This window comes from Calonectris borealis, chromosome 14 (assembly GCF_964195595.1).
Source record: "Calonectris borealis chromosome 14, bCalBor7.hap1.2, whole genome shotgun sequence".
In the NCBI taxonomy this organism is placed as follows: domain Eukaryota; kingdom Metazoa; phylum Chordata; class Aves; order Procellariiformes; family Procellariidae; genus Calonectris; species Calonectris borealis.
The window spans coordinates 3,458,976-3,509,775 of NC_134325.1; the positions used below are offsets into that span (position 1 = coordinate 3,458,976).

At 56.3% G+C, this 50,800-nt stretch overlaps 3 protein-coding genes and 1 long non-coding RNA gene across 5 annotated transcripts in view; 2 read left to right on the forward strand and 2 right to left on the reverse strand.

Annotated features, from left to right (window-relative positions):
• Positions 1-14,721, reverse strand: part of CTSD (cathepsin D) — a 17,052-nt gene extending 2,331 nt beyond the window's left edge. The window contains exons 1-9 of the mRNA XM_075162985.1: positions 14,415-14,721; positions 13,782-13,938; positions 11,325-11,448; positions 9,581-9,699; positions 4,977-5,176; positions 3,711-3,833; positions 2,390-2,534; positions 1,298-1,396; positions 1-614 (exon numbers count right to left, since the gene is read on the reverse strand). The exon at positions 1-614 is cut by the window's left edge and continues 2,331 nt beyond it. Coding sequence (XP_075019086.1) covers positions 453-614; positions 1,298-1,396; positions 2,390-2,534; positions 3,711-3,833; positions 4,977-5,176; positions 9,581-9,699; positions 11,325-11,448; positions 13,782-13,938; positions 14,415-14,476 — 1,191 coding nt within the window. The 5' untranslated portion in view covers positions 14,477-14,721 and the 3' untranslated portion in view covers positions 1-452. The remainder of the gene's footprint in view (positions 615-1,297; positions 1,397-2,389; positions 2,535-3,710; positions 3,834-4,976; positions 5,177-9,580; positions 9,700-11,324; positions 11,449-13,781; positions 13,939-14,414) is intronic.
• Positions 14,722-22,463: 7,742 nt separating this feature from the next.
• On the reverse strand, positions 22,464-33,208 carry LOC142088065 (cytosolic 5'-nucleotidase 1A-like). 2 transcript variants are annotated; one of them, XM_075162986.1, is made up of 7 exons: positions 33,092-33,208; positions 28,124-28,182; positions 27,234-27,401; positions 26,725-26,854; positions 26,020-26,142; positions 24,771-24,949; positions 22,464-24,205 (listed from the first exon to the last, which is right to left on the reverse strand). In XM_075162986.1, exons 2-7 carry the CDS (start codon positions 28,166-28,168, stop codon positions 23,903-23,905), a joined length of 948 nt encoding a protein of 315 aa, XP_075019087.1. In that variant the 5' UTR covers positions 28,169-28,182; positions 33,092-33,208; the 3' UTR covers positions 22,464-23,902. The 2 variants fall into 2 exon arrangements, with proteins under 2 accessions (XP_075019087.1, XP_075019088.1); XM_075162987.1 differs by lacking the exon at positions 33,092-33,208 and adding an exon at positions 29,983-30,079.
• Positions 33,209-33,945: 737 nt separating this feature from the next.
• Positions 33,946-37,160, forward strand: SYT8 (synaptotagmin 8). Its single transcript, XM_075162765.1, has 8 exons — positions 33,946-34,074; positions 34,440-34,597; positions 34,743-34,838; positions 35,082-35,249; positions 35,466-35,633; positions 35,835-35,952; positions 36,379-36,512; positions 36,604-37,160. Exons 1-8 carry the CDS (start codon positions 33,957-33,959, stop codon positions 36,835-36,837), a joined length of 1,194 nt encoding a protein of 397 aa, XP_075018866.1. The 5' UTR covers positions 33,946-33,956; the 3' UTR covers positions 36,838-37,160.
• Positions 37,161-48,655: 11,495 nt separating this feature from the next.
• Positions 48,656-50,591, forward strand: LOC142087959 (uncharacterized). The gene is made up of 2 exons (XR_012675678.1): positions 48,656-48,796; positions 50,557-50,591. It is a non-coding gene; the product is annotated as an uncharacterized LOC142087959 (long non-coding RNA).
• The last annotated feature ends 209 nt before the right edge of the window (positions 50,592-50,800 follow it).

A 50,800-nucleotide genomic window follows, 5' to 3' on the forward strand; every position in this document is an offset into this window, starting at 1 on the left:
CCCTCTCCCCCAGCGCAGAAGCCCAAACCCAAGAGCAGCTGCACAGCCTCTCTGCAGGAACGGAGGTGCCAGGGGCTGGCTCCACCAGCTGTCCCCCCAGGAAGAGGACCAGGGCTGGGGGACGTGAGAGGGCCTTGTTCAGCTCTGAGAATCATTCTTAAAAACAAATACTGGAAGACCTAGCAGTAAAGCAAGGAGTTGTCAGCTGGAGACCTCCAGCTGGAGTTGTCAACTAGAGACCTCCCAGCACCACTTACTCAACAGAGGGGAAAAAGTAGCTAGCAGGGCACTAATGACTATTTTCCATGTAATTTTAAATCTAGTTCCGTTTCTTTTTCTTTTTTTTTTTTTTCATTTCCACTCACTGGGTTTCTAATCCTGGTAATCTTTCTCTACGGCTCCTGTGTGTGTGTAGAAGTGTGTGTGTGGCAGAGGCAGTGGGGGTCAGGCGCTTAGACACATTTGGCAAAGCCAACAGAGTCGTTATCACGGTCAAAGACGGTGTAGTAGGGACCGATGAAGACATCTCCCAGGATCCAGAGCGGGCCCCCGGGGGGTGGGACGTCCAGGCCTGAAAAGCCGCTCAGGCAGATGGTCTCTCCTTGTACAGAAACCTAGAGAGAAGAGTGAGAGCTTCAGTCCGAGGAGGTCCTCCCCTTCCCTCAACCTCGCAGGCTCGGCAATAACTCCTGCCAAGGCCGGCTGCGCTTCAGCCTCTCCCAGCCTGAGATCCACAGCTTGCAAAAGTAACTCCCAACCTGCCACCCCCGTGGCTCCAAACCCAGCTCCCCCTCCCAGAGCCCTTACGCAGCAAAGCATCGAGTAAAGCCCCACGTCCCCATAAACCTCCCAGCCCACGCAGCTCTGAATTAGAGCTGTCGTTGAAATTTTGCACAAAATGATCCTTGCAAGTTGACTCTGCTGTCTTAAATGCCACGTTGGTGGCCTCTGCTATGACAAGGCTGGCCTCATGGCACCAGAATCCAGCAGAAAAGGGCAAAATGTTTGTAGAAAGTGATGCAACAACCTGCCTGCCCTTTCTCTTCCATCCTGCTACTCCTCTGAGCATCACGCAGGGGGTCTCGCTCCTGCAGGACTTTGGTGAGCTTGCCTGGGTCCATCAGCCACTGCCACCACCCTGTCACCCCAACCTTTTAGACTTTTTCCCAAGTGCCAGCTCCAGCTTTGTTTTTGCTGCTCTTGCATTTTGGATTTCATGGTTGAGCTCTGAGTGCAGAAGGTAAAAGTTAGGCCTTGGGGGAGAAGCGTAAGGTTGGCAGAAGCTGCCTGGACACACCTTGAAGACATACTGCTCTCCGGTGAGCTGGTAGGGCTTCCCTCCTAGCGTTAGTGTGACGACAGGCAGAGATGACACCTTATCGCAGGGGATCACGTACTGAAACAGAAACAGTAAAGGCTTTACGTGGCAGCTCCCATGCCCTCAGGAAAGGGCACGGTCTCTCCCAGGCACAACCACATCTTTGCTAAGAACTGCTTATCGCAGGGTGCAGAACAGGTTTGAGCTGGGGTAAGCTCAAACGGGCTGCTCCCTGCTGGGGTAAGCAGGCTATAAGCTGAGGGGCCGGAGGGTTTTAGGGATAGGGATGGAGCCAAAGGATGCTGGGTTCAGCTTTTGGCTCTGCTGAGCCCCAGGGCACAGCACCTGACGCAGCAGGGCTGGGGTCTTTCCTCTGCCACAGGATGGAGAGATGTGGCTTGATACAGCCTAGAGACACAGACAGGGACTCAAGGTATGCTGAACGGACAAAGCCGGTTTAATTAACACTGGCGAGTCTTGGGGAGGGTGGCAGGTCTAAGCCAGTTGTTGCTGCAGCATGGGGTCTCCCCACACTGCAGAAAAGCCCTACAAGTGCTCATGGCTTTGTGATTTGGGAGGGGTTTCAGAGCAGACCATCCTTCCTACAGGGTCCTTATAATCCCTGTTCCTCCACAATTTCAGGGAGGAGAGGTGACCTTGTGAGATTAGCTAAGATGGTTAAAAGCTTGGCAGGGAAGGTTGTCATTTGCATTAAATATATTTGTATTAAAGTGCCTCTGGACTCACATTAACGTGAATCCTTGGCCTCAGCTGCAATTTGCACCCCTTCATCTCTGCCTCCCGGAGACGGGCAGCAGGGATGACCCAAAGCCTCCCGAAGTTCACAGACTGTGCCCTCTACCAAGAGCGTGAGCAGGGCGTCGAACGCTACTCGGGGTCAAAAGACAGAGGGGTCCCTGCTATGCCAGGGGCTTTTCCAGGAGCACAGGCTGGGAACGGAGAGCGGAGGGAGCAGAAGACTGGGGTCTCTAGAAGCAGCTGGGTGCAAAGCAGGGCGGCACGCGGATACCGCGATGGCCATGGATTCCCGCTTTCCCAGCCCGGCCTCACCTGGCCTTTGATGAGCGGTTTTGCACCGATGGCTGTCTGCAGCTCCTTCACCTCCTTGGTGGGGCCGGTGATGAGCGAGGTTCCTGTGTCCACAATGGCCTCGCAGCCCCCTTTGCACAGAGTCAGCCCATTGGCAACATCCACCCTGGGGAGAGATGCCCAGACAGAAGACAACCCTTAGAGGCCTCCCAGCGAAGGCTGGGGGCAGCAGCAGGCAAAGAGATGAAGACGGCCGAGCCTGGGCAGTACGTAGGCATGCGAGGGAGGGCTGCGAGCGATGCCCAGGAAGGACAGGAGCTCAGAAATCCTGATGCAGCGCTGACTTAGTGCACAGACCCGCTGGCTCCCCGCAGGACCCTCGCCTGCTCCCGACTGAGCGGGTGCCTTGGTGCGTTACTGCATTTCTGCCTGCGAACCCTGCCTGCGAAACACCGTGACTAAGGGGCACGTGAGCGAACTAAGGGCGGTGCATTAGGGACTCATATCGCCAGTGCTACTGCAAAAACCAAAGGGTTAAAGGGGTGGTGTGATGGCTGAGGGGGTCATGGGCAAGGGAAGGGTTCGTGTACATGGAAGAGGCAAGGCAGGAGCTGCTCGGCTTCCTCACCTGCGTTGCGTTTCACAAGCAGCACGGACAGATAAAGCCTTCCAGCCAAGGGTTTGCCATGCTTTGCCAACGTGGCAGGGCTGGGGGAAGATGATAACTAAAACTCTGCGCTGGGGAGGGATGCGATCTCCGGGGAAAGGACACACTCTGATCACAGGCCACTTTTAAGTTCCCATCACGTGGGAGAGCTCAGAATAGACCGCAGGGCTGGCGGCCGGCAGCTCAGCCCGCTCTCCTCCCCTCTGCCTCCAACAATGCACGTTGATTGCCGTGCCGTGCCCTTCAGTCAAGGGCTGGCTTCCTGGGGCCTCATCCTGCTCCTCCGGAGCTGTATCCAAGTGAGCCACACAGCTCAGGCCTCGCTGAGAGCTGAGCAAAGCCGGGGTTTAATCTGTGGGGCTCGCCCTGCCTGCAAGGAGGACACGCTGGCGTTTTTCCCCGCTTCGCAAGGGCGCAGCAGGCGTTTTCAAGGGCCAAGCCGTAAACAAGAAGAAAGGATTGTGCAGAACATCTCCTGCTGTTTTCTGCCTCTCCTCCCCTTCCAGCAACAAACAACCCAGCCTTAGGGTGGGATTTTAATCTGCTTTTTTTTGGTGTGGATGTGTTACAGGGATAGAGATGATTCCTTTTCGGGGAGAGTCTCAGCCCGGCCCCAGGTGTGAGTTGTCTGCACACATGTCCCCACACATGTAGTTGGGTGGAGGGGTGACTTACGCATCCATGTGGACCTGCCAGTAGGCCTTGCGCGTGACGTTGACCCAGCTGAAGTCGCCGCTGTAATACTTGGGGTCGGTCCCTCCCAGGAGCAGCTCGCCGCCGGGTTGAGCGGTGGGGTCTCTGAAAAACAAACCCCAAACTCGTGATCATCAGGGGCAGGGTGAGAACAACCCCCTCCGCGTGCTCCCAAAACGCACACCGGGGTGCTTGGGGGTGAAGCATGGCATTAGCAGTGTTGAAGATATGTCATGCTATAATGTCAATATAAGGACAGATACTGTGAGATAGGCTGGGGTGGGGAAGTGGGAATAGTTTGGCCCAGCCGAAGCATCCTGCAGCTTTTCACCTTGTGCTTTTGCATGGACACCTGGAGAAACTCGCTGCAGAGAAGGGGGACAGCAAAGGGGAACTGAGCACTGGTGCAGGGACCCCCCGAGTAATCGGTTTGTAACAAGCACCCGTGCAGGGTTGGACGCGGTTGATGCAGCGTTAGGTTATCTGCACCCGACTCTGCGCCAGTCAGCAGCCTTGGAGCCGAATCTTCAAGGTTACTGTCAGATAAAAGCTCGCTGCCGAGCAGATGGGAAGAAATATGGTGATGGGGGAGGGCTGGCACTTGAGCGGCCAGCAGCAGCCCTCTTTGCCCTCCCCGCTCCCGGCGTGCTACTTTTTGGGCTGAAGTAGTTCAGAGTCCCCCCTGCGGTGCCAGGAGGGTGATGGGGTGTCCTGGGGGGGAGCAGCAGCGGGTGGCAAGGCGATGGGAGCTACGCAGGAGGATTTCCCGGAGGGTGAGGGAGTGTTAGCCCCATCATTAGTGATGACTGGTGGGGGCCACGCTTGCCTGGGAGGTGATATGGTGGTGGCCACATGGCTCACGGATTTTGGCAACAAACTGGGGCTGTGTTTACCCCCCTAACGGGGACTGCACTAGCAGCGTGCAATCTCATGATCACAACCCTGTTTATTTTTATTTCTCTTTCCTCTGGAAACATCCTCTGTCTCTTCATCAGTTAAGAAATCTGGTAGCAGATCTACCCAGCTTTTTATCAGTAAAATGGCTGCATTTCTCCTTCCCTTCTTACTTCAAAGCAGTAAACAGAAGAGATTTTGGCCCAACTGCTCCAGACCTTGCTGAGACCTCCCCAGCAGTGCTGGCCAGGGTATAAACTGGCACATGGCAAGAGGTGCTACCGGGAGGCATAGAGAAATGCCCAGCTGGGCTTGCCCTCGCAACGAGCGGTGAGCCACCAAACCCAGCACTACCTGTTCAGGTAGAAGGAGAAGATGTTTTTCTCGATCAGCTTCTGTTCCATGATGTTATCGAAGAAAGGGGTGACCTTGTCCACAGAGATCCTAGGGAATGCCATGCCCAGGATGCCATCGAATTTGGCAGCAATGAACGTGATGCCTGGCTGCTTCACGGCCTCCCCGAACATCTGGTTCTTGATCTTCAAGTTACCGAGCTGAGGGGAGATGGGGAGGGAAGCGAAAAGCAGATTGTAAAGAAAACTGACTCAGGGGACTGGGGCGGGAACGGGATCTTGCTGAACGCAGACTGTAGCGTGTCCCTCAACGCGCTGCCACGCTCCTGCCTGCTTTCACCCTTGCATTCGTAGGCAGCTGCAGAAACCAGATACCCTGGTGCCACTCTCCTCCGGGGGGGGACGACAGGCCACACTAGCCACACAGTGGCACCTCCTGAGTCCCTGCAAAGCCCAGCGCACCCCTACGGGCAGGAGCCCCCCTTTGCTCTTTGCTCTTACTCAATACTTTCAGTCTTTTGCTAGGTCCCGGCCCTTGGCCATGCCATTTCGCAGCTCCTCCTCTTTGCACAGAGAGCCCTATATCACTTTGTCCCCCCTACATCGCCTACACCCTTCCCCTATCGCCTTCATCGTCCTTTCCTCCCAGTCCGAAAAGCTCTTGTGTTGTGCCTTTAATCCTCTTCCCCACCCTGGACATCTAAGTGATCTCCGTGCCCTACCTCCTCGGGTGCTGCACCCATCCCTGGTCGGGAGCACAAATCCCTCACCTCTGCCAACGACCCCTGCGATCTCCCCTACACAGGAAACATCCCCAGGATATTGCTGCACCTCCCAGAAGAGCCACCAGAGACCTCCTGTGGGAGGGGAGAAGACCCAGCCAGGAAAGCGAGGTTGAGCCCGAAGCACAAAAATAGCAAGCGGAGTACTGTGAATGCAAAGGTCACCTCTCTTGCCAGCCACAAGATGGACTGGCGTTCCCCACTGGAAAGCTGAAACGCCCCACAAGGGCAGATCCCTGGAAAGGAGGAGATCGCAGAAAACAGGATAGGTCTGCTGATGGGGGGTAGGACGTGTCTGCTGGCTCCTGGCTCTAGCAGTTCAGGAGGTTTCTGAGCTTCTGGCTGACCACAGGCAATTTTAGCATCTGTGCTAGGACGATTTCAGCCTCTCAGCCTCCAGCTAGCAGCCCTGTAGTGAACCGGCCTGGACTGAAAAGCTGGCCTCTCCTACCTGATGGCAGATAACGATCCCTGTAAATTACTAATAGCCCCCCCAGGGTTAGACAGCAAGGCTGGGATGGGCAGTGTTGGCTTTAATGGTATCGGAGGCTTGCGCTAGAAAAGGGCGATCGAGCCTTGCAAAAGCTAAAAGCCACAGGGCAGGATGTGAGGCAAAACAGCTCGCAGCAACGCATCCGCTCGCCGGCGCGTGGCGAGCACCCCGGTTGTATGCCGCAGGTTTACGAAAGCCACCGCTCCACCACTTGGCACAGCTGGTCCTGCCAGCAGCTCTGAAAGTTCAATAAGGCTTCCACTTAAAAAAAAATAAAATGCAATGGACTGTTAAAACCGAGCGCCAGGTCTGTTTGAATATTGCCCTGGTTGCACATCCCAAGAAGGAGACAGATATCTGCCCGGCAGTGGGGTCTCAGCAGACCCTGCCCACGCTTGGTCCTCAGCAGGACTGAAACCCAAGAGCATCTTTAGCAGAGCGCTGGCGCCAGGTGACAGATCCTTCGTCTCTGTCCCTCGGCTGGCTCTCACCCAGACACGGAGCGACCGAAAATCATTACCAGTGGATGGCTGCGTGGTGGCTGCCCTCCAGCGCTTTGCAGACAGGTGTCGGCACCCCGCAGCTCGCCCGGCCTCCTTGTTAGCGGCCTCAGCCGAGCAGGCAAGCGCCGGATGGTGAAGGCAGACTAGAGGCAAGGGCCTCCGCGGCACGGTTTGGTACCGGGACTCGGGGCTCTGCAGAGGCACAGGGGAGAGGCGAGGAGGGGCATCTCCTGCGCGTTGTGCCTGCACTGCAGACCTGGGACAGACCTCGCGCCCCACAGCCGGCAATCCTTCCTCTGCTGTCCTTGAAGGACATCCCAAGGTCAGGCTGCAAAAAAGGGCTGAGATGCCCGAGCGGCAGAGGGCTGGCTGAACCCGCTGCTCTTTGGAGGGTGAGCAGCACCTCGAGGTGCTATGAGGCATCATTCCTCCACAGAAGGAGAGAGGATGTTTGACATGAGCTCGTCACCCTCTTCAAAAAAAACTCAGGGCTGAGGGACTCTGGACCACCTGCCAACCAGCGCCCTTTGGTCAGATGTCAGTGCTACCACAGCTGTTGTGGTTGCTTCCACCCAGTGGGATGGCTGGAGCCGAGAGGGTCACCCTGAAGGCTGTTTCAATGTCTGTATTTCCAGACTACACCCGACTGGGAGCTTGCCTACAGGATGCTGTGCATCAGAGGAAGCATCTTCGTGTCCAAGCTGAAGGTCCCTGACCCTCTGAGTCGCCCCTGCTCCTGCGTACTTCAAACATGACACTGCTCAGGCTCCAGGCAAGAGGTTTCTCTTGCTTCTGCCCAGACAGAAACCAAATGCTACAAGCTGTGCTAGCTGCCAAGAGCCATCCCCACTTCCCGAACAAGCTCAGGCAAAAATCCTTCCTCTGAGCCGCTGGGAAGTAGAGAGCTAATTAGCAAGTAGGCATTAGGGTGATAATTACAAACCAAAAAAAAAAGAAAAAAGCTGCAATTTTCCTTCTGACTCACTTCAGCCCCTGCATTAAGCCGGAAAGCGCCTAAACCAGCCCACACTTTCACGGGACAATAAAGTTCGCTGTTTGCCTCGCTGCCCCGCTCCATTGCTGTGACGAATGCAGATGCCTCCGCCTGCTCCGTCTGTATTTTGCAAACCTAATGTAAGAGAATCCATTAATGCTACGTACATGGTGCCTTCATTTGGCGAGAGCCGCAGGAAGGCTCGGCTGGGTGGCTTTTTTTGTGGCGGGGTGTTTCTAAGTGAACCGAGGGATGCAGGAAATAAATGGAATGAACTGAAACTGAAACTGTCCTGAAACCTGGTGGGCTGCAGGAGGCAGAGAGCAAAACCAGAGGTGCAAAGCTGCTGGCAGCCCCTACGGCTCTCCCCCACAGCCTTGTCTGCACTGATTTTCAGGGTTCACCAAGCCCATCAAAAGCCCTCTCCTCCAAAGAGGGTCCTGCACCCAGCCTGATGCTGGCATCTTTGGATGCAGTGCAGAGGCAACAGCTGGTGCTTCCAGGCTAGCCTGAAATTTTCCTGCTATAAGGATGGGCTAAAGAGTGGTCCTTGCATGAGCCATCCACTTCGGGCTCCTCTTAGCTATTTTCTTTTGATCCCGATGAAATTCGTAAGCCAATCCTTTTCAGCTGAACCTAACACGGAAACCCCCAAATCCCTAGATTTATGTGCTTATTCAAAACTTTTGCTTTGTCTCCTCCCTGCAAAGCAAACATATGCTCTTATCCCTGCCAGGAGACCCAGTAATCCGGGAGCACGTGCACAGCTGACATTCGGCAGCTGGCAAACTCTCACGAGCATCTATACCTGGGAGGCAGTTGTGAAAGGCGCCTGTCCTTCACAGGACAGAAAGCTCAGCCTTTGCTCACTGAAAAGGAAACGATAGGAAGCAACCACCAGCAGCCCGGCTACCTCAAGCTGGGCCCTGAACGCTGCTGGGGAACGCCCCCCAGGTGTTACACAGCCTTTGCAAACATAAGCACAGGTTCTCAAAGAGCACTGGGCAGCGAAGAGCCCATTTCTGGCCAGTGTTTGGGCAGCTGCCCGTGTGGACGTCCACTACCACGTGGATGTTGGCCAGAAACAAGCTGGGCACCACCAGCAGCCTGTGCGGTGGTGCTGATGTGCGCTTGGGCTGGGAAATCATAGAATCATTAAGGTTGGAAAAGACCTCTAAGATCATCGAGTCCAACTGTCAACCCAACACCACCATGCCCACTACACCATGTCCCTAAGCGCCTCATCTACACATCTTTTAAATACCTCCAGGGATGGGGACTCCACCACTTCCCTGGGCAGCCTGTTCCAAGGCCTGACCACTCTTTCAGAAAAGAAATTTCTCCTCACGTCCAATCTAAACCTCCCCTGGCGCAACTTGAGGCCATTTCCTCTTGTCCTACCACTTGTTACTTGGGAGAAGAGACCAACCCCCACCTCGCTACAACCTCCTTTCAGGTGGTTGTAGAGCACGATGAGGTCTCCCCTCAGCCTCCTCTTCTCCAGGCTAAGCAGTCCCCAGTTTCCAGGGTCAGAAGGAAGAGGGTTGGAGGGATGGCCAGAGACTGAGTTTGCAGGGCACCATGCGTGCGGTCCATGCTCCTAGCCTGCTGACCTGCTGATTAATACCTTCCCCCTTCTCTGCCTGCCTTGGTCATCGTCACCTCCTCAGTCATCATCACCACCTCTTTTCAAAGCACTTGGAAACACGGCGCTGAAGCATGCTCTATACGAGTAGGACACTCAAGAAGGGAGACCCGTTGAAATCAAATGGCTTTGAGCGCTCTGCCGAAAGCAGGCTGGGGCAGCTCGGGGCAAGGGCAGTTGTCACTCACCGTGACGGTGTCCTGGCTGAGGTACCCAGAGAGGCTCCCCGTCCCATAGTGGATGGCGAACTCGGTGCCGTTCTCCACGTAGGTGCTGGATTTAGAGGCATCGTACTTGTGGTGCAGCACTGCAGCCAGGGAGGGGGACACAGGGGGACATACAACATTAGTGCTCCTTGATACCTAGGGCTCCCCGACACCTAACCCCACACCACCCGGCTCATCTGGACAAACGGACACTCAACGATGTGAAAGTGGGCCTGAATCCAGACTGCTTAACAAAACATTTCCAATGTCTGGGGATTTAGGTGGGCAGATCCAATTTGGCTGTTAAATCGGATTTGGTCACCAGGTATTAAAAGCCTAGAGGCTACATGGCTGGTGTGTCAGGGTGCGTTAGACAACAGAACGAAATGTCCCCCCCATGCCATGGAGAGCCAGGGTGGCTTTAAATATAGCCTGCTTTGGGCATGAACGTTTTCACTTCATGGATTTACCTGTTTCTTTTACTAAGAAGTGCTGGAAATTTTTTTATATGGTCATTGTTTTTTGTGCAGAAAGGGCTCAAAATATTCTTTTATTTGCAGAGGAGAAGGGCTTTCCCCTAGTCTAAGCTGCTTTTCCCCTTGGAAGGGTTGGGAACTGTAAGATATCCCTGGTTTTATGGCTGGGCAGATTCCTCCTCCGCAGATTCCTCCTGAGTCACGAGTTGGGCAGCGGTGCGTGGCGAGCTCAGCCAGCCCGGCTCTGCGGCTGCTTGCTGAGCGGGGCAGACAGCGGCTGAGGACGAACCAGCCGAGCCCTACGGAAACCGACACGCTATCCGGGGACTTCCCCGGCTGGGCCGTCTGGATCCCAGTCTGGCAGGAGGTTAGGCTCGTTGCATAGTCATAAACCGAGCCCTTTGGACCCAGCACCTCCTGTGCCACTGCCTTGAGAAACCAGCTCCCTGCTACAGATCAGGAACCCCCAAGAGAGACCAGGTCTGGACCTCACCACCCTACATCTCATTTCGCGTATGCAAAAAGAAGGTTTGTTTCCTCTCTGGGCACTACAGGGCTGTACAAAAAGTCCAAATTTCCTCCCTACCCCCAAGGAGCACTGTGGGCTGCCTTTCACGGTTGCATTTGTTGGCTCCACAGGTTTCTCTGCTCTGCTTAAGCAGCACAGCCGATGGCTTTTAAATGGCATTTTGCCATAGCCGGGTTTGACACCTTCAACTGCGGAGGTTTATTGCGTAGGAACGCCACAGAGCAAAAAAAACTCGTAGTCCCTAAGACGTTCTCATCTCATCGTGCCTACCTGGCTCTCGTTAATTATAAATCCATAAACATGCACGCACATGCATCCGTGTGGCAATAAACCAGAAACTAGGACAGTTTGTATCAGATCTGGCAAGAGGCTGATTTTTTTTTCACCAGCCTTGCACAATGGGGCAACAGCAGCGTCGGTCTATAATTTGGGGAGAAACATCACAAGCTGTGATGCTGCTCCCCAGCTGCAGGGCCAAGGCTGTTGGGGAAGGTTTGAAGCTCTGCGTGGGTGATGTGGAGGGGAAAAAACAGGAAGGGAGTAATGAAGGATGGATGCGGGAGGTTGGGATCCTATTTCCAGCTCTGACCCTAAAGAGCCCATCAGCCTTTGGCAAGCCCTTTCACGCTGCTGCCTCATTTTCTCCTCTTGCAATGCCAGGATCTGCATTTTGCAGGGAGGGAGAAGCTGTTGAGCCGTGGCTGGCACCGGTGACACTTACGGCAGGCGATGTCCAGCAGGTGACAGTGCACAGATGGCACCCAGAGGTTGGAGGAGCCAGTGTCGAAGACCACAGTGAACTTCTGTGGGGGGGTCCCGATGCCAATCTCGCCATAATACTGGGCCTGCAAAGGAGGAGAAGGAAGCCATGAGTAGAGGCAGCTGGCTAAAAGCAGGGATTAAAGACCAAAAAATCTCTTAGGATTGAAAAAGGGACCAGCTTCTTATCTAGGCAGTGCCCTCCTCTTGTTTTTGGCAGTGATGGGCTCCCAGCCTTCATCCTCTGGAAGGGAGGCTCCCCTTCTGTGTTCGCACCTTATTACAGCGGGTGTGAAAAGGATAAATTGGGGAGGAGGAATGGGATGGGTGCTTGCGGGGGAGGACTTTTGGGGCAGAGAGACAGGGGGAAGGTCTGCAGGCTGGTATGCGGTTCACTATAAGGAAGAGAAAAAAGATGGGAGGAAGCCAAGGAAAACACCTGTGCTAGTGAAAAGCTGAAACTGGCTGGGAAGCTGCTTTGCTGGCGGGTTTGCAGAGGAACCGTGAGTTGCAGCGAGCAGCAGCTCTGCCCACTGCGGGTGGAGGTACAGCTGCTGGGGCTTTTGGTGTGGGTTGGCGAGCCCTTGGGGTGGGGAGGAATAAAATGCTCAGTCGTGGGCATCAGAAGACTTTGGAGGAGCTGGAGGGAGAAAAGGGCATCAGCAGCACCACCAGAGAGGGATTTAGGGCTGCGAGGTGAGAGTCTGGGAGAAGTCCCTGTAGCGCGGGTATCCACTGGGTACCCCTCTGCCCTGCAAGGGCATCTCTGCTGGGACTGGAAGAAACCTGGGCTGCTGAGATGTTTGCAGGGCATCCCTCTATCTGGAGGGGAGAGGATGAACAGCGAATGCTCGGTAGGTCCTGGAAGGACCCATTTTTCCCCAGCCCTCCCAAAGGGGCAGAGAGCCATGTTGTGCTTAAGCAGCTGGATCAGGGCCCTGGAGAGAAGGCTGCTAGCAAGGGAAGCCAGCCTGTGGCCTTTCCAAGCCCCCCATGTACTTAATTGGGGGGGGGGGGGGGGGGGCAGGGAAAAAAACAGGATTATCAAAGCTGCTCACCTCCTGTGCGCTTAGTTTGCAGGGGTTGCTCACTGAGTAATTAATAATCCATTGCAATTAGCCATAATGGGGAGGCAGCACTTGCTTCCAGTGATTCTGTAATTATTGCTGGGGCTTGAAAATTAACCCCCGGTATAGGAGCCCCGTACCTCATATACACAGACCCGCGAGGGGTCCCAGGGGCTGGTGGGGACCATACAGGGTGGTCTAGGGGAGGTTGTGCCTTTCATCCAACAGCTCCTCTGTCAGCAAGAGCATTTTCAGCCGGGCTGGGAGGGACCCAGCGGTCCCTTATCTCCCACTGAAGGTTGGGCTGGTCCCCCTGTGACAAGGGAGCAGAGTCCTTTCCCAAACGGCCGCCCGAGCTGCGGTCGCAAGAGACAACGCTGTGGCGCAACCGCTAGCGCCCTGGCTTTCAACACCACCGATTAAAACACCGGTGGCCCTTCCCAGCACAGCCCTGGTGGGACAGTGCTGGCTGGGTGACAAGAGCTCCTGGGGAAGGGGAGCAGGGGGGAATATCCTGAATTAATGCCCCTATATCTGGCACCAGTTTTATTCTGCCGGCCAGTGGTCACATCCCATCCCCCCAAAAGCCACAAGAGTACCCGGTGGGGAACCCAGAAATAGGAAACCCCACATGTGTATGGCAGCTGGGCAAGGGCAAATGTCATGTCCTTTGTATGGCTTCTCCTTTTATCGCTGCCTCCACCAGAAGGTTCCTTTGCTCCCTAAGCTGCTGAGAAGAAGGTGGAGGTGCAGGGTGGCTTCTCCCAAGGCTGTGCAGAAGATGAAGGATAGGAAGAGGAAGGGTGCTGCATCCCCAGTCCCATAGCAAGCTGGTGCCCAGTCCGAGCCCTCTCTCCATGCCCCATGCTAGCTCTTTTATGCCCCAATGCCCAAGGAGTGGAGCATGATTTTTATGCTCCTGTCTTGCAGAAAGTGGAGCCCAAACTGGCCAGAAGATGGTAGGAAGGACTGCAAGCGAGCAGACCCCTATTTGCAATTGTTAATTCGTGACAAAGGGGAAAGGAAATAGGTCACAGAAGCTGCAAAGCTTCCACAGGGGTGGCAGTGGATTGTTTATTATTATTACAATTATTAGTATTAGTATTTTTAGTTTAGCAATGATGGGAAGCAACTTTCGGCAACCACCCACCAAGCTGTGGGGGTGCAGGAATCTCTCCTAAGGGATCAACATCTCTCCCTCCTTCACCTTCCTGGCTGTGGTGGGACGGTGAGGCTGGCATGTCCCACCACCCCCCCGGGACGGGTACCCCCAGAAGTGATGGCCACCCGGCCAGCATCGCGCTGGGGTCTGCCGCAGCGGGGGGGTGGTCGTCAGGAGGGGCGTTACTCACATCCATGTAGTTCTTCAGGATCTCCGGGGTGGGCTCGGCTAGGTCGGCGAAGCCCAGCTTGAACTTGAGGAGCTGGGTGAGGGCGTTCATGTCCGGGATCTCGCTGCCCACCTCGTTCAGGACCCGCCGCATGGAGGGGAACTTGGTCAGGGGGATCCTGCGAGGGGAGGGCGAACACCCACCTGTTAATGGGGGTGTGTGTGGGGGGGTCCCCATGGCTCCACGGACATCAGGGGACCCGCCAGCGTGGGGTGGACGAGGTTTGGGCTCCCACAGCACCCCGTGCCGGATCCCCCTCCTCGTGCCGCGCTCAGCGCTTTTCCCAAAGCCGGAGGATGGGGGAGGGGGAGGGCGGCAGGTGGCCGCCAAAGGTCACCGGGAATAGGGGAAGCAGGGTCGAGACCCCCCCCACGGGCAGGGCATCAGCCCTGAGCCCCCATCTGGGGGGGTCTCAGCCCTTCTCCCCTCTGCTTTAATATGGGGGGGAGGGAGCAGCGCCGGGGGGGTGCCTGTGAGAGAAGCCCAGAGGCCACCATTGCACCAGCGCCTGGGGTGCATGTCCCATGTCCCCCCCGCCATCCCCACCCCATCCGGGGGGCTCAGCCAGACCCCGAGGGACCCCCCGCGGCTCACCTGATGAGGGCCGCGCAGGGCCCCGCCAGGGCGAGCAGCAGGAGGAGGCCGTGGGGGCCCATGGCGGCGATGGCGGTGGTGGCTGGGGGGTGACGGAGGCCGGAGGGTCCCGCCGTTGGGAGGCCGCGACGCCGCGCCCGGCCGCCTTCCCTGTTTTTGTAGGAGCGGCGGCCCCTCTCCAGGGATTTTTTGAGTCAGCTGACAGTCTAAAATTGCAACCGGCGGCGTCACGTGAGGGCGGGCCGGGGCGGGGGCACCCGCGTGGGGTGCGGGGCCGGGGGTGCCGCCTCACGCCCCCCCAGTCCCCAGGCCTGACCCCCGGCGCCTCGGCCCGTGACTCAGCCTCCGGGAAAAGGGGAATAAACACCATTAAATAAATCACGAGGCGCCTGGCCGGCCGCGCGTGCTTGCTTTTGTTGTGTCTTTAACTTCCTTTTTGTTGTTTTTTTTTTTTTTTCCCTTGTTCTTTCCAGGTTTTCTGGCTTTTCTCTCTTCCCTGGGGAGGTGGGGGGACACATCCCCCAGCCAGCAGCCCCCCAAAACCCTGCTGAGTGCAGCCCCCCCCCCCAGCCTGGCATGGCGAGGGCTCAGCCTGCCAGAAGCCCACGGCTGCTCACGGGCCTCGGCCACCCACCCGCTGTCACCAGTGGGGTGTAATTCTGCAGCCGGGCCCACGGGGATGTCGGCACCCGCCGGCCGGGGGGGGTCGTGGCAGCCCCTCAGCGCCATGCTTCTTCCTGGTCCCAGGATACCCCCAGTTTGGGGGGACTCATCCCTGCGGGCTGGAGTTTTTTGGGGGAGATGGGCATATCCTGGACCATAGCTTGTTTGGGAGGTGCCGGGGGAGGTGCCAAGCCAGATGTGCCCCCCCCCCTCAAAATGTCACCGTGGCGGTACCGGGCCACCTACAGCCATTGAGGATGATGCTGGTGCCGGGCAGAGCCCGGGGGGGCACTGGCCACCAGCAGACCCTGAGGTCCCCCCCACTGCAGGATGCAGGGCTGAGCATCGGGGAATGCTGGGACAGGCTCTTTGCCACCCCCAGGGTGTCACAGCAGGGCTCAGAGGTGCCACCCCACCGGCCTGGGAGGGGGTGGACGGAGCTAATCTCTGCCCTGTTTGCCCCGACCAAGCGCTTACAGCCACGAGACCAGCTGGAAAAAAAAAAAAAAAATCGGATTTACAGACGCTTTCCCTTCCAAGTCCTGAGGGCTAGGGGTGGTTTTTTTCTGCTCCTGCTTGTGTCCAGCCTTGGGGACAGGAGAGCAGCAGCCCATGGGACGAGCTGGGCACTGCTGGGGTGGGGGACCCCTGGCTTCGTGGTGGGGTCCCTGTCCCTCGCCTGCCTCCTTCGTGTTCATGCAACTTCTGGAAAGTCGCTGGGTCATGTTGCTGGCACCTCGCTTGCGCCATCTCCTCCCCGCTCTCCCTGAGCCTCTTCCATCCTCCCACGGCCTCACGCAGCATCCCGCTGCCAAGGGTCTGTGCCCGCCACCCCCCGATTGCGGTCCGTGCCGAGTGTTTTTAGGGGGTACTTCTACCCTGGGCTGCCTCTCGTCCACCGGCTGTCCAAATTGCCGTGCCTTGGTTGAGCTGGGCAACCTGCCCGGCTCGTGGGACACGGCACCCACCGGGACGAGGTTTTGCGGAGCGATGGCCAGAGGCGTTGGCTGAGCCCGCCAGGTCCCGTTATTTCGGCCAGCCCCCGCTTCCCTCCTGCCCCGCGGGCGCGTGGTCAAGGCGAGTGCCACTGACCCTGAGTCAGCAAAACCCGGCACCCTCCCGGCCCCGAGGCGCTGTGTGACTCAGCAAAATCCCACGCGGCTCTTTTCGGGCAAGGGGCCAAGACGTGGCGGGTCCCCAGCATCTGTAGCCCGAACCCGGAGGCATCGCTGTTGCCGTGGGCTCTGGCTCGGGGGTATCCTCCTTTTGTCCCCCCGGGTACCGGCAGCCCCGGTGCCTGCGGGCGGGAGCGGGTCAGACATAAACTAACCCAACCGTGCTCCCACCCAAGCAAACCCACTTTTCCCAAGGGCTCTAAACCCCTTTGCAAATGCACTTTGTAGACAAAAGGGATAGTCCTGACGCCAGGCCCGGGGCTCCTCTACACCCTTTCAGGCTCTCCCGGAGCCTGCGGTGGAGCCGGCGAGATACCAGCCCTCCTCCTTCTTCTTTGAAGTGGTCGGGAAACCGTAGCCGGCCGGGCAGAGAGCACCTGGCCCCCGGGCTGGTGCGCCTACGGCAGCTCCTCTGCAAGCGTTTCCAGTCCGACCAGTCTCTCCCAGAATCCCGTGGCTACGGAGCGGGCTCCGGTGTGCGGGGATGGGCTGGTGAGGAAGACACGCCGTGCTAGCCCCGTACACACTGCAGAGCAAAGTCTTTCAGCAGGGTCAAGCAGTCCGGACCCAGTCTGTGTCTGTTTTTTTAATTCCAAGGGATTAAGGGCAATCTTTGCTGTTAGCAAAGCTGTTATGAGCGAGCCTTTGCTTGGGCTTCGCGGTAGCAGGGCTTGTGTCTACATCTGGAGCTGCTCTTGTACCAGCACGAGAGGGTCACTGCTTTTAGACGTGCTTCTCCAAGTGACTTGTGCGTCCATCGTACCGGTGAGCCCAGACACTTCCCAATGGTTGATTGGGAAAAAGGGAGGAGAGAGCTGTGTCGGAGAACATTACAATATGGATCCTCTCCTGGGCGCTCGCAGGATGGGAAGGGACCGGAGGGCTTATCCCCAGAGCTTTAATTCGCCTCCAGCCCTTGGCAGTGGTGGTTTCGTCGCTGTGCCTGCGCGCCGGGGGACTGGTGGCCCCAGCACGGAGCCAGGATTTCTGCAGTCGGGCTCCCTCAGAACGTCTGTGGGATGTTTGCCCTGATGTCAAGGCCTTGAGAGGCGCAGCAGGGATGTTTAACCAGGAGCTGGGAGCACATCTGGGTATTTATAGGCTGGGATCATGAGAGTTGCACCATTTTATCTTCAAAAGGTAGACTGCCATGAGCCCAGGCTCGGAGGTTTTTACACGTTTTTCCCTGTTTGAGGAGCAAGACCCAGAGTGCCGGGACTGAGGCATCTGGAGCAGGCAGAGATGTGCGAGAGACGGCCGAGGGACCTGTCCCTCCTTGCTCCTATTTTCGGCACGGTGGTTGAACCCCTTTCCTTGCTGGTCTGTCTCCCCGGCCCCCCGCATCCCCCCGGCTCCAGGGGTGAGCTGGAGCACCGTCCCCGGCGGCCACGGCCGTGGGAGTGGGGTGACACGCCCCTGGGAGTGAACCCCGCTTTCGCAACCTCCATCCCTGCCGGAGAGGATTCCCAAGGGGGGGTCGAATGACTCAACCCCAGCGGCTCCCGCGGGGAGGTGCACCCCAGCCCCAGCCCCGGGAGATTGGGGTCCCCTCCGTGGGTGACGCCGGGGTGTGCCACCTGCCCTTTGCCATGCGGACGGGGACCTGACACCACTTAGTTTCAAACACTTTATTTTCTGGGGGGGGTCTTGCAACTCCCCTGCCTGCAGTCTGGCAGCGCTCTGGCAGGGATGCTACGGCAGCCTCTTTCTCCTTACATTTGGCTGTGCATTTGCCTTCACCCTTTCCTCCTTTTTTTTTTAATTTATTTACCACAGGTAGCCAATGCCTCAAACTGCAACGACCTAAAGGGCAAGGAAAGCTTCAGTTCCGAAACACTGATTATTTTTTGGCCAAGAGGTGTTAAATGCAAAGCTGCGGGTGGGATTTCTAGAGGATGAACGTCTTCTTCAAATTCAGAAAAATGTGTTCGGGATTTTGCAGCTCGTTGCTAAAGGAAAAAAGAAAACTATGCCTTGGCCTGAGCCGAGCAGAGCCTACAGGTGCACAAGCCCAGGCAGGTCTGGTTGCAAACACCCTGACTCCAACTCAAGGTCCCGGTGCCGACGTGAAGCTGCTGGATGCAGCTGATTAGCGGAGCCTGATTCACTGGCCCCGAGCCCCCGAGCGAAGCGGTGGTAACTTTTTCCTGGTGTGGTGCCACGACCTCGCCCACTCCCAACGCCGTTTCCTGAACTGACGTACAAGTTTGCAAGGTGAGGGTGCATTTTCCAGTGGCACTGGCACATCCCAGATTACACCCTTTTTCTGGGAGACACCTGCAAAAGCAAACCTGAAGGTGCTTTAGTAGCAGCTCCGGCTGATGGGAAACCTGGGAGCAAGGGAGGGGTTGCACGGAGCACGGCAAAGGGACTCATCCAGGCTCTGGCCACCGTGTCCCAGTGCTGCGGGCACAGGGGAAGATGTCCTGGGCATCGCAGGTGGTGGCGATCCCTGGTCTGTCGGTGCCGGCTGGCTGGCCCTGGTTTGGAGGCAGAGCTGGCTGGCAGCCTGCTTAAACATTTTTTGGCTGCCAGCATGGGCTGCAGTGACCTTGGGGAGACGCTAAGTGGAGTTGCAAAAGGCTTAGGCTGGGTGGTAATTGTTCCCTTGGTGTCTCTCACACCGCAAACCCTGATCCCGGTGGCCCGCAAGGGCGGCTCGCCAGCGGCCAGGTGTCACGGCTGGGTGTCACGATGGGCAGGAGCCCTGAGCGTGGCTCCATCCCCGTCAGGGCTGTTTGCAGCAGCCTTTGAGCGTGGGGTGCTTTCAGCTCAGTGGACCTTCTCCGTCATATCCTGCTCTTCCAGCATTTCACCTATATTTAAAAAAAAAAGGCTTTAGGCAGCAAAATGCTTATGGTCTTTAAGCCTGTGAGCTGCCCTGGTGTCTTCACTAGGGCTTATTCGTATGCCGCCGTGCCTCGCCTGGCTGCTGCCAAACTCGGCATCGCCCGTCCCCACGTCCCACGCGCTCCGTGGCCCTGCCCAAATCCCCTCCGCCCCCGCGCCGCCTGCCCGCGCCTGACCCCACTCGGCGTCGGACGTCCTTCCGCATCCCCCGGCCCGTCCTCCCCAGCAGCCGGGGACACGCCTGGCACCCATCTCGGGGAGGAGGGGACCTGCCTCACCCCGTCTGCCGGCCCCGTCTGCTCCTCGGGGCAGGGATCTCGTGGTGTTTGCCTCACCTGAGTTATTTTGCAGCAGGCTGAAATTGCCGGGGACGGGCAACAACAACCCTGGCAGGCAACGGCAGCAGGCAGCGTGACTGGCAGCTGACGGGATGGGGTGGTAAGTGGCAATGATGGCATCGATTCATCGACTCCCACGCCAGGATGTGATGGGGAGCACCGGGACCCAATTCACCTTGTCGCCTGCCTTGAGCAATCCCTGCCGCGGTCCCTGGGGCCGCGCGAGCCCGGCTTGGGGCGGGGGGTATTGGCTGACAGGTGGGATCTCCATCCACCATGCAGAGATGTGCCTCCAGTCTCATCCAATCATGCCGTCCATCTCATTTTCTTTGCCGGCACTAGATGCCGTTTAATTACGTCCTTTAATTTCCAGCCAAAGTTGCCTCGAGAAGACCGTCATTTATGCAATTACATCTTCTCCATGTGGCAAAGCACCAAAGCAATTAAGCCTTCTGGTCCTGGGAGGAGGGTGGGCTCAGAAAGATGAGGGTCAACACCCCGTGGTGACCCAAGGATCGGCTTAAAATTGCAATGTGTTTCCTTGGAGTGGGAGCAACCACCCAACTCTTCTTTGGTGAATCAATCCTGACCTCCTGGGGCGGGTGCTGCTGTGTGAATATGCCCATAAAGGCTCTTAATTCCCACCTATTTATTGTCACCTTTCTCCTAAGCACCGGCTTCACTTGTTGCCGCAGCCAGCATTTTCCAGCATGCCTGCCTGGGTTAAGATCTTGAACCCACGTTTAAGCACCTTGGCAAACACAGTCTGCGGCTTTGCACACCCTCTCTCTGAGCTTCTGTACACAAAACACCCCGTTAATAATTATTTGCAGCGTGGGACTTGGCATCTCAGCCTCTCTGGCTGCGAACCCCTGAGTGTTTCCCAAGGAGCTCTGCTACGGGGGTGGTTTAGGGTTAGGTCAAAAATGTGAAGATGCTTGCCCAAAGGTGCTTGTAGGTTATGGGTGGAGGGAGGTGCGGGAGCATCCCTGGGGGACACCGCAGCTGCGCCCGGGTCCTGCAGCCTCCAGCATCCTCTCCCACTGCAGCCAGGAGACAATAAAGCCGAACTGCTCCGACACTGCCAATGCAGACGTCTGCTAGCAGCTAAATACCTGCCAATCTTCCCTCCCTGCAGCACCACCTTTTCATAAAAATTTCCTTTCTCTCTCATGGTTGGTTTCTTTTAGCGTTGCAACCCTAAACTGACTGGTGCAGTGAGTGGGGGATTAAGGGCACGCTCCTGGGCAAAGGTCTCCTGCAAACTCCATGGGGCCAGATGGCTGCAGCCTCCGATCCCTGGGGTCACGTGCCGCCCCCAAAACAAGGGCCGCTTGTTCGGCACCGCTGGCAGGGCTGGGCTCAGCGGAGGAGGCAGCCGGCGGGTGAGCGGAGAGGGGGCATCGCCCGCTTCCCTCCCCGCACCAGCAGGGTGTCATGGGGCTGCCCAAGCAGTTGCGGGTCGGTGCTGGGGGGGAACCCCGACACTGGGCAGCTTCGGCTGGGATGGCACGGGGTTGCTGAAAAGCAATGGCCAGAATCAAGTGCAGGTCCTCGGAGCCCCCTTTGCACCCCTTTGTTTCTTTTCCCCGAGTGGAAAGGTGTGAAACCCAGCAGCTCAAAGGGTGCCTGTCCCTGTGGGTGGCATGATGGTGTGACCTGCTCCTGCCTTGCTCTGGCCCCCAAAACCTTCGGTGGATATTCGAGAAGCATCCCGCAATCAGAGCCAGCAGCTAAACCTGCTTTGGGCTGTAGCAGCAGCAGGAGACCCCGGGGCACCAGCAACCCCTTGAAGGAGGGAGATTAAAATGCCTCAGAAAGCCAAGACTTGAGGAACATCCCAAACATTAATGAACTTATTACAGATGCCTCTAAGACAGAAACAACAAGTTTGCCCTTGCAGCAGGGGGTAAAGCTGCAGCAGTCCTTGCCGGAGGGTGTTTTTGATGCTCCACCTTTGGAGCAGGGCAATAAAGGGCAGTTTTGATGCTACACCTTTGAGTCATGGCCCAAAGCAGCTGCACTTGGCCCCATATGAAGCAACCCTGCAAACCCTGAGCTTCCTTCCTTTTTTCCCATTTTGGGCACATTTTGCCCTGTCATCCCCCGCCATGCTGACAGTGCTGGAGGAAGGCACGCGGCGCCTTCCCCCTGCCTCAGCAGCTTGTGCCCTGTGAAAGCTCACGTGGGCCTGTCCCCACCACCCTTGACTCAGCTAATTCCCCCTCGGCCAAGGCATTGACCGAGCTCCTGCTGGCAAAGGCGATGGGTCGGAGTGGCAGAGGATGTCCGTGACCACCACCACTGCCACCACCGCCGGGTCCGTGTCCCCACTGCCAGCTGCCACTGAAGCAGCCGGCTGTGCATGGTGAGGGGGCTGGAGATCGGTGCTTGGATCCCCGCACCGAGCCCGGTGGTATCTGACCTGCATAAAAGCGGGACGAACATCTGTACCTGCTCACCGGGCATGTTTTGAGCATCCTGTAATTAATGTTTGCTCAGCGACTGAGGCTGACGGGTGCTTAGCATTGTTAGCGAATGATGAGTAGCTGATGTTGTTGATGTTGCTACCTCGAGACATCTAATTTCAGCATCTGGACTGAGCAAAAGGGCCAGGGGCCAGACTGCCGGTGCCAAAATCCTGCCAGGATTTGCGTCTTTGGAGGTGGCTTCCCACCCAAGCCCTGCACATGGGCATGCACAACCTGCCCTGGCAGCGCCGAGTTTGGACCCATATGGTGGCCATGGTGGCAGGGACAGGACCTGTGCTGGTGGCACTGCGGGGCCAGCAGCTCCCCTTGCTAGAGCTAGGCTGGTGGGGCAGAGCGAGTGGGCATGGGGACACGGATGCAAGAAGATGTTCAGGGGCCTAATCCAAAGCCCACTGAAGGTTTCTTCTGTATTTAACCCATCTTGATGCACGCGTATGAGACCTGATTAAAGAACTGAATGTCCATAAAGGAGCACGGAGTTATCCCAGCCCTCCTCCCACACTGCTGAACATGGGCGTGAGGGACAAGCACTCACACGGGGATGCTCGTTTATTTATTTATTGGGGGGAAGAAAGCATTGGTGAGAGTGATGCTTGTGAAGCCTTTAAAAAAAAATTACTTTCTGATTATGCTGAGATTAAAAAAAACTAAGCCCCAGTCACCTTTATCTCCTCCATCCGTAATCCCGCTGCCACCCAGTAGGCACTGCCCTGAGCAGCCAGTTTGTATTTTCTTACAAGGTAGTTCCGGGGAGCTCCCAGGAATTTGGGGTGCCATGTCCCCAGGCAGCACAGTGGCCTCTAGTGGTAACTGCTCACATCCAGCCCTGGGGAAAGAAACCTGCAAATGAATCTTGGGGGGCTGCTTGCTCCCCAGGAAAATTAGGAGCAGAGTCCAAATTGCTGGAGGAGAGGCATCCCTGCATGGGGGGTGGCTTGGTGCCGGGCAGGGTCCTGAGCACACCCACGAACTCCATCTGCACCAAGCAGCTGCACCTGGGACCCCCCACCCACGACCTCCGCCCACGGCCCTGGAGAGCCATTTAAGCTCAGGCCTGGGCACCCAGACCTGCCCTGGTCCATGGGGTGCTGGTCTGCAGCCCTGGCTCCTGCATGGCTTGTGCTGCAGGCAGCCCACCTCCAGTGCCCTCTCCTGGAGGGACATCAGAGCTACATGGCAGCTCTGCCTCCCGCATAGACCTCAACCTGGGTTGCAGTCTTGTCCCTGGCCCATCTCCTGCAGCTTCAGTGTCCTACGGGTCTGGGTCTCCTAATGGCACTCTGTGAGCAGCCTGCGTGCCTAAGGAAAGGTGACTTGGGCTATACTCTCTTCTATACAGGGGCACAGCTTAGGCTTTCTTTCTTCAACCTGGTCACCCATTTCTAAAAAGCTTGTAGGTCTTTTATGGCTTTGAAGTCTTTCTCTCTCTGCTGAGTTTGGCTGGAGCTGCCTGAAGGACTTGCGAACACATCAGCCTCCCCAGGAAACCAAGCCGAGTGTGTCTGCTGAGGCGGGGTCTTGAGGGCTTCCTTTGGGCAGCGGTCCTGGGAGTAAATCTTGGAGACTGTCTAAGCACAGCCAAAGTTAGCATTTTAGTGCTTGGTTTCATGCTTCCTTTAGCTCATGTGTGGGGTAATAACTTCATTTATTTCTTTGCAGAAGAAAAAAGTCTCCAGCTCTTACAGGGCAGGTAGGTGATAGTCTTCAGTGTCACAGCAAGGGTGTCCCTCCTTCCTGGAGCAGTTGCATCTTTTGGCTTTATCCGAAGACCTAAAGGACCTCATACCAGGAGCAGAAATGAGCATCACGTCTTGCCTGGTAGTCTGTGCTCTCATGCAGTGCTCTCATCCCCTTTCCCTGAGGTTTGCTTGCTGCGAAGATTAGGAAATCCTTCCCTCTCCACCAGGTTTGCCTTCAACTGGCCCAGTCCCCTGTGCTGCTGGGAGGGAGGACTGCTGGCCTGCAGCCCATCAGCAGCTGGAAGGGACCCAGGCAGAGGGTACGCCCACATCTCGAGCCCCCTGGATATTATGAAGGCCATCATCAAAGAAAATGTGGGGCTGGATCTGGGCAAGGATGGGGCCCTTGGGAGCCCCGTCCATGAAGAAAGCCTCATCGATGGCCAGACCCCACTGCCGGAGAGTCTTGATGGCTCTGATGCCCATGTCCCGGCCACTGCGGGCGGTCACCAGGTAGGTACGGATGGGGGATTTTTCCTGGCTGAACTTCTTGCGGATCTTCCCAAGGTGCATGGCAAAAGCCTTCAGGGGACCCTGGAAGCACAGCAAGATACTTGAGAGTGGGTGGGAAATAAGGAGACCTCTACTCTGCCTGTATAAGCCACTTGTTCCTTTTCCAGGGTTCCTTTTCCAGGGTCTTTCAGGGCTCTGCAGAGCACAGGGATGCCTGTGGGGTGCAGGATTGGGCAGTGCTGGGGCTGGTGCTGTGCACTGGGGTGCTTGGGAGGAAGGTGAGCATTGTGGTGCTCATCCTAACCCCAAAGTGACCAGGAAGGTACATCGCAGCGAGCAGTGCCTCTGGGTCTGAGTCCTGCAGGGACTTGCGCAGCAAGCAGCCCCAGCCTACGAAAGGTGAAGCGGAAGGAACCACAACCCTGGATGTTTGGGAGCTGATGCTCACTTATAGGAGACATCGGGCCAGATCCACCTCCAGTGGGACTGCAGATCAGGCCCACACCAGGGACCGAGTGCTGGATGCAAAGGGAACCTGTAAGGATTTGTGCTTTTTTGACTACTCATGGCAAAGCCCTAGCAGGAGAGATGCTCACGGTGGGTGTAGAGCCTATGGATGCCCATCAACGTGGGGTGGCTTGCTCACCTCTCCCATGGGCACGGCCTCCATCGCCCGCTCGTACTGCACTGCTCCCTCCAACCCCTGTTCCTGGAAGACCTGGTCCGTCTCATCGGAGAAGAGCACGGCGTCCCCGTCAAACACCACGCGGAGCGGGGTGCTGGGGGCCTGCACCTCCTGCTGGAAGACAAGCGCTGCCGAGACCCCTGCGAGACAGAGCAAGGTGGGGCTCAGGAGGGACACCCCTTCCTGGGGGCCAGCTCCTCCCCGCGCATCTGCTGCAGCCCCGTCCCACACCACAAATGTTGGGGGCTCCAAGCCGGGGGTCTTTCTGTGGGGGTCAGCCCAGCCTTTCTAGAGCTGTGTTATCCCCCCATGGGGATGGACAAGAAAGCGCTGCTGATCAGAGACTGATGTCTGGAGAGATACTCGGTCTGCTAAAAGATGATGGGTGGTTGCATAGGCATGAGCAACCCTCCTTCTGGTGCTCGCTCACCCTGCCAAGCATTAAAATGCCCAGATTTAGCACTCTGAGCTGTGAGTAATAGGGACTGGCACCTCCACTTGATTGGGGTAATTGGCTTAATTACAGGTCTCTTCCTGCAGGCTGCTCCCTGCCTGCCCTCATCCACGGACCGAGGCCCCCGGATGAGAGACACTTGTCAGAGGAATGATGCTCTTCAGGGAGGCTCCCGGAATGTGCTGTGTAGTGAAGGAAAGCCCAGGCTGCAGATGGCTTGCTCCTGACCTTGAAGGACCTTGGCCAGCTGATGTGCTCATACCCAAGCAAATTAATAAGGAGGCGATTAACCCCATTAGAGCTGTTGGGGGGACTGCACTCCCTCCGATCCAGGTCAAGCATGCGCTTACATCTATCACAGAGCACATGTAACTCCGCATGTACCAAGAAAGCAAATTTCTATAGCATCTTCACAGAGCCCTCAGAATCGCCGATGCACTCTCATTGATCCAGGGAGCAGCAGCAGGCAGCATCTTTGGTTAGAAAGGCTTAAATGTCAGGCAGGGAATGATCAGCCCATGGCAGAGCTATGGCCAGAATTATGCATAAAGCACTTGGTGACTTGTGAAGGCATCTGAGAAACCCTGGTGTGTTTGCAGGCTGCTGGTGGGGACGGAGGAGATTGAACTGTTCGGGACTGTACTAGGAATTCCTTGCCCTTGTGAAAGCACAGGCTCTGGCATTGCCTCTTGGTACTGGGCTCCTTGGGGAAAAGCATGGTAGGTTTGGGGACGTGGGATGGAGGGGAGAACACACCTCTCCGGAGGGCATTGCAGACATCTATCCTGTCAGCCGAGAGGAAGAGCTTGACCCCGTGGGACTTCAGGTACTGCGTGGAGTCCTCGTCGCTGACGAAGCAGAACTTGGAGATCTCCAGGCCTTCGGGTCAGGGGATGTAAGCAAAGTCTGTTATGGGGCAACATCCTCCTCGCAGCCCCCCCCTCCCCTCCCAGGGTCTTGGCGTGCTTTGCTGCAGAGCTCAAGGCAATTAATTTCCCAGTGCTGCGTGGGGAACCTGCCCCTGTTCTTGCTGCATCTTCTTGCCCTGTTGCTCCTACAAAACTGCAGAGTGCAGTTAAATATTCCCTTCATCCCTCCCTTAAATGAGTCTTCCTGACAGCACTCTGGGATTTAGGTGTTTTTTTTTTTTTTTAAGAACTCTGTTTCTTTAGTAGCTGCCTGAGGATGCCCAGGCTGTGCAAAATACTGCCAGACCCCCTGGTGCAAGGGATACGGCCGAAGGGAGCCGGGCTCTGCCAAGGAGCCTGTACCCTGGGAATGCTCCAGCACCCTGAGCAAGCTGCATGGGGCTGGCAGGAATTGGGCTTGTTTCCAAAATAACCCCTTCCCCTTGTGTCTCCTGGCTCTGTATTTACCACTCATGCTCCACTGTGGTGCCTTATCTGCTTCGCAGCCTCCCAGGGGGAAGCAGCCCCCCCCCAAGGATGGGGTCCCCCTTACCGTAGTGCTTGGCGCTATTGATGATGCGCACACCGCTCTCTGGGCTGTTGTTGGAGAGCACCAGGATGTCAAAGAGGTCCTTCTCTGCCGGGTTGCTCTCCAGGATCTTCTTGTTCACATACTGCGCCGCCTGCGAGGAGAAGATGAGACTCTTTTGGAGGGGCATGGCTGCGATGGCGTTGGCAGGGCTCTTTAGCCGTTAAGGTTACTGGTTTGTGCTGCATCTGTCAGCTATGGCAAAGCTGCCACGTTATGGAGAGCCAGACAGAGCAACCATCCTGCAAAAGCCATTGCCAGGAGGGCAGGGAGCAGGACACCCCACCAGCGGGGAGGTGGACATGTGGGACCGGTGAGGAGCGCAGGTCTCGATGCCCTGCAATGAAGCCAAGAGGCCAGGACAGGCGTATCTGCACCCTGTGATGGGAGTTGAGAGCTAAGGCCGGGAAAGCTGAGCCTTCACCCCATCCTGTGAGTGTCTGCATGTGCCCCTGGCCGGGTGTGGGGCTCACCTGGATGAAGGCAAAGGCTGTGCCTGGTGGCAGGGGCTTGTCCTGGTTGGCCTGCTGGTGCCTTGTGTATTCCTCCTTGCCCTTCTCCAGGTAGAGCTTGTGCTCCTCCTCCAGGTTGAAGATGGCTCTGGTGGTCACCGCAATGACCAGTGCCTCACTGGGGTCTTTCTGCAGGACAGCGAGGAAAGAGAGGTTGGGGGGAGCAAAGAAGGAGCCTGGGGAGGTGGGGTGAGCAGGGGCACAGACACAGGGCTCCACCAACCAGGGTGGTGGGGTTGGGCTTTGGAGGCATCACCCATGCATCACGGTTCCTGATGCCAGAGGGCCTTTGGAGAAGAGGTACCAAGCCAAATCTTCATCTCAGGCCACCAAGGATGGGGCAGGCAGTTGTGAAACCCTAACCTGTCTGGTAAGTGCCATATGCTCTGAGGACAGCTCACACCAGAGGGGATTGCTTCATGGTGTTTGTGGGCACAGCACAGCCATGGTCACCTCTTTGTGCTGAGCTGGGCACTCTGGGTTTCTCTGCACGTACTGGTGGTTTTACCCTCTCTTTGTGTCTGTTCTGGAGATTCTAATAAAGTCTCTACATGTACAGAAGCTGCTGCTTTCTCCCTGGCCGCTCCAAAATTTAAGTGTGAGCAAATGTACCTGTCCTGTCCATGCAACTGGAGGTTCAGTCCTGCAACCTCTTCCCATGCAGAAATCACACGGACTTCACTGGGACCAGGTGCCCAGCAGCCCCGGGACAGGCCGCTTCTGCTGAAACCTAGGCACAAGCAGTTCAGGCCACCACAGCTCCGGCTTGTGGTGTGTCCTCTTCTGTGGTGGCATTTCAAAATTTGCTTTAGAAATACAGGATGTGTGTTTTGTAACGAACAACCTCTTACCTGTTTCACATCAGTGTTTATGACTGTGCTTTCAGGCTCTGCCATCTTCGACTTTCAGCCTCAAAGAGAAAATATACAATTAAACCGACGCATTATAATACAGCCAATCTAGAGAGGCGGAGGAGTGGAAAAGAAAGGGGACATCCTACCCACCACGTGGAGCAGCCCAAATGAACCTGCTTCTGCTGACCACAGAAGCTTTCTGTTCTGAGAAAGCCTGGTCTAATAGTTCTAATTAAATATGATGAAGTGGCTTTTCAATCACAGATCACTGCTTCCCCCCCCTCCCTCCCCAAGAGTATTTTTCTCCAGGGGGAACTGCTGAAAGTGCTTGTGAAGCTCTTCCCAGCAAAATAAGTCTGTCTTTACACACCTAACTAGGGCTTGGAGATTGGTTGGAGCTAAAAACAGGTCAGATCTTACGGGTAGGCTTCTAGTTCACATCCTTATTGCCTTTCTTGCTACTTTTTTTTGTTTGAATGGTGACTTTGTATTCACAAATAAGCAAGTTCACTGCGTGAGCAGCTCATTTGCAGCTGCAAAAGGCCTGAATGAGAAGAGATGCGTGGTGAGGGCTTGGGTGCAAGACAGGAACCCCCTGATGGGGCTGGTCTGCCCCCCCACCGCCCCCTGAGCCAGCCAGCTCCTACCCTAAAGGTCTCTGTGCAGGCTGCGCTAACCCAGGTCTGGCAGATGAAAGTCAGGAGGGGTTACGTGGTCTGCCTGTGCCTTGCAGCTGAATAAAAAAATCACATTTATTTTTGTACGCCCAGGTGCTGTGGTTTCTGTAACCACCACGCTGTACGCTTCACTTCCATGCGCTTCCAGTGTTAGAAGTGGACTTTTAGGATTCAGCCTGTGGGATGGGAACTGTTCCCATTCCCACTGAGGGGCATCCCATGGGGGTTGTTTCCACCCAGCAGCTCCTACAAGTACGTTGTGGGGTTTCTTTGGAGAGCAGAAGCAGCAATGATGTCTCTGCACAGATGTGCTGGGAATGGCAGGGGGGTTAAAACCTCATTTACCAGTTCATGCCTTACCTGATTACTGGGTTGGGGGGCTGTGCAAGCGTAGACCAAAGCCAGCATGCAGCGTAAAGGGGAAGTCAGGGTCTCCAGGGAGACCTTTCCTTTCCCTTAATTTTCTTTAATTCTTTTTTATTATTTAGGGGCTGTGCAAAGTATTGCCTGGGCTGGTAGGAGATGCACTTGGCTGATGCCAGCCCCGAGAGCCAGAGCCTTGCCGTAGGGGTTCAGTGTTTGCATGGGCACTCCCCAGCTGCCCCCAGGGTGGAAAGCCCTGCTGGCAGGGCTGCCTCCCCAGCCTGGGGGTGCCTGGAAAGCCAGGAGATGCTGAGCATCCCTCTGCTGCTTCCACCCATAACCCATGCTGGGAAGGGGTCTCCTCCCACAGAGCAGGGCAGAGGGTGACAACCACCAGCCCTTGTCTGCTGAGCAGGGAGAAGCTTTCCTCTGACCGAATTTCAGCAAAGCACTTTTCTAAAAGTGAAAATGAAATGAGAGGAGGCAACGGAGCTGAGCAGCCCTTCCTGGAGGGAGAACACCACCTCTAATTTTTGCTCTGTCCTTCCAAACGCTGCAAACTGAGCCTGATTTTTCCTTTCCACCTACCTGCCTCTAACAACTGCAGTGTTGCTTACATACAGATACGTGTATACGCACATGCACACATCTCCGCTGCGAGCACCCCCCATGCACACAATGCCAGACATGCAGGAAAGCGTTTCAGGCGGATGCTCGCTGGTCCCCGCAGCTCGTCCTACAGCCACGGCGCACAAAGCGGCTATTACCCCACTGCACACAGCCAGGATTTTGCTAGGGAGAAAAGCCCAAACTCACCGTGAGCGCTGCCTCTGCTCCCTGGTGCAGCCCGTCCAGTGGCAGCATCCAAACTTTGCCCAAGATGCTGCCGTTTATATTTCCCCCTCCCCGTGCTGGCAGGAAGCAGGCAGGAGCCAGGCTGGGGTGCAGCTCCGCTCCCCGGCGTGCTGGGATTTGTAGGCAGCCCGGCGGGTTGGCGTCGTGCCTGGGCCAGACTGCATTTCCCAGCTGGCGCCGCACAGGCGGCTCACGGCCGCCCGGGCCTGGCCTCGGCCATGGCCGCGCTCTGGGGAAGGGGGTCAGCCCTGGTCCTGCTTTTCGGGCTCCCTCGGAGCTCTTGCTCCGTCGCCACTTGCTGCCCGCAAGTGCTGCAGCGATGTCTATTTCTGTAGCTGGGATATTTATAGCGTGCCTCCAGACCTCTCATTTCCCAGCCCTTGAATACATAATGGTTGTGGTTTTGACCGAAAATATAGGGGTACCTATCCAAGAGCGGCTTGCAGCGTATGCAGGCAGATGTAGGGAGCTGGGCCAGGCGGAAAAGCTGGTGCAGAGCGTGGCAGGGTGCAACGGGGGTTCACCACATTTGCAATTTCATTGTAATGTTTTTGGGTCCCTTTTCCCTTCTTTTCTGAAAGCTGCCTCTTACACACTGCCCTGTGTGTAATTGGGGTGATTTTGGGGCTGGGACCTTGCTTTTCCAGGTGGGCTGTGCGGCACCCAGCCCTGCGAGGCTCAGGCTGCCGGGGTATTTAAACACCCCCTTTCTGCCCAAGAGTGAGATTTCGGGGGGTGGGGGCTGACACAGAGGAGCGGCTGCCATCCTGCAGCTTCTCCCTTGCCCAGCTGGGGCAGGTCCCTGCCCTGCTGCTGGAAGATGGCCCAGAGCAGCAGCCGCCCCAGCCTGGCTCCTGCCAAAGGAGACCAAACTCACCCGCATTAGGGCCGAGCAGCCGTCCCCCTGCGTGGCACAAGGTTATCACCTGCATCACCAAATCTCCTCCCAAAGTGCGGGCTGCGAGCGGGGTCCCGCGCAGCTTGGCTTCACCGAGATGCTTGTCTCTAGCAAACAGCCTGTCAAAAAGGCTGCTGATATGCTCAGCGTTTAGCATGCATGGGCAAACCCCCTTTCCCTGACTGATTTTATTGGGCATGTTCCCTTTTCCCCCTGTCCCCCTTATGCATTTCTTCCATGCATCCTCCGGGACTGCCAGTTTAGAGCAAAAAGTATTCTGGCATCTATGTTTCCCCCCGCGAGGTTTGCTGCAGCATCATTCCCACAGCATCTCCTGCTCCTGGAGATGATGCTTCTCTGAGCAGCAGGAGTGCAGGGTGCTTGTGAGTGGGGCCGTGTTTCGGGTGGCCAAGGGGCAGCCCTGGCACCTCTCCAGTGGCCAGGCGCCCGGTGTGGCAATGCCTTGGTGGCCATGTGAAAATCTGGCAGGACCGGTGAGCCAGGGTGGCCGGGCAGAGCTGGGATGGGTCTGGTTTCTGGGGCCTCTCCCCCCATGTCCACGTCAGCCATCGGGCACTGGCGGTATCGCTCCCTGCTTACGGCACCGCCCCAAATTTCTGTCATGACAAGGCGGGTTTTGGGCTGATTTTGCTGAATTGGCAGCAAGGGAAGATGTGTGCAAGCGTAAATTTAATGCGACAGGGATGCTGGTGAAATCGCTCCTGGCCGTGTGCCTGGTGCTGCTCCTGTTGGTGCTGGGAGCCACCCAAGCAGCATCCCCTCGCCCCGCCTGTCCTCCCTGCCGCGTTAGAGCGGAGCATCCTCGTTCATCCCCACTGCCGCACGCATTTCCCGGGCCCTCGCATGGTGCATTAAACCACCGCGTGCCCCTGTGGGCCAACGAGCTGGGCTCCCCAAGTGCAGAGCTAACCAGGGATGGATGCGGCCATGCACCCGTCCCCTTGCAAGCGTCCGTCCCCTTGTGCCACGCGGGTCCAGCCCAGCATCGCTGCAGGGGTAACTTGAAGAAGCGAATTTGCCAGGGCGCAGAGCCGGGCAGTGATGCCCGCCGGCTTCTCGCAGGCAGGAGGCAGGTTTTGCTTCCTGGTCCGGCAGGGAGTTCCCCGCTGGCTTTTCGCCTGCGTGAGCACTGCTTGGGTCAGCGGCGAGGTGGGGCTGACGGAGCTGCTGGGGCCACCCGGTTCCTGGGCTGGCAAAGCAGACTTTCCTGTTTTGGCCGTGCCGAACAGCCACCATTCCTGCTGTGGCTCCACGCCCAGCGGGGTCCCGTCTCACCCCGCAGCATGCCCCTGCCATGCGTGGTGGCTGGGCCCGAAGCTCGCCCAGTGGGGAAGGGAGACTGATGCTGGGAAGGAGAAGTGTTGGTAAGTCTGGTTTCGGGAGCCCAGTTGGGACAGGGTGGGAGCAAGAAGCAGGGCTCCCCCAGCCCCTTTTCCAGGAGCAGGGATGCTCGATGTTCCCTGCAGAGCCCACTGAGGCTGCCGCTGCCTCTCCCTGACCCCATCGTCACCAAAACAGCAGCTCAGGTCACCCTGCGGGGCTGGGTGAGCTTTTTTTTTAAACCAGGGTCAATGTTAGACTAATGTGACACAGGCCATGGGGGTCTGGCAGGGAAAAAGTGCTGAGACACGTAATTCTGTGCTGGGTGGGTGCCTGCTCGCCCGCACTGTCGTGTCCACCCACCACCGCAGCCCGAAGCCGCAGCCCAGCGCCTCCTAAATATCATAGGCACGTCACCGGCCACCAATTTCCGCGTATTGGGACAGGAGAAACCGATCATTAAAGCTGCTGGTGGAGAGGCTGCAAGCGGAGCTCGGGCGTCCAACGGCACAGATGTCCCAGGTGGCCCTGGGCAAGTCACTTAACCTGCGCCTCATTGCCCCAGCGATGATGCAGCAGGGATGACAGCAATTCCCACGTCCCTTCAGCCCTATGCCCGCAGGCGGCAAAGCCAGCTCTTGGGAAAATTAAAAGTTCTTGCTGGCTTCGCGGGCTCAGCGGAGGGAAGCGCAGAGGTGGTTTCTCCCCGTGTGGGAGTGGGCAGAACGTGGGCAGAGCGCAGGCAGAGCGAGGCGGTGTTGGCTGCTCGAGCGGGGACGCGCTCGGCCGCGGGGCGGGCAGCTGGGGCAGCCACGGCAAACAGGTCCATACCTGCCAGCCTCGGTCACGGCACCGGGGCTGGGTGCTGCCAGCACCGCGACGGCTGCAGACCCGCTCGCCGCGCAGCCCGGCTCCTGGAGCACCTCTCCCGCTGCCGCTCCTCACCCGAAAGGAGGCAAGAAGGAGGTTTTAGCTAGGAGGAAGCGTTCATGCTAGAATAAGAGCCTTGGTATGGGGAGAGCAGTAGTGAAAAATCCATTCTGCTTTAAATTTGAAGCCTTCCCTTAAGCCGCGTCAGCGTTGCCATGTGCACGGGTCGGGCTTACGCAAAGCTTCCGAGCCAGCGTGACCCCAGCCTGGTGGCACCACTGCCACCTGCAACGGGGGCACCAGCCCCGCTGCAAGCCCAGGAGCAAACCCTCCCGCCCCTCAGCCCTGCGAGAGGGGGGGAAATAGCCGAAAAAGGGTGTTAGCTAAAGGTGGGGCTTGCCTGGGGCTGAGCAAACCCTTCAGCTCATGCTGCCTGGCCAGGGAGGAGCCAGCACAAAACAGCTCTTGGTTTTTTTTCCCCTGCAGCCAGGTGATTCCTATTCTCAAAAACAAAGGAAAACTCCTTAAGCCACCCCCCGGCTCCCTCCCCTTTCCGAAGGCAGGCTTGCAAGGATATATATAAATGAGAAGGCTGTAGGCGAGGGGCTGGCTGGTGCAGAGCCCTCCCTGCCCGCGGCTCCCTCCCGATCCATTTCACACCTCATTGCCAAAGTGGCCAAACCCTAAATGCTTACGCTGGCCTTTATGTTTTAATTGTGTTTGCTCTCATTAGAGCCCTGGGCCACCAGCAGTCCACGCGCTACTGGAAAGGAAATCCCCACCCTGTTAATTTTTGCTTGCTTCCCCAGGTCACCCCAGCTTAGCCATGGCGGTGGCAGCCAGCAAAGGCAAGGCGACGGCCTCCCCGCTCACCAGCAGCCCCGTGGCCATCGCCACCACGGCTTGGCCGGGCTTCCTGGGGGGCTGGCTTAGCCGCATCCCACGTGAGTACGGCAGCGCTTGCTTCGCTCTCTCGGGCAGCGTTATCCCGGGGGGCTCCTGGACTCTGAGGCTGTGTATCCACTTCTCCCACCCTCCAAATCCCTTATTCCAGCAGGGTCCATCGGGGTGGGGATGGTGCAGAGTGGTACCGCACCGCTCCGGGAGCCCAGGGCATCCTTGCTGCCCGTTTGGGGAATGGTGTCCAGCTGCAGCCTCCCTGCATGGGGCTTGTCCAGGATTAAAGGGGCAGCTTTGAAAGTACAATTCCTTAATGCTGAAGCACCAGGAAGGGATTTAAATGCACACTACACGTTTTTGCTTGGGATTAACTCTTCTGTCCATCTCCACTCCCTGAACATCGCACCAGTCCCCAAATGGGCGCTCATTGCTGTGGCTGTGGCAGTGGCCGTTCTCCTCCTCCTCTTCCTCATCTGCATCGTCAGGTGCTGCTGTGGCAAGAAGAAGCCCAAGAAGAAGGAGAGAGTCAGCTTGCATGCCGTCAGTGGCTCCAGCACAGCCTGCCTCGTGCGTCCTGCTTTCCCCTCTCCCCCACCTCCCTCCTCCCCGGGGGTTTGCTGCCGTGCTGCCCAGTCCTGGGGGTGGTGGGAGCACGGCATGGCCGGGGACGTGGCTGAGCATGTCCTGAGGGTAGTGCTGCTCTCTGCCGCAGGTCCAGCCCGAGATGGAGGACCTGGAGCGGGGCGCGGAGAAGATGGGGCGAGGAAAGCTGCAGTACTCCCTGGAATACAACTTCCGTGCGCAGGAGGTGGGGATGTTTGTGGCTGCGGCAAGGCAGGGAAAAGGCTTTGTTCTTGCATGGTCCCTCTTTGCTGCCCACCGAGGTAGACCATACCCTCTCGCACCCCCTCCCTGCCTGCAGCCTGCCGGCTCTCACGCCCACGTGGCATGGAGGCGTCCTCCCTGCTGCACTTGCTTGCTTCCCACTGAGCCCCTGGCCATCTGCCCCATCCTCCTCCACCTGGTGACCTTGTGCATCGCTCCTTTTAAGCTAAAAGTTGGCGTGAAGCAGGCAGCCGAGCTGAAGGCCATGGACAGCGGAGGCACATCTGATCCGTACGTGATCGTCTACCTAACGTCTGATATGAAGAAGAAATACGAGACCAAGGTTTACCACAAGACCCTGAACCCCGTCTTCAATGAGAGCTTCACTTTCCAGGTAGGAAACTATAGCTGATGACGGTTTTATGGTCCCATCAAGAGCGTTGCATGGGCACTGCTCCCTGGCCACAAACCTCTCCAGGCAGGGAGATGCTTTTGCCACTGGATGGGGAAGCATCAGAGTCAAAGACCTGTTATCGTGTCCGCCGCCCCGTCCCATGGGGCAGGACTGCCACTGAAGAGTGAGTTCAGGCTTTCAGGTCCTCCCCTGCAGGTACCCCAGGCGGAGGTGCCTGAATCCACCCTGGTGATGCAGATCTACGACTTCAACCGCTTCACCAAGCACAACATCATCGGTGAGGTCCGGTTGCCTCTGGCCAGTATCAACCTGCAGCATGTCATCGAGCAGTGGAGCGACCTGGTGGCGGCCAGTAAAGTGGAGGTTGGTCCCGGTGGATGGGAAACTCTGCTGGGAGGAACGCGCTGTTGCTTTTGCTTCGCTTGCCACCACCCCAAGAAGCAGCCGCTTGGGGGCAAGCATGAGGGTGGGGGACACTCAAGAAACGTGGGTCCAGCCTGGTGCTCCAGCCCCAGGTAAGCCAGCTCCTCTGCCTGGTGCTCATGGCTGGCATCTCTCTATCAGGAAGAGCAGCTGGGTGAGATCTGCTTCTCGCTGCGCTACGTCCCCAGCACCAGCAAGCTAACGGTGCTCATCCTGGAAGCCAAGAAGCTGAAGCGGATGGACTCCCACGGGCTCTCAGGTCAGCAGGGACTGCTCGTGCTCAGATCTCTCTACCCCTGCCCAGGCCTTAACGATGGCACCCAGAGCTGCAAAGCCTTGAAAGCTCCTGGTGCAGAGACCTGCTTCCCTCCCCCACCACCATACCCAGCCCTTGGCCGGCTCCCAGCCTTCCCCAGCACAGATACTCCAGCTTTGGGCAGAGCTGGAGGTATCTCCCAGGAGGAGATGTCATGGCTGGATGGTGCGGGGAGCTCGTGGCAGGAGGAGGCAGGGGGAGGTGAGCTCTGGGGTGGCTGGCAAGGGGAAGAGGGGTGGATGCTCACCATGAGGAGTCACAAGTGGGATGCCGCGCTCTGCTTGGGAATGGCCCAGGGAAGCTGTTTCGTGGCTGAGCTCCTCAGTCAAAAATTGTCACTTGTGTCAGCCATGTCCTCTCTCTCCTCAGATCCTTTTGTCAAGGTGCATCTCATCCTGAACAGGAAGAAATGGAAGAAGAAGACGACAAGTGTGAAGAAAAACACCTTAAACCCTTACTTCAATGAGGTGTTTGTTTTTGAGGTGCCTTTCAGTCAGATCCAGGTGGGTTTCCCTGCAGCTCCCAGGGCTGAGTGGGTCCCCGCTGCGGCAAGCCCCCTCCCACTGACCCTCTTCCTTGTGTTCTCCCCCCCAGAACGTGGACGTGGTCATCTCCGTCTGGGATCATGACAAAGTGACCAAGAATGAGCCCATTGGCAAAATTTTCCTGGGCTGCCGGGCCAGGGGCAACCAGCTGCGGCACTGGTCCGACATGCTGTCCAACCCACGCCGGCCCCTCGCCCAGTGGCACAGCCTGCAGCCCCCAGATGTGGTCGACAAAGCTCTGGGGCTGAAGTCCCACCTCAAGCTGTCCCTGCCCCCCAGATAGTGGGGGTCTCCTCCTCCACCCGGGGAGCAGGATGGAGAGCTTGCAGAGGGGTGAGGGGCTTCTGCTCAGCAGCATCGAGACGTGTTGGTTCCAGCTCAGTGTCAGCAAAGAGGGGACTGGGGGCTCTTTTTGGCCAAGAGATGATCTGCCTGCTGGTGCAGCTTATGCCCTGTGTAATGCCCGGAGCGGGGCAGCTCGGCACCCCAGGGCAAGGCTGGACATGGAGCAGAGGATGCTAGAGGTGACAGCGTGGGCACAGGAGCCGGCTCATCCCAGACGCTGACGGGCCAGGGGAACAAATACACAGAGCTTCAAGCTCATGCAAAACCACCGAGTCCATTGATATTTTTAAAGCAGAGAATTAACGTGCTGGCAGTCTGGGGTGGGAAGTTTCTTTGTTTGTGAATAACTCGGCAAGAGGCGAGTTCTTGGGAAGGTTTTATATGTCCTGTGAAGGCTTTTAAACAAGACCAAGATCTTGAAGCACCCTAAGAGGCCTGAGAGGAGAGAAAGAGGACAGGCTGGCGAGGAAGGTGTTGGAGATACAGGACTAGCTCTTTAGTGCCTCTGTGATACGCACGCTTTGTGTCCTGGCTAGAGGCTAAATGAGACGGCAAAATCAGCCACTGGTTGTCCACGTGGCTTCACCCTTAGTCCATTCCCAGCCCGTGCTGACTTGTGCACCCCAAGATGTGACTCAGGCTGTGGGACTCACCAGTGACCATCCCCATGGACCGTGCAGATGAGGATGCACGGTGTCGGCTCCATCCACCCCGTGTGGTCCTACAGTACTAGCACCACAAGGTTTGCACCCCCAGCACCTGGAGGTGCAAACCAGGTTTCATGCCATGATCACACTATCCTGATGAAGGCTGGATTGCAGCCCTCGTGTCACTTCTGGGCAGGTTTCATGTAATCTGGGAGGGTTTTGTGGCCACATGTCCTGCCCTGCCTTGCTTTGTGGGGCCTTGGGGGTGGGGGCTATGTAAAGATCCCTCCTAGAAGGATGAGGGCATCGGCGAGGTGCCACGGTCCCTACCTGTCCTTGAATATGCCGCAGTTTGGGGCGGCTCGAGAGCAGCTCCTCTGAGCCATCTGCAGGAGGAAGCTCACTGCATTGGGCTGGAGGAGGGAATCGCCCTTGCTCCAAAATACTTCTGCTACAAAGCAGCCATAGCACACAGGGGACTTGGGCTCATACCATGGAATTTTGACCCAAAAGACAAAAGTAATTCGTACCGCGGGGAGCTGCGGGCATGACACTAATAGCTATCGCCTGGGCTCTGGAGGGAAGAGCGCCTGGTGCATTAATGAAGAGCCATTAATATTGTAAAAGCAGTTAATCTGTAATTACCCGGAGCTCCACGGAGCGACCGTCTGAGAGTTAAACAACCATGGTGAAGCTGAGGAAGATTATGAAAACTCTTGATAGAGATTAATGACCTGAGCTTAACCATAAAAAGCTGCTGCATCTGCTTCTTGATAAATATTCTCCAGGTTTTGCCGTGGCCGTGAGGAGGGAAGAAATGATAGGGTGGTTTCGAGATGGCTGTAACAAGTGGAGTGTGGCTTCTGCTGGGGAAACAGCATCTGCTGGCGGCCGCTAATGAGCTGGAGGAGATCAGTCACCTGAGAAAGACTTGTAAAGGGATGCTTGAAAGCCTCAACCTTCAGTCTCAGCCTTAAATCAGGTTGGAACGGGCTGTGCAGAAGGGAACATCTCTGAATTGGGTTTGGGGTCCCAAATCCATCGCCAGGTTGGTTTTTGGTGATGCTGTGTGGTGATTTAGGGCCATGCAGGACCCAGAAGGGTTTTGGAGGTGCTGGGAACAGGCATTTCTTGTGTGTGTGTGTGTATGTGCTTTTTCCAGCCCCCTTTTTTGAAGTTGTTGTTGTTGAAGTTGTGGCCTTGAGGTTCACTGCACAATTTACGGGGCTGGGCATAAAAGCATGTACATATTAGTCCTCAAATGGCCACAGCTGAAGAAAGTGCAGGGACATCCCCTCCTTGAGAAATACCATCCCCAATACCAGTGCCCACCGCTCCTCTCTCCAGCTTTGGCTTTGCTCAGAGCCCAAATTGCCGGCGCAGTCCCAGGTGAGCAGAGCCAACAAGGGAAGCCCATGGCACTTTTTTGGGGGAAGCCAGAGACCTCGGGAGCAAGCCCCTGGCTGGGCCAGCTCCAGGCAGCCTGGGCTGATCCTTGGAGCTCAGCAAACGGATTTGTTTGCTCATGAGGGAGAGGCAAGCGGGTGGGGATGATCTCCACCCAGCTCCAGTATTTAATGCACCAAGGCTGCTTTCTTCCTCCGTCATTGCTTTCCCTTCTCAGTCTGCCTTGTGCTCTTACAACAAGGCTTTGAGCGCTCTTCTCCTCCGGCAGGATCCTTTTTCTATCTGCTGGCAGCTGTTTGAAGCAGGGCTGGCAGAGCTGGGCTTCGTTTCACGGCTTATTTCCCCCAAAGTGAACGCAGCCCCCTTGGGAGCCTGTTCATGGGAAGGAGGACGGCCTCATCTCACATGCAAACATCTCCTTTTCACCTTGGCCTTGGCAAGGCCAGTTGTCCCCCACCCACCAAGGCCAGATGTCTGAGCATCTTCTGCCCGACCGATGATCCTTGTGTACTTGGAGGGCATGGAGCAGGAAGATTCCCTAGTGGAAGATGCAACAAGAAGAGACATTAAAGGAGGGGGAAACCAACTCCTCAGCTTGTGTCTGTGCTGGATTCCCCCGTCTGCATCTAGAGGGCAGGGCAGGTACGTGCTCCAAGCTGGGTCTCTGTGTCATCTGGTCTGTGGCCCCCGGAGAGCCTAACCAGCCCAGATTTCTTCTTCTGGAGATGGAGCGCGTGTGCGAGAGGGAGAGAAAGCTGTGATGCTCTGGTGCAAGCCCGTTCCCATTGCTGCAGAGCCAGTTGGCACCCGGGCGGCAATGCTGGAGGTGTTCACGTGGCTTTTTCCAGGAGGCAGGAGACAGCCTGATCCTGCACCACAGGGGCAAAGGGGGTTTTGCTGGGGGGTTAAGAGGGGCAAAAGCAGGTATCCAAAGCCAGGTTGCATGGTACGAGGTGTCTGGGTGGCAGGTGGGGAGTTCGCTCCTCTGCTTCATGCAAGGGATAAGCCCTCTGCATTTAATTAGCAGCTTTGCAGGATGGTGGCAAGGCAAAAAGCAGGGCTTGGGCCAGGCAGAGGTCTGTTAAAGGAGACAAGAAGTACTGAAAATTGAGGTGTTTGCTATTAAGATTTATAATCTTAATTATTTCTATCCAGATCCAAGACTTCTGACCTCCAGAAGTCCCTCCCAAAGTGAGTTATTCCCTCATTCAGTGATTTTTATGATATTTGTCCCTGCGCTTCAGGAAATCAAACAGGAGAGCCGCACCAGGAGACGGCTGAGCCTTATACTTGCTTGTTGCCAGTCATCTGCCATGAGACAAAAATGATTATGGGCTGTCATCGTTCAGCCTGAGTATGCGCTGGCTGTCCTCCAGCCACAGATTTTTTGGCTAGTCTCACAGTTTTTGAGAGCTGGAGAGTATCTAAGCTTTTCTTACAAGGAGCAAGCGTGCCCGTTTTATAAATATTCGATAACTAGCCTCATTATGGTTAACAATTTTATGGGGAAACGTGTACTTTGCCATACAACAGTTTCTTATTAAAAGCCCCGGCTTCTGGATTTGCAGGGTCTTGTGCAGGTTTGCAGCTTTTTTTAAAAAGCACATTTTTATCCTTTGTGGTTGCAGAGGCGGAGGGAGATGTATGAGGATGCCTCCAGGCTCAAAACCCAGAGGCAAAGCGAGAGGGTGGTTGGCTTTTGTTTGAGGCTCTTGCAAAGGAGCGGGGGTCCCGGCAGCCACCCGGCCATGCCGTGAGGCCGGGGTTCGCCGTGGGACGCTGGCTGTGCGCGACGGCGGAGGGAGGCCCCGCGCAAGGGTCGCCAGCTGCCGCCGAGGTTTGCAAGGTGGGTGGGAGGAACGCCGGGACCCCTCACCCGGAGCAGAGGAGGGGAGGCGAGGCGGCGTGGGCTGCAGCCAGCCTCTCCCTGCCCGGACCCCCACTCTCGGGGGGCCCAGAGCCACGCTTCCTACTGAAACTACATCTCCCAGGCTGCCCGGCACGCTGCCCTGCTGCCAGCTCCCCAGGGAGGGCTGCTTGGAGGAGACGGGGGGCCCCCACCGGCCCTGGCATCCTGCCCTCACCTACGGTAAAGCACCGCGGCGGGATGAGGGGGGGAAACTTTGCTGAAGGGTCTTGCGCGATGCAGGGTGGGAGGGACGGCTGCGGTCAGCCGAGTGGCCTCTGGGAAACTCCGGTGGAAAAGGGGGGGTACTGGGAAGGGGTGCTGGGAGAGCCCCCCCCCCCCAGGCGCCGGTGGGAAAGGGATGGAGGGAGGAGGTCGTGCCTGGGTGCTGGGGTCTCTGGGGGGGTGCACGGGAGGGAGGGGAGGGGAGGGGGGCTTTGTGCTGAAGCTGGAAGCCGGGGCGGGGGGCGAGGGGAGCGAGAGGGGCTGCAGGATGGTGCGCTGCTGCCTTTCGGGGTGATTGCTTCCTCCTCTGCCCTGGCCGAGTCTGCTGTGGATGTGACTTCCAGTTTTTCAGAGAAACAGGCAAGGAGCCCTGCCCCTATCCCTGCCCTTATTTCTACTCTCCCTATCCCCTTTTTTCTATGCTTTTCCCCCTTTTTCCTGCCCCTGCCTCTCTCTCTGCCCTCTTTTCTCTGCCCCTTTGCCCCTGGCCCAACTGCTGCTGGGGGTCTCGCATTTGGGACTGTTCCTGCCCCAGACTGGGCTTGTTTTGCTTCTGCATCAGTCTGGTGACACAGAGGTGTTTCTAGGACCACTTCACATCCCGGTGCACCCTTCACTGCCATGGACAGGAATGGAGGAGGATTTCCCTGGGGGGTAGCAGCCTCCTGCCCCAACCAGTCCCGTCTGAGGAACGGGACTGGTAATGGGTATGCGGAGATGCTCCTTCCATTTGAACTTTGTGAGCAGCCCTAAAAAACCTAAACCTCCCATTTCTCCATATTTCAGGTCTTGGCAGGATGGAATCAGGGGAGAAGCAGCACAAGGATTTCATCACTGCCACGCTGCCAGGCAAAAGATGCCCCCCAAAGAAGATGGGCTTTACGGGTGAGTGGATGCCCACCTGTGATGACTTGTTGCACGTCAACAAGACGGGGATTTCTCAACCAGCCTTGCTAACTTCACACAAGGGTGATGAAACCCCTGCGGGCACTTATTGCAGTTCAATTTGAGCAGAAACAAGCATGAAGTCAATTAGGAATAGGAGTTGAACTGAGCTGAAATGAGGTCTTGACCTGCAAACACCCCAACTCATATCTTATTTTAACTCCTTTGAGCAGTATCTGGGAAGATGGTAGTTTTGCAAACAAGTGTTTCATCATCATTCATCATGACCCTGCTCATAAACATGGACATTGCAGATGTCCCTGTCTGAGCCAGTTGTCTGCGGGCAACAAGCCCTCTGTGGGAAACGGGCACTTTGAGTAGTGAATCATTCATCGTTCGCTTAGGATGAGAAGAATTGCACCCTTGGAAGAGCCAGTTCTCATTGCCTGTGAAGAAAATGGCTGGCTCAGGTGGAGGTTTCTGGCCAGTCGGCGTCTGGGTTTGCCCTGGATGGAGAGCATTTTCCTCTTAACATACATAAAAGTCAGTGCAGTTTTGACATAGGAGCCTGAATTTTGGCATGAAGGGCCTCACTTAAGACAGCCCAGTTAAAACACTTGGTCTTGGTGTTATAAAAAGCTGGTCGGGAACTGTACTCTGGATGGGACAAAGGATACATTCACATCTGCAAAGGCCAGAAAGAAAATCTTCTGAAGGCCTCTCTGTTTTGGTTGCACTCATCCCACACCACCCCTGACTTTTGGGTATGTGCTAAACTCAGGTCTGGCTCCATAGGGGAAAAATCTTCTCAAATACACCCTGAAGTAAGCAGCATGGGGGATGGAGTTGAAAGATACTCGATGGGGTTGGGTGTTGAGTTTTCCTGGCTCAGCCCTCTCCTAGTCTAAGCTTATCCCCTCCCTTCCCAGGTCTGATTGCAAAGCACCTCCAGAAGACCTTCCAGAGGTCCATCGCCTTGCAGCTGTCTTCCCCCATGGCTCTCTCTCAGTGTTGTGCAGGTAGGTGAGGCTGCTGAGGGTCTCTGCAGCTCCCAGCTTTTTTATAAAATGTGGTGTCTGGGGTCACGCGGCACTTGCAAAAAGCCAGTGGGCTTGAAATGGGTAATTCCTCGAGAATCATTCCCTATGTGGCTAACGGTTTGTAGGGCAGTCACTGACCTTGGGGAGAGAAGAGCTTTGTGCTTTATTGCTCTTTTTTTTTTGAGCTCTATGGCCACTTTTTTTTTTTTTTACTAACACAATGTTCTTGCTGCTGCTTCGTTTTGGCACAGAGCCTGAAAGACCTTTTGGGAGCAAAGACATGTTCCAACCATATTCATTTGAGCACACAGAGGTCTCATCCTGTTCTCCAGACACGGTCTGGGTCATGCCCTGGTCTTTAGCAGAGTCTGAAGACATGCAGACACATGGAGGATTGTGATCAGATGTCAGGTCACTGCGGTAATATTATCCAGGGGCAGTCTCGGTGGAATGCCGGAGGGACCACCTCAGCTGCTGGAGGCCTGGGCATGGAGCACCATCGGGCAGAGGTGTTGGCTGTTGGCTTTCCAGAGGGCCTACCAACTCAGCCTGGGGCCGTGGAGAAAGGGCCAGGCTGTGGCAGGGTCTGAGGCACCTTCTGGTCCAAGTATCCTGGGTGGAAGTGGGAAAAACTCCTGTGAGGAGTGAGATCTGCACCCAGGGCTTAGCTGGGAACCCAGCGATCCTAACCCTGGCTATGAACGCAGCCTCTCCATCGCTGGAGACTGAAGCCCTCAGGTGCAACCGTGATCAGAAGGGGCTTCATCCAGAGAGGTTTTCTGTTATTTGCCCTCTCCCTGCAGCTGCTCTTCACCCCTTCGTGTTTTCAGTTTGAAATGCCATCCTTCCTCCGGGCCCCAGCTTGCAATGAGTTGCAAACCCCTCCAGCAGCCCACACCTAAGAGTGTCCCTCTGGAGTGGAAGGGATCATTAAAATGCCTTGTTTCTCTTCAAGGCCAGTGTTTATGTCGAAAGCACCTGCGTGTGAGTACTTGTGCGTGTCCATATGGAGTTGTTCTGTTCCTACAGGCTCTTGTCCAAACTTGGTGATGAGTAAAAGTGAAATGCATGAAGAGAAGGGTGGGGATGTGGTGTCCATAGCCGCGCAGCCTGGCAGGACACACCGGTCACTCTGCTTAGAGCCGTCAGCAGGAGGGGACAACCGCTCCAGCAAGTCAGCACTCCAGGACTGGCAGAGCGGTCTGCAGGTCCAGGTGAGCCTTTATGGCGTGTTTGTGCCTGTCCCAGGGGAACAGGATGGCTGGGTATTTGGGCTGGTGATGTGCAAGGTCTTCAGGGCCTCTAGTGTCTCCAAGCGCTGCCGTGGGCAAAGCCAGCTGCCAGCTCGTGCCTCCTTGCTTGTGCAACTGGAGAGCCGAGTTTCTGCGGTCTCACCAGTTCTTTTCTTTTTTTTGCAGATGGAAGAGGCTGATAGTGAAGGGGCAGCCCACAGCACAGGGTCCCTGGCACAGGCATCCCATTCTTGTGCCCTCAGATCCAGTCCCACCCCTGCTTCTCCCCTGCCTTGTCCAGCAGACTCCCCTTCCAAGTCCAAGCTCTCCCACTGCTTCTCAGTCTTCTTGCCACCATCGAGGGGCTCCAAGCCTGATTCGAGCCCTCTGCTCCATGCCAGCTCCAAGAAATCCCTCAGAGGGAGCTGGAAGAACCCGCGTCCTGAGGAGCCTGCTGGTCTGAAACCAGGAGAGCCTGCACGTTCTCCCTTCACAGGACCCATCATTGCTCGGATAACTGACTGCATCTACCTGGGGAACCTCAACGCCGCCTACAGCGGGCGGGCTCTGTGCACCAACAGCATTGACAGCATCATCGACATGAGCAGCCTGCCCAGTGACCGCAGCCTGAGCATCATCCCCTGCACGTGCCAACGGGGAGGGTTCAAGCACAGTTGGTCACGCCTCAAGGTCGACATCCAGACTCCGCTCCATGGGGATTGTCACAAAATGGGGCAACCCTGCTTCCGGGACATCAACGAGTGCATCGAAGCCTCGCTGGAGAAAGGGAAGCGTGTCCTCATCCACTGCAGGGATGGTTACTCGCTAGGTCCTACTTGCGTCATTCAGTACCTGATGGTCAAGCACAGCATGAGGCTGCTGGCAGCCTACGAGTTCGTGAGGGCACGGTACCCGCTGAACATCCAGGAGTGTCATCAGGATCTGCTGGTGGGTTTGGAGATGTCCCTGCAGCCTGCGGGCATCAACATCACGTGCCTGAAGCACTCGCTGTCAAGGAAGATGGCATGGAGCTAAATGGACAGGGTGGCTGTGTTGTTTGGCAGTGGCCCTGAAGAGGAAAAGCCAAAAGCCTTAACTCCATCTCATGGGTGAATGAGGTGACTGTAGCTCTGGGGTACGTAGGCCAGCACTGGCACAAGATACAAAGGCGGTGGCCTTCCTTTGTAGCAGTTCCTAGAGGCTGGTGTTGGCAAAAGTAGAGCGTGGGGAGCTCTTTCAGGGATGCGCTGGAAGGAGAGGGAGTGTTCTGGGCAGGGTGGGAGCCATGTGCTTTGCTTTGGTCTGACGTGATTTTGGGAAAGCAAAGGGAAGTCAGACACTGGTTTGCTCAATGGTCCTGCCTAGCTTTTACCATGAGCTCAACTGCTACCGAGAAGAAGGCTTGGTTTTTTTGCTAACAGTGTCATCCTTGGAAGTAAGACATGGTGTCATGTCACTCCATAATGCCTGTCCACTTGATGCTTGTAGGATGTTGAAGAGGACACAAGGTGTAAGGGTGTAGGAGATGGCCATGAGGGACAGATTGGAATGATCCATCAGCCTAGTCTTTCCAACACGCGGTGGTTCCCTGGAGGAGCCTGGCCCAGAAGTGCCACACCTGAGTCTCTCTAAAGCATAGGGCAGAACCTCCTGTACATGCCAAGTCTGGCCTCGCAGGATGGTGAAAGTGCTCTGGGAATGGTGGGCCATACTCACGGTGCATTCCTCTGGCACGAGTGGAGGGCAACAAGGGAAGGGAACAAGGTCATCTGCTCCACAGGAAAGGTAACCAAGTGTGAACGGTGTGTCCACTCCTGGCCCCTGTGCAACGCCCTCGCTCATATTTCATATTCACAGAGCCGAGCACCTCTCTGAAGGACTTGCCTGGAGCTTCCTTATGTCTTCCTCGAGTTTTTCTGCAAGGAACTCGTTCATTCATCACTCAAACACTTACACCACTACTTCCTTTGGAGACCTCTGTCTAACCATAGCTCCGACTTTGGGATGTTTCTGTTTTTCTGTTCTTCCTGGTCCTCACTGGGTTTCTTCCTCATGACATTCTAGGTCTGGAGCCTCTTTCTTTTTTTGGGAGCGCTGCTCTTCAGCTTAACCTCTGTGCAAGGCAGCTCCAGGGAAAGCCTTATGCAGACTTGGAGGCTCGACCTTCTGCTCACCGTATTACCACACCTCACCACCCACTTCTTCCGTATCCTACAAACACATCTGTTTTAGGCAAAATTTTGCTCATGGGACTTCTTTCTTTGAACTACTTTATTCAACTGTTTCAGGCCAACACTTCCCTATCACAAGGTGATAACCAAAACCTTGAACTCAGAGCAAATCTCTCTTGCTGTGCTGCATGCCTGAACTCCATGAGGTTCAGAAAGCCTTCATTTCACATGGCTGAAGGAAACTCCTTGGGTGTGGGGAATTTTTGAATGGATAACCCTTCCAGTTTTGATTCCTTCACCAAGAGCTGAGCTGCTCTTTGGAGGATCGGTGGGCCAGCAGTGGCTGGAATGTGCGTTAGGTGCATAGGGAGCTAAAGAAAACGGCTGTAGAGACTTTGGAAAGAATAATAAAGAGTCGGTTTAACTCTAGAGTCAACCATGGCTTACGGAGTTGGCACTGAGAGGAGAAGTGAAGCGGCTGAGCTGTCCCTGAATGGGTGATTTCTGCTGTTGGCTGTTGAGGGTGGCTTCTGTCTGTCTGCAAGTGTGCTTGCTTTGGTCTCTGTTTTTCTGTTTTCTGAGAAACTGGCTTTAACTGGGACAAGCAGACATTCCTCCTGCCAAACTGTCTGTTTCTTGCTGAAGTCCAGATGAGAGATGGGTGCTGGGTGCGGTGATGCCTCTACCAATGAGTATTCCTCAGCGGCTGCAGCAAGGGATGCTCCTGGGAGGCAGACGCGGCTGGAGTTTAACCTCCGTGTTTACTAGGTCTGCCTGGAGTTGCAGACCCCTGTCTCCTTTCGAGGTCACTGCCCTGGGGATGTGGATGTGCAGGAGGTGAGTGAGGAGGAGGGTTGGATTGAGCTGATCCTCATTACAGCTCTTCCCCAGCCCGGCTCCTTCACTAGGTGCTGACCCACAGCCGTTGCATGGGAGCCCGGAGGAGGACAAAACCAGTCAAAACTTCTGCTGCACTGCACCTTCGCTGTGCATTTCCAGGAGTCTCATGGTGGATTTGCGGGGGGTAGCTCAAATCTACATACATTGCATACATTGACACTGAGATGTTCGCTACCCAAACCATCTACCTCTTGACGTTTCAGAGGGACAAATCCTGAGTGGACCCAGCCTTGCTCACGCTAGGGGTTTCTCCCTCCTCCACCTGCTACGGGGGCAAACCCCTGCAAGACACCAGCCCTGTCTCAAGGACTTGCTCTTCCTTCACGGGCATCTGCAGCATTACTTGCGCGATGCTAAAGGTGGTGAAACAGGAAGCCTGCAGCAGCGGATTTGCCACTATCTATATAACCTCTGAGAGGCGCCCGGAAAATATTGTCAGGGCCACGTCTGAATCAGCATAAAAAACCTCAGCTGAAAGGGGAGGGAGCGCCTGGGCTGGGGGAGGAGGGCAGGAGCTGTTTGGGCTCCTGTCTCCATGGGATCCCCTACACACACACACTACATGTGCTGTGACTGGGGCTGGTGAATATTTCCAGCTCCATTTCCACCTGCCTTTCCCTTGGATCCACGGAGATATGGATCTGGGGCATCCCACAGCAGTCGTGGGGGGGGTTACCTTTCTTGCTGGTGGTGTGGGGCTGCTCCCCCATGCTCTGCTGCCTCCCCCCAGCCCCAGCACTGCAGCGAGCCTCGGGGCTGCCCGCAGAAGCTCCATTTTTAAATATTTCACACAGGGAGGAGCTGCAAATGCTTCCCGTGTGGTAAGTGAGGTTAAAAGAGCATGCTAGCGATGGATGGCTCGCTCAGGGATTGCTCCTGCACATGCTATCGGCAGTGGATTGGGGGGGTGCAGGTTCTTTCCCCTCTTCATTTCCGAAGGGCAGAGCTGCTCCTAAGCCCTTGGAGGTGAGCGGAGCCGTGTCCCTGTCCATGGATAAGCCACAATATGTCTCCAACAGGAAATTTTATTAGAGGCCTTGCAGATGGATGGCTGTGTGCAGGGAGCCCAGGCTCCCCACAACCTTGAAGCCATGTCTGGTGTCGCAGGTTGATGGAAGGAAGAGGGGGAGGAAGGCTCCCTCCTCGGCACTCCGGAGGAAGAGCACCTCCCCAGCTCCTTCGGGGTGGCTCTGTTTCCCCACCCCACGGGTGAAGATGTCCTCCCCCTCCCCACCCCTCGGTCCCTGCAGCTGCCCTCTCCCCTGGGGCTGCCTGCCTGGCCTGCCCCAGCCAAGGGAGGTGCACAAGGGACTCTTGCACATCATTGGTCTGAGAAGGTCTCCATGCCCTTAAAGAGAAGGTGGATTTTCTGCTGAGCCACCCGAGAAGCCCTTTTATACCTCCTTACTCAGCCAGCTGCCTGCGGCTCGCCAGTCCGTCCTGTCCGGCCAGCAGCACTCTCTGGTTTCCTCCTCCAGACTTGGGTGAGCTGTTTTGCATGTCTCTTACTGACCCAGCTTGCTCTTAGCGGGTGACGGGGGAGCAGATACACTCACCTGAGTTTTAGGGCGATAAATGCCAGGTGGGGTGACCTGCTGGGAGAAACAGGGGTGTTAATAAAACCTTCTCCATCCTTTGCCTGCGGGAGAAAGTCCCTGCATCAGAAAGTCTCCCTCTGTCTTTTCCAGCGACCTTCTTTCTCTTTGGTTTCATGCCTTCCCCTCCCTTGGTTGGTTTTGCTCTCCAGCTTGAGTGGCAAGGGCAAGCGGAGCTGCAGGCTTCTTAACGCTGACCTCCCCAGGGCCATAGGACACAGGATCCTTGCCTGCGGTAACTCGGCGATGCTCCCTACTTACACCCGACCCAGTCTTTGCAGCCCTTCCTCCCCAAAAAACACCCTTGGACAGGGACGACATCCAAATTTACTGTGTGTGTCCCCCGCCCCAGAACAGGTGACTTAAAGCCCGCGTTGCAGGCAGCGAGCCGCAGCCTGGCGTCGTCCCCTCGCTTCCTCAGCGCTCGCAGCATCGCTGCCGCCGAAGTGGGTGCGTGCGGGCGCGGGGCAGGGACGCAAGTAAAAATAGCTGGCGTTCCTCGGCCGCCCTGTCCCTCAGCTGTAGCCCAGCCACCTGTGGTGGCTTTTGCTTCGCATCGCCCCGACCTCCCCGAGTCACGGGGACTGGCACCGGAGAAAGGCTGCCGTCCGAGGAGACAGCTGCAGCTCCTTCTGCAGCTCCCTGACCATTTTTAGAAGCACTTTCCTCCTCCCCCCCTCCCAAATAATGTGATGGGCCTGCACATTTTCCAGGATAAAGTTTCCTTGGCCCTGCAAGCTGTACGTCCTCCCTTGGGCAACAGCCCCCATTAACACTTCACCTCCCGACAGAGCCTCCCAGGTCTGCAGATGGCTGTGGTTCGGGGGCTTGCCTTCTCTGCAAAGGACTAGCTTAATTTGGGCTGGGCCAACACTCCTGCATCTTTCCCTTAGAAGATACAAGCAGGAGATATTGCTGTGCTAGAAAAGTAAAATTCTATTTACGGGGAAATAATTTACAGCGAAACAAGGGCGCTCTTCCATCTCTTCCGTAATAAGCTGCATTGTACCTGTAAAATTTCCACTTAAAGGAAATGCAAGGAATTGCCTGGGGAAACTCTTTGTGCCTTTACCAATGCAACAACAACTTTCACCCCCGTTCTACGTTATCTGTCCTGAGGTTGTTGCAACAGGCTCCCCTGCCCCACGCAATGGATCCATATCCCGGCAGCATCCTCCTCTGAAGTCCTTCCTTGGCACCTGGGGTCACTGCTTGGCTCCGTTCCCAGGGTGTCCCAACCCTCCGCAGGCTTTGGGATATTTCTGGTTCATGAAGTGGGGCAAGACTGCATGGCAAAGCGAAGCAGTAAACTGAAAATAGCTTTTTCCTCTTCTTCCTTCATTGCATCAAATGGTTTCCTGGGGGTCAAACAAGAAACATGCCTGCAGGAATTTCTATCACAAATCTCTCTTTGTGACCAGACCAAACGGTGCTGGGCCAGAAGTCCCCCGATGCTGAGGTTTGTGTGGCTGTGAGTAGGCACATGTTTGGCTCTCGTCCACATGACGAAAATTTGGAGAAGTTGGGAAATAAGAGCAAACCTGTTCCTCTTTTTTTTCTAGAGGAATCTTGCTTTGTTTTTAAACCCAAGAAAGTCACCACCAGCATGAATAATTGTGAACCTTTTTTTTCCTTGGTTTTCATTGCAGGCTCACAACCATCTAAAGCAAGATGTCTGAGTAAGTTCCCATTTTCTGTCTCTAATATGTTGTTGGCATTTAAAAGCTTTTGTTCAACAGCCAACTTTTTACGCTTGTTAAGATTCCTCTGCTTGTTTCCGATTAGGATGCTAACTGCCTTTTTCTCTCCTTTCTCTTCCTTCCCTTCCTTGTCAATCTGCTTACCCTGAACAGTGAAGAGGTAAGTGTGTCTTGCTGGGGTTTTTCCTTTAGC

What these genes read in the sequence shown, in the direction of transcription:
- SYT8 (XM_075162765.1), top strand. Translation starts at nt 33,957, where the DNA reads ATGGCGGTGGCAGCCAGCAAAGGCAAGGCGACGGCCTCCCCGCTCACC. An exon ending in GCTCCAGCACAGCCTGCCTC is followed by an intron (nt 34,598 to 34,742) that starts GTGCGTCCTGCT and finishes TCTCTGCCGCAG; the next exon opens with GTCCAGCCCGAGATGGAGGA. An exon ending in TGGCGGCCAGTAAAGTGGAG is followed by an intron (nt 35,634 to 35,834) that starts GTTGGTCCCGGT and finishes TCTCTCTATCAG; the next exon opens with GAAGAGCAGCTGGGTGAGAT.
- LOC142088065 (XM_075162986.1), bottom strand. Translation starts at nt 28,168, where the DNA reads ATGGCAGAGCCTGAAAGCACAGTCATAAACACTGATGTGAAACAG. An exon ending in CAATAGCGCCAAGCACTACG is followed by an intron (nt 26,143 to 26,724) that starts GTAAGGGGGACC and finishes CCTGACCCGAAG; the next exon opens with GCCTGGAGATCTCCAAGTTC. An exon ending in CTGCAATGCCCTCCGGAGAG is followed by an intron (nt 24,950 to 26,019) that starts GTGTGTTCTCCC and finishes TCTGTCTCGCAG; the next exon opens with GGGTCTCGGCAGCGCTTGTC.